Here is a 63,398-nt window from a genome sequence, read left to right as displayed (position 1 = left end):
GGGCGGAAGTCGCGCCCAAGGCAGGGAGGAGGGGGCTTTTAAGGGGTCTCGGAGGAAGCTCAGGGGTCTTTTGGAAGTTTCCCTTATTTGGATATCCCGCCTGCTCATCGGGATCCCATTGGTCCACAGGAGCCCGGGGCAGGGGTCTCAGATTCCTGCTTGGGCCTTTGTTCTCCTGTCCGAGCTCAGGTCTTGTGGCGGGAACTTTCGCCATCTTTAGTAGCCCTTCCTGCCAGCCCAACAAAAAACATACAGAAAAGTCAGGCCTGAACTTTTTTCTAACTGAAGACATTGAGATATAAAGTATAATAAAAATAGTAGTGAAGTGAGAAGTCTCTAATCCTTAGCACAAGGCTCTATGTGTTCGGTCAGAGACATTTTACTCAAAAGATTGGGAATGTCTGCAGTTTCTGACAATTCTCACTGGAGCAAGTTTAAAAATTGGTTTTATGAGCAATAAGTCAACATTGAGTCAAAGGTGGATATTAATTAAAAAAAAAGATATATAGCAATCCTATCTTCAAGTAATCTTTAATTTCTACCCCAAAGCAATTATATTTTTCATTACACTCATTTTTTTCTAAGTTTGCATTTGCATTATGAAGCAAATTGTATCAGTATTTCTATTACTGTGGAGATGGAAATTCTTTTTTTTTTTTTTTAATCTTTGGATGATTTCTAAGAGAGGTTTCCTTATTTTGAATAATACTACTTAGTTTTTGGTTTAATCACGTTCTCTCTCTCTTTTTTTTTTTTTTTTTTTGGCCATTGCCCTTATGGTTTTCTTATGAAGGATCTGTTCTTTTCATGCTTCTCTGAAATGCATTACAAGCTTTCTTTCCTTTGCCCTGAGATTTTTTTTAAGTCTACCTGAGTAATTAGGTGATTGTACTATTTTCACTTTACAAAATTACAGAGTATTAGATTTCCATCTTTGTGAAAATAAATTTGTAGTTCCCAGGTGTTTCTTAGCTTCTCCATGAAATTCAGGTCAGTTAAGGCTATTCTGTGGTTAAAAAGGATTTTAATTTTTAAAAAAAATATTCCAGATTTCCTTGTTACTTTCTATTTACCCATCACATCTCAGAACTAGTATAGTAGTCTTTGGCACAAAATTCCAAAATAATGGACCACCTCACCAACCTTACCAATGACAGAATTCACTAAGAAAACATACAAGAGCACCGAGCAGATGAACAATTGCCATTTCTTTTATTGTGTGATAGAAAGCAACCAGAAGTCAGCTATGAATAAGCTTTCAGATATAAATACATGACTAAATTGAACCACGAGCAAAAGAAATGAATGAGCTTGCTATACTTTCCCATGTCTGTAATGTTTTCTCTGAAATGTTATACAAGCTGAATATAATAAACGCAATGCTATGTGGCTACTTAAGGTAGTACCCACTGGCTTTGGTATCAGATACTAATTTCACTCCGAATTTCAACAGGGAATGTAGTAAACATGAGGGTAAAATGGAATGTGGAATAAAATGACCTATAATGCATTTCAGTGAACATTAGTGTTCTGGAAGCCTGACTTCACTTAACCCAGCCAGAATGTGGTTCATTATTTCCTTTCTACAAAGCCAGATGTAGTATGAAGGGGGTGGAAGGTGAGCGTGCATTGTTTAAACACTAAATCATTGTCTCAGTGTAAACTATGTTAATGGAGAGAGATGTGCTTGCAGATAACCAAAAGTTGTGGATAAACTGCATAAACCCTAATAAACAGGATGGTGCTGCCTCAGGCAGTAAGGAACAGTGCCCAGAACATGGTTATGATGGCTAATTTTATGTGCCAGCTTGGCTTGGTTTATGGTACCCAGCTGTTTGGTCAAATACCAGTTCAGATGTTACGGGGAAGATGATTTTTAGACGTGATTAGCATTAAGTCAGTAGACTTTGAGTAAAGGAGACCAGGCTCCATAATGTGGGTGGCTTTCATCCACTCGGCTAAAGGCAAAGCAGCTCTGCTTCAGGCCCATGACACAGAAACACCGTCTGAGATTCCAGGTTGCGGTCCCATCCTGCAGATTTTGAACTCAAGACAGCAACAACCCTGGGGGTCTCTAGCCTGCCCCATCTATTTCGGATACGTCAGCCCCACAGTTTCTTCAGCCATTAATTAATCTCTTTCTCTCTCTCTCTCTGCACACACACATATACATACATAGTGTCTCTGTCTTTCTGTTCTGTTCCTCTAGAGAACCCTCTCTATCTAATACAAGGATAGTTACTGTTCACTGGAAGCTCCGAGAGACTGAAGGATAAATGGACAGTGGATAGAACCTACCTAAAAGTAGAATTTTGACCTACCATCTGCAGCCAACCTCCCCTGAAAATCAAACTCTTATCTACAAACAACAAACAGCAGAGCAAGCCAGCCAGCCTGCTGTCCTACCTGCAGGAAACCCGATGGCTATCTCCAGTCACAATTCAAGAAACTAAACATTAACTTCTGAAACAATCCGCCCCAAATGGCCAGCACTTGATTAATAATTGACAGCTCCCCTAATTTTTATTTATTTTCGGCAGAGGACCAAACTTACAAAGCCAAATATGCCTTCCTAACCAACTGCAGTGAGCGTCCTACCTCAAATGAGGCTGCCTACAGCTTCCCCATGCTAGCAGCCTCCAATCACGGCATGCCTGAAACCTTCCCTTATTTATTTATTTGTTTTTAACATGTTATTCATTTATAAACCTTCCCTTATTTGTTTTTAACATGTTATTCATTTATTTTTGAGAGAGAGCAGAGGGAAGGGGCAGTGGAAAAAGCAGACTCCCTGATGAGCAGAGAGCTTGAAGTGGGTCTCAATCCCAAGACTCTGGGATCATAATGGGATCATACCGGAGCCAAAGGCAGACGCTAAACCTGAGCCGCCCAGGTGCCCCAAACCTTCCCTCTCTTACAGTACAAAGCTTGTCCACTCCTCTGTCAGCCTTAATTCTTCAGGTGTTTTCTTTGTTTTGTTTTGTTTTTTTTAACATTTGTCTCTCTCTCTTTTTTTTTTTTTTTAAGAATTTATTTATTTATCTGACAGACAGAGATCACAAGTAGGGAGAGAGGCAGGCAGAGAGAGAGGAAGGGAAGCAGACTCCCTTCTGAGCAGAAAGCCCAATGTGGGGCTCGATCCCAGGACCCTGGGATCATGACCTGAGCCAAAGACAGAGGCTTTAACCCACTGAGCCACCCAGGCACCCCTTTTTTACATTTCTGACAGTGATTTAATGTTATCCATTTAAAGGTCCTCGGACAGTTTTAAATATGGAAATTTTAGTTTCTCATCTACAAAAACAGATATGAAAATTTCTACAATTCTTCATGCTCTGCTTCCCTTTGAATCTCTGTCAACACACAAGTGACAGTGGCTGACTCCCTTGTAAGCTTAGAATAAACAGTCCTTGCTTTTCTGATTTGTTCTGTTATTGCCAAGTACTAAGATATAGCCTCAAAACACAGAGCCAGAATTTCCAGACTGTCATGTAATTCAAAATGTGAACAGTATACAATACATAGCCTATGTGTTCGCCTCCTATCCTGCATTTTAATCAAGTTCAATAATACCCTTTTTAAAGGTAAAACAAATGGCAATAGCAAACAAATGACTAAAATCTTTTAATACAAAAACAACTTCAGACATCCATTTGACTTATGGCTTATTAACAATTTGCTGACTGTGAGCTTCTGTTTTAAGCATTTCTCTTTAGGATCACTAAGCTTACGATTACAGGTAAAAATATAAAAAGTGCTTTGTCTCTCTATAAAAGTGGCTTTTGACATCCAGTGATAGAATCTCTCAACTGCAAACACTAAGATTTGGACATGATATTTATACAACTTAATTTATAAAAATTACTTCAAATAGCTGAGACCTCCCAGAGTTGAGGGTTAAAAGGGCCCAGGGATATGAGTTAACACCACATAATATAGGAATACCACAATGGGATATATTTGGTAATTAGATTGATTTATTTATTTTTTAATAGTAAGTACAACCTTATATCAGCAGAATTTCACAGTGGACTTTCCAAGTATTTGATTTTTGGCTTATGATAATTACGTGTAAACCATTGCTTTGAGGGCTGTTTTCAACAATATGCAAAAATCACACTTGATTTAAGAACATTCATTTAATAATTTAAGTTCTTCAGAAAAACATAAAAAATGAATTATCATTATATTGTAAACATGATCAGTATAAATCTTAACCTATGAAAAAAGATCACAATCCCAAAAAGCAGCACAAATCCCACCTCCTTCAGAGGCAAATGGAAACGAAAATCAACAAAAACATATTAACAGAATTGACCTGTCAATTACAATAAGGGAAAGAGGAAACCTTTTAATAAGGATTATCCCTGGAAGGTTACAGCTCTGACAGGTAATGAGGTCCCTTTGCATTTTCACTTGAGAATTCTGCAAAGGCTCACTTATGGTCCATTCAATTATACAGAGTTGGTCTTCTCAGGAAGCAACTTCCACTAGCAGTTCAAGAATGCTAGTTTCGACCTGCATTCGGAGGGTGCTGTATTAAAATCACAAGAAAGATACGTCATTAAAACTACAGGCAGAGACTTCACTTCTTCCAACGACTCTCTTCTGAATACTACCATTTTTTAAATCTGCCCTTCAGCTGAGTTCCCTACACATTTATATACCCTGTCTATCATAGGAAAGAAGACGAAACCTTCAGAATTCACAGTGAGGTCACTCTATAAAACAGTGACCACCAGACGCTGGAGTGGCTCAGTCAGTTGTGTCTGACTTTTTTTTTTTTTTTTTTAAAGATTTTATTTATTTGTTAGAGAGAGAGCACAAGCGGGGGGAGTGGCAGGCAGAAGAAGAAGCAGGCTCCTCACCAAGCAGAAAGCCCAACGTAGGACTCAATACCAGGACCTTGGGATTATGACCCGAGCCAAAGGCAGACGCTTAACCAACTGAGCCACCCAGGCATCCTAAGTGTCTGACTTTTGATTTAGGCTCAGGTCATGATCTCAGGGTCATGGGATCCAGCCCCACATCAGGCTCTGTGCTCCACAGGGAGTCTGCTTGAGATTCTCTCTCTCCATCTCCCCATGCCCCTTCCCTCCTCACTTTCTTTCTTTCTCAAATAAATAAATACATCGTAAAAATACACCACCACCCAGATTAAGCCTCAAAACACACCAAAATAATTAAACTTACTGCTGCTTTCAAAGCTTGATCTAGATCATCGAGTAGGTCTTTTTTATCCTCTAAGCCCACAGAGAGTCGAATCAGTGTGTCACTAATTCCAAGGGCATCTCGGTCACTTTTAGGCACTGATGCATGGGTCATGATTGCCCTGAAAGAAAGAATGAGCAAATCAGTATTATGGTAATGTATTAGTCTCAAATTACAATTATGTTCAGATTTTTCTATTCTAAATATTAAATTCTTCATATGCCTATAATTTTTCACAGGCAAAAAAACAAGGAATTGTGAAAATTATCTTTTCTGGTCATTATTATAAGTAAAAACTAAGATCTTTTCTCCTTTCTATACCATCAATATATTCAGTCCAAATACCAAAGGTGCCAATCAAGCACTCCCAGGCAGGAGGGAAAAAGATAGCCTCCAGCTGTGGATTTTAACATCTGCCTGAATGAAGCCTTGGCCAGCAGTCGTAGGCTCCATGACCAACCAGCTGGACTTACATAAAAGGCCTGTTGGACCAAGAGCCAGACAGAAACTAATTCCCTCCTGATCAATGGATTGATCCAGAATGGCATCCTGTGAGGCGGATCAGAGAAAGACAACTCAGGAGTACCACCAGTGGCAACCAGTGAGCATTAGGAATTCCAGCACATAACCCATGAATGTAGAGGCCTGGAAGGATTTTCAGAACTAACTAGCAACTCATCATCATCATTAACATGTATAAAGGTAAAACACCTACTGGGGGTGGGGGGATCAGGCACCATAGTAAGAACTGGGAAACCAAGAAAAACGAGATATTTTTCTCGATCCTACATTAACGAAGCAGAAGGCAAAGACTATGACCATTCACAGAACAGAATAGTCTACCGCACATGCCAAACAAGAAATGGATAGCAAGGACTGCCAGAGCTGAGAGGAAGCAGAAGACTCTGTGGGCAGAGACTGAGGCACCATAGAGAAGAGGCTTATAGTCTTATTGAGCCCTACGCACTTACACTGCCACCAACACTCATCCTTTTCGGGCACACCACCCACAGAATCAATGCCTGAGCTGTTTTGCCCTATCTCACTTCAGATCCATGGAGAGAAAATCTCAAATGCGGTCAACATGAATGAGTATCTTCTTTGATCACTCCACTAAAGTTGTACATGCCAACGTCCTCCTTAAAATGTTCTGCCTTGGGCCCCTGGGTGGCTCAGTCAGTTAGGCATCTGCCTTTGGCTCAGGTCACGGTCCCGGAGGGCTGGGGATGCAGCTCCGCATCAGGCTCCCTGCTCAGTGGAGAGTCTGCTTCTACCTCCCACTCTGCCCCTCACCCCGTTCAAGTTTGCTTCTCCCTCTGTTCCTTATCTTACTTGTGCTCCCTCTCCTTTAAAAATATATAAAATAAAGTAAAAAATGTTTGTCTTTTCAGACTTTTAATTCCTCAAAAGAGAGTGTACTCATAGAAATAAGAACTTGGGCTCTGAGAGCAATAGACCTGTACATGAACTTAGGCTCTGAGAGCAATAGACCTGCACATGAATCCTCTCCTTCACACACCGGCTATGTGGGCTTGTAAGTTACCTGTCCTCATCATGAATTTCTTGACCTAAAATCATAATAATAGCTATCACTTATTATAAGCTCACCATGAAGCAGATACTGTACTCGTGTATAGTGAATATATACAGTAAGTGAATTACGCATTTGTGTGCATCAATTCATTTTTTTTTTTAATGAAGAGAAGTTGGATATAACTCCCATCCCAAAAGTTTATCACAGTCATTAATGGAAGGAATATATATAAAGCCTTAGCAAGTACCTGGAATGTAATAGACGCCTAATAAAACATAATAATTCCTACTAGTAATTAACATTTATTGGGCCCTTAGTACGAATCAAGGCCTTGGCTTAGGGATATTTTTTTCCCCATGTTCCCATAACAAGCCTAAGAGCTAAGCAGTGTTATCCACATTTTACAACCATGGAACAGATGGAGAGAACATGTAACTTTTCTGAGGTTGCAGAGTTAATGTGCATTGTCGGGCTGGAAGACCAGCCCAGCGCATACTGGCTCTGCTTCCTCCCTCTCCTATTGCAATTCTGCTCTTGTTGCAGCAGTTGGAAGTCACAGAATGAGGGTAACAGAAGAGACAAGCCCTGACCTAAATTCACTCGTCCACTGGCAGGCATTGGGGTGATGGCCTCGCTGGCTGGTACATCTGAGGGCCAAACAACTTTAAACCAAATCCCCGAAGAAATCAGGAGGTGTCAATTTTTAAGAGCACCTTAAAGTAATACACACTTCACGAATAAGAAAAACAATCCAATTTCATATGCTGAGTGTGCCCTCTTGTGCAGCTAGACTTACTAGCAGGCATCTTCTGAAAGACACACAAAAACTTATGTGTGTTATCTTAATCATCTGAGTAAGTCTTTGGGTATCATACATTCTTTTTTTTAACTTTATGTGAAATTGTCTGACTCTCCCAAGAAGCTGCAAACTACTACGAGAGGACAGCAAATGTGCCTACATTTTGGTAATCCCTGACAGCCCTCAACATAGTGCTTCCAGAACATAGTTATTCCAGAAATGTTTATGAAAAGTAAAACACAGAAACATGCCACGTGCATTTAGTACTCTTGACAATTATTAGGTAATGATGTTAATTACTAGTGCGATATTTACAATACATGGGCAGAGTAATATCCTATAAAATCAGGATACAGCTCTGGAATGTTTGGTGGGACAGGTAATCCATAAATGGTAATTGTTATTTTAATTATTAATCCCATTCTGTGGATGAAAAAACTGTAGCTCAGCTAAGTAACTGACCTAGCAGGTCTCAAATCCAGATCCAGGCTGCTCTTTTACCTCCTCTCATTGTTTCTATGAGAAACCTCAGGAGTGAAGTTGCTGACACATTTCTATGTGACATCTGAGTAATCAGCAAAACTTTCTGAATTTTTATCAAGCTGTTGGACCGCTTGATCTCGGGCTGCACGTTCTAATATCCTCTGGTGCTTTGATACAATTAGATGAATTGATTGGATCAGGAATACCAAGTTAGCCTTCCGGACCATCTTGCGGATAACATGAAGTTATTTAAGGTGTATGCAGAGAACAGAAAATAAATGGATCTGGAGGCATCTAGTAGGGTCCTCCTCTGACCATCAAGGGCATGGAGGTATTTCATCAGAGACACAGTCCCCATTTCCAACAAGTCTTGAAATCCGCCCTTCTAATAAAAGTTTCCAATCTCCTTTCCAGGGTGGAGTGGGATAGAACAAGTAGTCCCAGGTCAGAGGTCAGAGACCCTAAAATACGACTCTGCTGGAATTGCCTTCAGGCAGAACAGAAGAAAGCAAAATTGAGGAGGACACATACAACTCATCAAGATTTTATGAGGGTCTCCATTCTACTGGGTTAAGAGTCCATTCTGATTCAATAGCAGGATGCTATTCTTACTGTCAAATGTCTTGAATTACTCCTGATTTTACCATATTCCCCTCCAAACAATTGTTAAGGCAGACATCAAAGTTACAACACCGAGAAAAACAGAAATATACTCACGGAAGCTCAGCAAGACTTTCGTATCCTCCCAAGCTCTCTGCCAGAGTAAATAACTATGGTAAAGAAAACATTCATTTAGATCTTTCACTAAAGTAAAAACACAAAAATATAGAACTAAATGTTTTTAACAAAATGGCACTGGACACAGGGTTAGAAATGGTGGTGATAATGAAAAAAAGTACAATTTGGGCAAGAAACCCAGAGAAAAAATGAAAATAAAATCTGTAATACCGAAGTCGCCAATCAGACATATAGTGTGCAAACTTTTAAAAAATGACAAGTTGAGGAAGCTGAATCTCTCATACCTTCCTAATTTGGCCCTCTACTTAAGTAATAATTAACATGAACCCTAAAACTTCAGAATTATTACATTTGAGACCTAGTTTTGTGGTTACCCTTTAAATAAAAATCTCTACAAGTCTACGAAGCTATACGTGCTTAATTGTTAAAATCTATCACTTACTAAATTAATACATCCATTTAACTTCCTCCTGGAGTAGGATAAATAACCCCATTTTTGTATTTAATGTTATAGTATCATAATTTTACAAATACTTTAAAATTACTCTCACACCTGTATTTAATTAAATATACACTATCTTTCTGCTGTCAGTACAACTTTGAGATACCAGTAGATGCTGAGTAATTTGTCAGCAGCCTATGCGTTAGACCTCAGTAATTTAAACTTTCTGTCGGGTGCCTGGGTGGCTTAGTCAGTTAAGTGGTTGCCTTCAGCTTAGATCACAATCCCTGGGTCCTGGGATCCAGCGTGGCATTGGGCACCCTCCTCAGCGGGAAGTCTGCTTCTCCCTCTCCCACTCCCCCTGCTTACATTCCCTCTCTTGCTGTCTCTCTCTGTCAAATAAATAAATAAAATCTTAAAAAACAAACAAACAAACAAACAAAAAACCCTCAGTCTGTTGCATGAGCTCTGCAAGCCCACTGTATGGAGTTAATAAAGGCCTCTCTCCCGGGAACCCTGAACGCCTCCTGCAGGTATGAAAATCAAACAAAGGCCTCCCTTCCTTCAGGGCAGGCAGATGCAGCCTGGAGGGCACAGGATTTGAAAAGCCATTCCTAGGCTGGATTTCAGAGCAGCCTTTGTGCAGTGCACTAGCCACACATTACTTTGAGGTTTCACATAATACTGCATTTGGAAAAGGGGTTCCATTATCGATAAATCTGAAAACCAGTGCATCAGGACAGTTGATCCCTCTCAGACTGATGGTCGAAGGAGAGTTCAGTAAACAAACATACTCAGATGTCTGCTACTGCACCAAAGTCATTTTCCAGCCTAAAGCATTTCATGATAAAGAGGTCTGAGGGTATGACCTGCAGATACAAAGACATGAACCAGAGGCTGGGTGGAAAGGAGAGTTCATGAACTACTGTAATCTACCTGGCCAATTTAAAAACCTCTTTTGAAAGCTTACCTTGAGGTTCTTGAGAAACGTCTGAGCATGCTGAAGAGTGCCCTTAATATAAAAGGTGATCATCCCTGGGCAGCCTGTGCACTGACGCTTTGCCAGCTCATGCTGAGGATGAGAGGGCAGCCCTGTGATCAGGAGGCATAATAAAAGTCTTATTTTAGAGTCAAACATGTAATTTCATAACAAAAAAATGCCATGTGCCTAAAGCAAACTGCAAATAAGCCTAATAATGATGAGCTTTACACCTTGTCCACATCTCATGACTCATGACGTGTTCTGGCCCCTGTTTCTGGGTCTTTAGCTTCCTTCTGACCCATCTTTTCTATCTGCTCCATGCTCGAGCTACATCAACTAGCAGTACTGCACTTCTTCATCTCAGGACCTTTGTGCAAGCTGTCCCTTTAACCTGGGACATTCTATCTGCTGACTGCCCCTCTATTAATTATATTACTCTGTAATTTCTTGTTTAACATCTGTCTAATCCACAAGACTAACTCCATGGGGAGAAATTCATTTCTTTTGTTAATAATCGGATCCCAGGTCCTAGTTCAAAGCTTGGTTCATTGTGGGCAAGTCATAAATGTTTACTGAATGAATCAGAATGCTTGTCCTTGTCCTTCTAAATAAAGGGTTCCCATTCTTCAAGGCATAGCCCAAAACTTTTCTCCCTCACTCAATTCAAAATAAGTACAGTCAACAGACACATTGGGCATTTAATCTCATATGTAGTTCTGTCTTGGCTTATCTAAGCTCCTTAAGGACAGGAATCAAACTTAATTCTCTTGTCCACCCTAGATCACATGACTAAAACCTCAAAGGGTTCAAAGTAACCATTTATTTAAGACTACACCACAATTTAAGAGACTGGCCAAATAAATTCAAAGAGTAATACAAAAGTCTGCTAACAGCACATGAGTTGGCAGAGGTGAAAAAATTTGAAAAGGAATTAAGAGACCTTCAGGGGAGTTTGGGTGTGTAAGTACCAAGTCTCAATTTGATTAGTATCTGATTAGTATCAAGTCCCAATCTAAAACAGATTAAAGAGCTAACATAGAATGGCAGCCTGAAAAGACTTTAAGCAAATCAACTAGAAAGTACAATGTTGCAATCGTGGAACAGGTAAACACAAGCCTTCAAACTAAGACCATGGCAGGAAGGTCTAAGGCATAAAATCAATTTTCTACCATCCAAGCAGCCACTAGATTATAGGCAACACAAGGACACAGACCACATGTATCTTCTGCACCACCAGACCCACCAGAGAGTCTGACATACAGCAGTGACCAATAATACATGAACAACAAAGAAATAGATGGAAGCAGCTACCTTACAACAGGTGTAATACATAGGATACTTAGGATAACCCATAAAATCCTAGTGTAAGCATATGTACTTAGAAATCATATCAACATTGGGGTACCCAGGTGGCTCAGTTGGCTGAGCATGTGACTCCTGATTTCAGCTCAGGTCATGATCTCAGGTCGTGAGACTGAGCTCTGTGTTGGCTCTGGGCTCAGCGAGAAGTCTGCTGGAGATTCTCTTTCCTCCCTTCCTTTGCAACGTGTGCATGCTCTCTCTCAAATTAAAAAAAAGAAAGAAAGAAAGAAAGAAAAAGAAATTATATCAACGTACCAGGATAAATAACCTTTTCTACCCGAGGATTAGATTCCAGAAACTGAGCAACTGCCATTCCATTTTCGAAATGCTTCTCCATTCGGACCTGGAGAGTCTTCAGTCCTCGATTGCAGAGGTAACAGTCAACAGGGGAAGGAACTGCTCCAAGAGCTGAAAAATGAACATATGCTGGGTTAGTCTGAAAGGTGGGGAGAGACCCAGGAGATTCTCTCACTGCCTTTTTCATTATAGTGATTCTGAGCAACAAGCTACAAAGGCCAGTGTTTGAGTTTCAGGGGGGAAATTATATAGCAAATCAAAAGCATGAGAATGAAGTGCTCAAAGAAATGGTCTTTTTATAAAATTATTTTTTTATTTTTATATATTTTTAGAAATGGTCTTTAAAATGAGGGGATAAGAAGATCCTGTAAACTAAACATGAAGACAGTATGAACGTCTCCAACATGAACATATAGTCCTTTCTATGATTTCCATTCAGTAACATACTACACACAGTTGAACCTTGCATTTCTTTGAACATGTAGAAAAAAAAAGCATTCAGCTCCTACTGTTACTAAAAGTTCTACCAACATTCTACGACATTCTATTTAGCTTCTGTCTAAAGCAGCCTAGGAATTACTTTGCCTCCACAATGTATACCTCACCTTAATGTTTTATAAATGAAACGAATTTATCAAGTGATAAGTTTTGGTTTTCCTCCTCAGTGCCATCTTCTTTTTTTTTTTTAATTTTAATGGTTATTTCCTTTATTTATTTAATACTTATTTACTTTATTCCTAATTACGTTTGTATCTCATTTGTCAAATCACAATGGTTAAACTAAGTATCTTCAAATAAATCCTTGCCCATACTTGAGATAACTAAACCATCTAAACAGGAAATGGTGTTTAGACATCTGTTGAAAAATGTTAATATTAATAATTAATTAATAATTAATTATTATTAGATAACTAATGATATTAGATAATAATATTAGATAACTAAATATCTGATGGTATTAATATTATTAATATTAAGTATTAATATTAATTAATATTGATATTAATATTAAGTGCTATTTAAAGTTAAAGTTAAAAAGTAGAGCATAAGAAAGCCATCATTCCAAATGTTTTATCTAAAGAAAAAAAATCTAGTAAGTCCAAAAACTAAAAAAATCACATGGGCTTTACCGAGTTACGGTCAAAATTAACAGGGATTTGAAAATTTAACAACACTCATCCCTTGAGTCATGTTGCAAAGCCCTGTTATGTTCTAACTATATTTTTATATTCTAATTTTTCTACTTTCCTTTAAAAACCAGAAGCTTAGGCTGCCTGGGTGGCACAGTTGGTTAAGCAACTGACTCAGCTCAGGTCATGATCCTGGAGTCCCAGAATCGAGTCCCACATCAGGCTCCCAGCTCCATGGGGCATCTGCTTCTCCCTCTGACCTTCTCTCCTCTCATTCTCTCTCTCACTCTCTCTCTCTCTCTCAAATAAATAAAATCTTAAAAAAAAATCTTGGGCGCCTGTGTGGCTCAATTGGTTGGGCGACTGCCTTCGGCACAGGTCATGATCTCGGAGTCCCGGAATCGAGTCCCGCATCGGGCTCCCAGCTCCATGGGGCATCTGCTTCTCCCTCTGACCTTCTCAGCTCTCATTCTCTCTCTCATACTCTCTCAAATGAATAGATAAAATCTTAAAAAAATAAATAAATAAAATTAAAAAATAAAATAAAAACCAGAAACTTTCTCCTCCATTTCTCATTTCTTCCTAATTTAGTAGAATGTTATCACTTCACGACATCTAGTAGAACTACAAATATCAAATGTAGTCCCTCCGAGAGGGTAAGGGGAATTCTGGACTTTTTAATACTTACAATTTTGTAAGAAACGGAGCCTATTATGGAGGGTCTCAGAATTAAGAGACACTAAGCCCATGACAACATCACTGTGGCCTAAAACAAAACAAAAACGTTTAAGTTAAAAACAATGTATGTTTATTCTTTACTCTAAAAATTTCTAAAGTGTAACTTTCACTTGAAAAAAACTCTCTGGGAAAAAGTCATATAAAATAAGTTTAAATAAACAGTATTTAATTTTATAGTACCAAAAGCTATATACCTAACAATGAAATAAAAATCATATAAAAATTAAATGTTTCTTTTTAAGCTGTCCGTAGAATAAAACTCTAACTTTTTTTAGTAAATTTTAATCCTCTGATCATAAGTCATGAGCATAGTTTTGTCTGATATAAATGAAATCCCATATTTAACCAAGGTATAAATTTTTTGCTTTCTACATGAGTCACAGAGAAAACGTGAATAATAGAAGAAAAAGGATCAAAATATCAAGCTCTGTGGTATTTTCATCTATCCATGGAAAGGAATACTCAAAGTATAGATTATGTATATCTTACCATTCATATATTTTGTTGCTGAATACATACAAATATCAGCTCCCAGAGCCAAAGGCCGCTGAAAGGAACAAAGGATTTTCATTTTAAATGGTAAATCACTTGAAAATATGCTTTATTACATGTCTATTTGCTATTGTAAATTTCATTCTTATTCTAACTTTTCAAAAATACATGCATCTTAAAATTTTCCAGGATCTCAATTGGTATCTTTCCCCTTCCCTGACCCAACAAATAAAAACAGAAAGTACTGGACCCAGTATTCAGTCCAATAGCACAGATTTTCTGGAAATAGCAGGTAAACTCAGGTCAACAGGTCTCCTGAACTTTTTTCATTAGAGCAGTTGCTGGCTGGTCCTAAGGATATTACTAAATTTTATAATGCAGTTGCTGGCATTTTATGACTCAGTAAACACATCAAGTAGCAGACATAAACACTAAGCAATTATTATGTCAAGTAAGTATATGACACGCTTAGACTTTTGATCATTAAAACCTGATAATGTATGTTGTGATTATTCATTAGATGTGCCATGATCTAGACTCTTAATTACTCTATTATACTAGTTTTACCAAGTGTAAGTGTAAAGTCACTTAGAAGTTTTTTTGGACTATTTTCTCTCACCCAATTTTCCTGCAAATCAATCTTTTAGTCTTAAAATGTTTTTGTTTATAGTGAGAATTAGAGCTATAATCAACTTATTCACCAGAAAAATATATTATCAACATCTTTCTATTTATAGTTTCTTTCTTTTTTTTTTTTTAGTAAGCTCTATGCCCATCACAGGGCTTAAAATCATATCAAGAGTCACATACTCTACTGACAGCCAGCCAGGAGACTATTTATAATTTCTTTAAAAGAAAGTGTGTGTGTGTGTGTGTGTGTGCTTTAACCTCACCAGTCATTTAGTCTTTGGAAGGTGTTAGGATAGGGACTATAGGACTTTCCATTTGGGGTGTTTCAAAAATAGGATGTTTTAAGTCAGGTATTACTCATAGCACTCTCTACACAAGTGTTTGCGCATCTCCAAAGTGATGGAGTCAAACTAGAGGATGGTCTCTTCCAATGCTAACATTCTGTAAACTCTGTGGTCAGAAGAAAACAAAAAATGAAAATGAACAACTAACATCTGTTGATATAATTATGTGCTGAGAGCCATGTTAAATACTTTGTATATATCCCAATGAAGCACTATACAAAATATTTTATCTAACTCAAGAAAATCAGTACTTTCAGATTCTCATTGTACAGATGAAGTAAAGGGAGGAAGAAAAACAAAACAGTAGTTGGTTAAGAATCTGACTCTTGATTCGGCTCAGGTCATGATCTAAGGATGGTGAGATCAAGCCCCATGTTGGGCCCTGCACTAGGCATGGAACCTGCTTAAGATTCTCTCTCTCCCTCTGTGCCTCCTCCCCCAGCTTGCCCTCTCTTAACAAAAAAAAAAAAAAAAGGAAAGAAAAAAGAAAGGAAGGAAGGAAAGACAGAAAGAAAAACAAAAACGTCATTCAGATTAAAAAGCTGGTAGAACTAGCACTCACATCTAAATTATGGAAATACAGAGGTTCCGCTCTCAAACTCTGAAATTTCATGATAGTATGTCCATTCTGCCTTTTGTGACATTTATAGAAGACCCAGAAGATAAAAGGCAGGGAAGAAAGAGAATGTATCCAGTTTTTATGACAGAAAAATAATAAGAGGACCTTTTCAGAAGATCTACTGTATGGAACTAATACATGTGGCCACTTAGGGACAACATGATTCTGATTAACTCAGCTGGAATGAATCCAGATTGAAAGGAAGCAAACTGCAGTCCCTGGCACGTGGAAATGTGATGTGGGCTTCAGAAAGGTAGAAAAATTGGACCTATTATAGTGACCGTAACGGGGTGGGAGGGGGAGGAGGCAGGGCCGGGCCTGATGAGTAATCTGGGCAGGCCCGGGCTAAAACAATTCATGCAATCTCTTTGGGAATATACAGGACTCACTGTGAGTCAGCTAGACCAGCCCTATGCTGTGTTAACTGGTCTTTAATGTAAGTGGTAGATGGGATAAGGAGTTTGGATAACTAATCTAAGAGAGAAAATCAGCTGGGAAAAATAGATGATGCCAGGAGATTTTCACTTGGAAACAGACTGCTCCAGCAGATACAAGAAGCACCCAAAGATATAATGTGAGCCAAAGGTAGGTGGCCCATGAAGCTGTCTGAATGCAACATAGTCAGGAAATGTATTTGAGGAAAACATAATAAAGGCGGTAGTGCCTTCTCAACAAAATGGAAGAAGGTGAAGAACAGACTTATACCAACTAAGATAGCAGCCTGTGCCAACTGCAGGGACCCAAAACAAAAGGAGGGGGGAATATAAACAACTGAGCTATAAACGCCTGCCTAACTTAAGAGTAGCATTAGAAGAGCTGGGCTTTCAGGAATTCTGCAGAATAAAGGTTAAGTACAGGAAGTGTGATAAGAACGATCAAAAGGTCGAAGCAGGAAGGATACCGCGAGGAGAAGTAAGCTCCTAACAAGGAGAGGAAACAGGGCTACTTGGAGGAAAGACAGAGAGAACATGTGGGGAAAGGGCAGACAACTAATCAATTATAGACAGATCCTCAGATGGTCTACCAAAAAGAACAAAATGGAAAGAAGCATCTGGAAAAAAGTAAGAGAAAAAAGAAAATGAATGGAGGATGAATGGGAGGGTTTGAGGTGGGAAGAGATGTATGTAGAGGGGTAGGTAGGAAAAGAGATAGTTTAAAAGGAGCAGTATAAAGGACTTGGTACTTAATAGCTACAACGTGAAACAGGAAGTAGAAATTCCTCACACCAACAAGGTAAAGATAGAGAGAGCTGGGCACTGAGGGAAGAGAAACTAGAGAGGAGGAAAGTGAAGAAATAATATGTATGACATACACTGAGATGTCACGCAGGATAGCTTTTATTTTCCTTCTATCTGGAAGGTTAGCAAGGTTTAATTATATAACATGTATATTACACACATCATGTAATACATTCAAATATATATTAAATTATATAGCCCAAGATTTCATTATATATTTTAATAATTTAATATTATATATCAATATATTTTAAAATAAACATAATATATGCATTAAGTATGTAACGTATGTTTTTCAGTCAGATCATATATATAAAAAATAACATAACTGATTAATAACAGCACATAAACATTAAAGTCCCAACTATTTATAAAGCACTGACAGATAAAAATCACATAATAAGGCCAGCTCTTTAGAGAGTTTCCATATCCTGAGAGAACTTAAAAGCTTTAATTAAGACAACATTTAAAACACACAAAGTCCCATACCAGATATGAACCTAGGGTTGGTTGAAGCAATATTAGTTAATGGTAGAAAAGGTCCAATTTTAATTCTTCGTCTAATCAATAACTATGGTTTGATTCCATGAGTTTCAAAATGATTTTATGTAAACAAGTCTTTCCTCTCCTAGTTACAGGTATCTGTATTCTATTATTCATGCCAAAAAAAAAGTATTTTCATTTACCTGGAAATAGGCTGACATAAAAGTGTTATCCACGACCAAAATGATGTCACCATGTTTATGGACAGTATGTGCACAGGCTTCAATGTCAATCATCTTCAAGCTAGGGTTTGTGGGGGTTTCAATCCAAACAAGCTAAAAAATTCAATAGATAACAATAGTTTATAAAAATATATTGCACCAATATACGCTTCATATATTGTAACCATCTGGCAGACTATACTGGAAGAGTGTGGGGGATGAAGTTGTAAGGGTTGAACCTGAATCCTAGCCCCCATTAATTTCGGGGAGATCATAGTTAAGTAATGTACCCTCCATATTCCTCAAATTTTACATCCGTACAATAGGGTTGATAATATTTCATAGAGTTGTTATAAAGATCAAATAAGATAATGTTATGTGTAAGAAGAAAAGTGCTCAAGTTAATTATTGTAATTACATTCCATTAAAACGAGGATGGATTTCAAAGACATAATTCAGTGTCTAGGAATTTTCTCAAAGGTAAATAACACAGAACATTAAGATCACAGCCTAGAATTTTCATTAAAAAGAACTATCCCTTCAATGCCAAACATATCCTAAATATTAACTTAAAAATGCCAGATGCATTAGAAACTATAAAATAAGTACCCAGAACTTGAAGAGCATGGGTCTTAAAGTGGGCAGGGAGAGAAGTTACACAACAAAAAACCTGGTCACAGCTCATTTAAGAAAGAGACAGTATCATATCCCAAAACCTAGCACAACTCAGGCACATAGTAGACGCTTGACAGTGACTGAAAAGATCAAAGAAAAGAAGAGAATTCTGTTTGTTAAACAGGATGCCGCTGTATTGAATGACATTACCTACAGCTTTCTTTTTTACAGGGTTAATGCTTCTTTATTACTATAAAAATGAGCAAGATATTTAGTTGAATATTCTTCCTACTCTAGAGTCTCACTGTAGAAAAGATAAGGTAATTAATGCATATTCTACAAGAAATGAATTATTTTAAAAATCTATAAAAAATTATTTCTGGGTAAGAATCTATTATTCATATTCAAAATAGAAATAATAAATACAAAGTTGATTTTACAGGGACTTAAAAAATCTACTTCATATGATGAGGCAGATATTTCAGGGGGAAAATAATGTATTAATTCAAGTCAGTAAAGAGCCACTACATAAAGTTCTGTTGACAAGAATTAACATACTCACAATTTGCTTTCCTCCCTTAGACTCAGACCAGCTATTTTAATAAGTATCTTTTCTCCTAAGCAAGATAAAAAACAAGTTCCTTTGAAAACAAACCTTAATCACTCAAAGCTCACCCTGTGTTAATCTTCAAAGTAATTATTTGTGTGAGCAAAGGTTTTCATTTCTTAGCATTCACTACAACATCATCTTGAGTACAATTCAAACCTTTTAATCATTAGCAAAAAGTTGGAAAAGGCTGACTTATAAAAGACACCGGTCCTTCTTTCACCCATGCAGAATTTAAATGAGGCCTCAAGAAAGAATATCACATATGCCATTCACTCCGACACAAAACACCTTCCGGTGGCATGCAAGCTTTCCAGGACGGAGGCTAAAGATTGCTTGTGACCCATTCTCTACTTGTAACTATTATTTTGTTGAAGTATGGCTTAGAATTCTTAAAAAACCAGTATGCTTAGAGTCTGGGGTCTTGGCAAGCTTCCTTTTCTGCAACCCCATCTCTGGGATGATTTCTGTAACCAACAACAGCGTGGTAATGCAGTACAGAATCATATGCTTTTGAAAATGATTTTTTTCCCAGTTATTATGAGTTGGGTACTGTACTGAGCATTTCATATGCCTTATCTCATGTAACTTACACAACCACCTTTCTATAAAGCAAGTGCAATTATCCCCATCTTGCAGAAGAAAGTGAGACTTTGGTTAAATAATTTGCCCATGAACATACATCAACTGACACAGAATTAGAACTTGGATCCTGCTGTGGAATTCATGGACCCAACAATTCTGCAGGAATATTCTGGAGAAGCCAGACCTATCTTAATCCTGCTGATGGTTTCCAATGGCTTCTAATAAAATGTATTATTCACATTTAAATTATGTCCTCCAGTGAACAGAATGATTAAAAAACAATAACAACAACAACAAAAAAAAACAAGCAACAACAACAGAAAAAAAACCCAGCACACACAAAACTGAAAACTGAGTTACCTTGGTTTCTGGTGTAATGGCTGCCTCTAGCAATTTGGTTTTGGAGCAATCAACAAAAGAAATCTTTAATCCAAATTCAGTTGCCACCTGCCTGAAGTACCTGTTCGTACCTGAGGAAGAAAAAAAAAGACAAAATAGGAAGGACGTGGTACTGAGAAATGTTCATTCCTTACTGGTATAAATACTTTAAAAACATAAGGAAGTGTCAATCACCAATAAAAGTAAAACTAACAAAAATTCTACCTTGGTTAAATCATTTGGCTATCTTGTATAGTAAAGAATATAAGGCTCGGATTTTAAACTGAAAGTTAAAAGAGTCCAATAAAATATACCTGATATCCACACTAAATGACATGAAGCAGAAATATTTCTGAAAACCTACAATTTCTGCCCTTCACACATTAAGTGGCATGTTCCCCAATGGTAATTTATATTAACAACTTCTTCCTAGCACTCAAATTTAAAATAAATGAACTGATGTCAATAAAATGTTAAAAATAAATTTTTAGTCTGATTATATTTTGGCAATAGAAAAACTGGTTATTATTCTTTGTAATCTCTCAATCTTTTCGTTATGTGGTTCTAAAGCTTTAATAGTTAAATGAGGCAATGTAAATTAAACAACTACAGTTTTATGGTGAAAAGATAAATCATTCAACTTAGAATAATTTCTCTTATAAACACTGTTCTGGATTTGATTTTCACACAGGCAAATTTAAAGGAAAAATTGTTCTTATTGATAGCTAACCAAAAAAGAAAAGGAAAAGGAAAAATATTCCATGATCAAAGATATACACTGAACTTTTGATGCTGTAGACGGACTCTAGTAATCTGATTGAAAAAGAATGTAAAGAATTATAAAAAATCAACAGCAATTTTCAAGATTTTGTATCTATGTGTGTCATGAGGTTTTCATAATGCACTATCAACGTAACTAAAGGTGTGTTACTTCTATTCAACAAACTATCATAGGAAACAACGATAAATACAAAGCACTCTGCAAATGTCTAAAAGGTTAAAATGACTACTAGGAGTCTCTTATTTCAAGGAACTTACAGATTCAACTCTTTGTTAATAGAAGATAGATAAAATGGTAATATTCTAGAAATCACATTTTTATTATTTGAAAGCATTTGGAATATATATATATGTATGTATATTAACAAAATCTTTTGTTATTGATCGTAAAAGTCAGTCTTGCTTAAAGGTAAGGGCAACCCATCTTCTATACCTTCCCCCTCACCACTTTAAATAACTTGCATTTAAACTATTTAGAATGGAAGTTCTTAAATTTGGATCCATGATGGACTTCACGGGGTGAGACCCCTTACCCCTTGACCCTATAATTAAAATGATGAACACTGGGTGTAGTCTTAAGCACACTTTTCTACTTTGGGGGGAAAGGGGTCTATACTTCCAACAGATTTTTCAAAGGTTCGCTAAAATCTAAAGCGTATAAATGTGTTGGGAAGATAGAGGGGTGGGTAGAGGCAATCTCTTTGAGAGTGACCTGGGTTATTGTTCCTTTTCACTGCAGGCAAAAATTTTAAGTGACACTAGAATACTCTCTCTTTAGATACTGTCTTCTCTGGAGTAGGATATTTAAAAAGTTGATCAGGTGCAACATCCTCATTCCAGCAGTTTAAATAAAATTATTAGTAAACAATCTCTCTTACAGGCAATTCTAGAATATAAACGCTAAATGTTTATGCTCTTCCTTTATCAAATGTGGACCAACACGGAGGTGTCCATCATACATTTAAAAGATAATAAATAATCAATAATCCTGGTAACATTGTTAATATAATTCAGGACCCTCTTCACTGTCTTTAAAATATCAGCTGACACAAACATGCATGAGAGAGGTCACCTACCTCCATACACATCATCCATAACAATAATTTGGTCTCCTGCTTTTAAGAGATGGGTAATGGTCACAGTGGCAGCTAACCCTGAAGCAAAGGCCAAGCCTAAAATAAAAGCCAAGTTAGAGTAAGCCAAAAAAGTCAAACCTCTGGGTTGAAAAACACCAACAGAACTTCCTTGTGTTACTTTATGTTGTTTTCTCTGGACATAAAGACAGCCATCACTACTGAATCACGAGAAGTCCCCTGATGAAAATACAATGGACAACTCCCCCTTTCTATTCCAAAACTAAAATATCTTTAAGAGAAAAACATGTAATTCTGCTTTGGTGGTGACATTTCTCTGAAACGCTTCAAAGAAACAATTTTTTTTTTTTAAGATTTTATTTATTCACTGGAGGGATGCAGCACAAGTAGGCAGAGCAGCAGGCGGAGGCAGAGGAAGAAACAGGCTCTCCACTGAGCAGGGAGCCCTTTGTGGGGCTCGATCCCAGGACCCTGGGATCATGACCTGAACTGAAGGCAGCTGCTTAACCGACTGAGCCACCCAGGTGCTCCAAAGAAATAATTCTTTACAAAATTCTGAGATTAAAGGTCAACTGCCAATTCAATTACAGTTTAAAAACAACAAACTTTAAACAAAATTTCAAACCTGAGGAGAGCTATGGTATGATTCACTCATTAACTGTATGGATAGACAACTGAGCAAATATTTTAACAAAACTCAAAATCTGACCTGGGATGCATCTGGCAAATTTGAAAAATTTTGTTTTTAAAAATTTTTAAGTGTGGAATCTCCTTTAAACAAGTGTGAACTCAAAATCTCTTACAGAATAAAAATAATGAAAACAATTTAAAAAGAACCATCTGGCATTGTGTACATTAAACACTATAAAAGAAAATATCCTGACAAAATATCAATGCATCACCTTAATGATAAAAATCACCTGTGACTGGTAGAAGGGATAATTCAATTAACTTGAAAAGTATAATTCTTATAAAATCTTCTCAGAAAAGTTTAGGTCAGAATTACAGTTCTCTACTCAGCACATCTCTAGTCTACTGGTAAATTTATATAGAAGGCTAAACTTTAATTTTTTAAAAGATTTTATCTTTTTATTTGAGAAAGAATGAATGTGAAGGGGGTAGGGTCAGAGGGAGAAGCAGACTCCCCACTGAGCAGGGAGCCCAATGTGGGGCTCAGTCTTGGGACTCCAGGATCATGACCTGAGCCAAAGGTAGTCGCTTAACCAACTGAGCCACCCAGGTGCCTCTAGAAGGTTAAACTTTAAACCCAGTTAAAAACAATTGTGTTTTCTGGAGCCCACTTGAAAAAAAATGTCTGCCATATGAATACTCAGCCTTTACACCTTCTGCAGGAAATGATGATCTCTCTACAGTACTGAATTACAGAAATTTAGTGTTCAAAAAGAACTCTCCTCATCTAAAACAAAAGACCAAACTCCCCAAATCCCCCAAAATCCATATGAACATTTCTAACCCCGGCATTCTTGCTATGAGAAAATTCATAAGACACATTTTCTCTTCACTATTCTATCCTCATTCAGGATCATTCATATAAAAAAATATGAGGATAATTTAACAGTAATCCACTCCCTTCATGAAAAGATTCAAGGGGTTAATCCCTAATCTCTAAGAACACATTTTCAAGGACACTGGGTAAATGTTCTTTGAGAACACCGGGTGGTGTTCTCAAGCATTATCAGGTAAATGAACCAGAGTATCAGAAAGCTTATATTCTCAGTAGTGTTGTAAAACTGTTAATATTTATCTATTTATACTGACACCTTCAAATAAGAGTAGATTTACATGAATACTAAATGGCATATTTGGTCATTTTCCCCTCTATTCATATTTATTTTTACCTAATAATTACACATTTGCATATTATATCATCTATGGGACCTTGGACAAAAAATCCAGTGTCTTGGTAAAATAAAAGTTTTGAATTAGCTAATTCTTATTCCTTTCCAATTCTAAGTTCTGTGCCTCTATGATTTTGTCTGCACATACAGGAATGGGTTCTCGACTTCCCAGACTGGAATGGAAATCACTTACTGTACTTGGCCCCATCCAGTGCTGCCACTGCTTTTTCCAAGCAGTTCCTGGTGGGGTTTCCAGAACGGCTATATTCAAAACCCTGAAGAAAAGAAGTTAGAGTTTATCCTAAGAGATTTAAGCTTATTTTTCGGAGTCCTAACATAGACACCTCGACAACTGGAGGTTCATCCTATGATAATGATTTTCTATTATTTACTGATGACATTTCTTGCCATTAAATAGGAGCTTAACGTGTCTGCCTTCAGCTCAGATCCCAGGGTCCTGAGATTAAGTCCGCATAGGGCTCTTTGCTCAGTTCAGTGCCTACTTCTCCTTCTGCCCCTTCCCCCTGCTAGTGCATTCTCTCTTTACACTGAAGTCCACCGCCTGTTTTAGAATTCTATAGCTGCCCCTTATGAGCTGTATGCAAAATAGGTAAGTTACTTAACCTTTCCTAAAGTAATCTCAGTACCTATAAAATGGAATAAAATACAAAAAACCAATTTGTAAAATTGTTATGATGACAAAATTATACAATGTATAATGAATTCTCTACTCATTGGTGCCTGGCCATACTAACTACTAGAAAAATAGTTGTTTTTATTATTAGTATTATTCTTATGTTAGACTAACCTTTACTCATTTAGCCAGGGGGACATCATGAAAAGGGAATCACTAGCACCTACAAAGTGAACTTACTTCAAACCTGTATTTCATTTCCTAAGAAATAAATGATACAAGTCCTGTTTAACACCCTACAGGAAACTATGAACAGATCCTACAAATGCTCAAAGTTCAGATCTCGGCTCTACAAAAGCAACAAAACATAGGCAGTAATTCTTGGCAAAGTGGCTATACACAATTTTTTAAACTTTGCTCTCTACATTTACCATACTAGGAGTATTCAGTCATTTTATTTAATACTCATAGCTTTCAGGAAAGTGAAGCAAAAGATTATAGGGAACATCAGAACCAGTAGTCAAACCTAGGATTTAAACATTGACTGAAAATGCTATAGATTTCTCCCCATGCCTCATATAGCACATAACAAAACACAACAACCACTTTTTACACATTGGTTCTAATTTGGGAGCTCCTAGTATTATACACACACACACACATGCCCCCATAGATATGTGTGTGTGTGTGTGTATAAACAAATGATATATATTATATATTCATACATTATATATATATATATATATATATATATGACTCAAATATGTATATTTAAAGTTGGGTTGCTTTGTTTCCTTGTTTTTGTCAAACTTAGTAGACATATTTTATAGGGTTCCAGGATATCCTCATCCCTCCCTCACCATCACCTCCTTGATATGACCTATACTCCCCAGACAGAGAAAATCTGTTTGGATTCATGTGGCTATGGCCACTGAACGGCACCCATGTTTCCATAATTATTGACTGCAGAGATTTAACTTTGGGGTCGGGGAGAGGCGTATTTCAGTGGCAAATTCCCACCTCTTGCCCATTCAATGGTTTCCCAAATGGAATAGGAGAAACAGATGCTTCTCTTCAGCTCCTCAGATTCTCTTTAGTGCTCTTCACTGAGTTTTTAAAGGTACTAAGGGGTGTCTCGTACTTGCAGATTTTACCATCCCTGTTGGCTCTCTGAAAATGTTTTTTTTTCTTTGAAAATATTTAATTACTAATGTCTGGTTAAATGGTTAAACTTTTGTACCAAGAGCTAAAGCTTGGACAGTCACACGTTCACAAAACCATACATCAGCAACAGACCGCAAGCTTGGAAAACAGGCTGTGTATTCATTTTTATTCCAAAATGCAGTAACTTAGAAGCCCTTAGAATTCCTAAACCAGCCCTTTAGAGCTGTACCTCACAAAACAAAGGGCTACATTTGAAAGAATCTTCCTTGACTTATGTAACAACAAACTAAAGAGGTTTTTGAAGTATAATCAAAGCTTTAGACCTACAAAGTTTCTTGAACTGATTTCCTTGAAAGCTAGCAACTTTTAAGTACTCCAAGATCCCATTAGTGTGTTGCCAAAAGGGATTAACAAAAACTGCTCTATCAAAACCTTAGAAGTCATTTATCTACAACTCAAGGTCAGTTCCTTTTGTATAAAAAGTGTCTAATACCAGTCCTGCCCTCTGACCTGGTTGTTGTGAGGATCAAATGGGAAAAAATGTAAATGGGAACACTGTGAAATACCGAACTACTGAGCAATGACAATGTACCATAAAGCTTAACATATACATCAACAATTTATGTAGTAGGTACTGATTAACCCCATTTACTCAGGATCAACCTGAGGCTTGGATAGGTTAAGCAACTTGCTCAAGGTCACCCAGATCAGAGAAGGTGGTGTCAGAATTCAAACCTAGCCCCACTGACGAGGTGAGGTGATTTGTGCTCTTAATCACCAAGCCACACTGCTTAAATGATGCAATGGGTTAGACTATTACTGGTATTATTGGAGTATAGCAGAGTGTAGTCTAATGCCTAAGAGGAGGGTTCTAGAGCAGGCTGGAATCCCAGCGTGTACACATTTATCTGACATACCTCATGTAAGTCTGCATGTAGCCCATAGCAAGTAAATCACTATTAATAACAAGATCTCGAATCAGAACCCTGGCAGCTTAAGAGCCGTTCAAATTTGAGCTTTTTCGAGCATCATTATCTTTGGAAGTACCCGGAGAAGCTTTCTGTGAGCCACTGGGCGTGATCTTGATTCTAGGTAAGTTATCTTGATTATCCTTGATTCTAGGTAAGTTATAAGACCCTGAGGATTTTTTTTTTATTTGACATGTCTTTATAATTTTTGCTGCTAAAGAAAATTCAACAAAGTTATGACCCTCAGTTTTGAACCGCAACTTTGCCAAAATTACATGAATTGCAGTTCCAAATCTATATGGCAAGTTGGACAAACTGTTCCTTCCAGTTCTGCTTATCAAAAGAAATGTGATCACTGGACCAGAGAATACGAAGATTAAGTACAAGGAACATTACGGGTGTAGTAAATAACCGTTTGGGGTGCCTTCCTGATGTATAAACCACCTTACAAAGGACTCGCATGCCTTTTTTTGTATAAGCCATCTCTCTCTACCCGCCCAAACCGGCCCCAGCCCCCACCTTCCCGGCCTGCCCCAGCTCACCGAATGCTGGCCGGGAGCCTCTTGCTTGAACGTGGTGGACAGTGAGATGGGGGGCACTACAGCCTGGGAGGTCCATTGCTCGGGTTCCTGGCCCACGTGGATGGCCTGCGTGGCGAAATGTGGGAAGCGAGGCTGGAAACCATACGGGGAGGCGTCTTGTTCCTGCATGCTGAGCTGCGAAGGAGGGAAAGAGAAAAGAGCGAGGAAGAGAAAACTAGAAACTGATGCGACAGGGCCTGAAAAAGCACACAAGAACCCAGAGCACGGGCGCTAAAGACACGCCACCCTGCCGGCAGCGCGGACAAAAGCCGGACCCCGGGACTCAGTGGCTCCCACTTTAGTAGCCGGCCGGCTGGTTGGCGTTCGCCGCGGGCGGAACCAGCGAGACCCAATGAGCGACGGCCCCGACGCGGCCCCCGTTCCTCATTGGCCGGAAGCGGAGGCGTTGCCTGGAGCGTCGCTGGGACCGCCCTTCCCGGTGCGGGCCGTGGAGTGAAGCGGGAGTCCGTGGGTCCACGTGGTGTGGGTCCCCGCAGGCGAAATTCCTGAGTCCCGGCCGGCGGGGGAGGGGGAAGGCTGCCGCGCTCGCTCCGGGGGGCCACCCCGGCGTCTGGGTGACCTCAGTCCGGAGGTTCGCCTGAGACACGGAGAACGGTGGGCTCGGTGTTGAAACCGAGTAACCTTGTAAACAGGCCACACAAATAGCCTGCTCTTACTGGAGCCAGTGTCCCTGACCCCTGCCCCCAACCCCCTTTGTCCTGAGGGCGGTGCTGACCGACGCAAGCAACCAAGAGGCGATTTGTAGGAAACCCGTGGCCCAACCTGCCAAACCTGCAGCTTGGATTCTCAGGAACTGCCGCCGCCTGCCTTTTAAGGTAAACTGAAATCTGGAATGACCCAGCGCTTGCGGTCATGGAAACCGGAGTGAGGGTCGTATTTTTCTTAATGGCGAAGCGACTGTGGTGAAGATCTCGAATCAGAACCCTGGCAGCTAAGAGCCGTTCAAATTTGAGCTTTTTCACGCATCATTATCTTTCGAAGTACCCGGAGAAGCTTTCCGTGATGAAAAAGATTGTTATGGCCAAAAAAAAAAAAAAAAAAAAAAAAAAAAAAAAAAAAAAAAAAAAAAAACCACCACACACACACACACACACACACACACAAAACCTTATTGGCGCCTCAAATCCTTCAACAAAATGCCTTCATTGTTGCACAATTGGCAGCAACATTTTTGTAGGAAAAGGGAAACAATCCGTGTGTCGATTTCCCTCTCACCTGCACCCAGAGACCTACTTTCAAGGATGACTTCTTTAAAACAAACAACAAAAATCTCCTTGTTCCCTAAACAATACAGATTGGACCTACTTACTATTATGACTATTTTCTAGGACTAGCGAATTTAGGAACATTTCTGTTCTTGCAAACTATAAGCTAAAGATCTGAAACTATTGAACCAGTTAAGAAAGAGGAGAATACAGAATGATCAGTTCTTAAAATTTAAGGACTGTGGCTTTTGCTTTTCAAATTGGCTTCAGGGACTCTTAGCCATTAAGCACTAGAGAAGCCGTGCCTAACAAAGGGCTTGTGAGCTTTTAGACGCCTACCAAAATTTCTATGGCTGGGGGAAGAAATGGATAGACTCCCAAACACTGATAGATATTAATACATATTTAAATTTTTTCTGTTTAAAATATAACATGTCAACTGCAACTCATCTCGAGGTATATGTAACTGTACATATGTATGTTTTTATGTGACATGTTTAGGGACTGGGAGGGTCTAAAACAGTACCTCCTAATATTTGTGACTAAAACCTGAGTTATATAAATATGGATATTTTATTTAGTGTTACTGTAATAAAGGATTCTTTAAAAGATAGCACCAATATGAATCCTCTAAATTATACCCTTTTCTACTCTTATAAATTGAGACTTTATTAGATGGCAGCTTAGTATTACATGTTGAGGATTCCTATGACTCAGCAATTTTGCTCATAGGAGTTTATCTTTCCCATGTATTCCTACATTTGGGCGAGGATGAGCCAGTAGGTTCTTTTTTGTTGGTGTTTGTTGGTTTGGTTTTGTTTTGTTTTTTAAGACTTTATTTTCTTATTTGACAGAGAGAGCACAAGCAGGGCAAGGGACAAGCAGAGAGAGATGGAAAATGGAAAGAATGGAAAAGAATTTCCAAAAGAATGGAAAACGGCTTAACTGTCCATCCATAGGAAACTGGTCAGTCAGTTATGGTATAGTTCTGTGATGGCTACAGTATGGCAGAGAAGCAAGAAGAAAATAATATGAGCTGGTATGTCGTGATCTCTAATTTCTGAGACAGTGAACAAAGGTGCAAAGCAAAGTATATGTTAATGCTTTACCTTTTTTCAAAGGAGCATACCATATTGCATTATTTTTAGATAGATACATGATTTAATAGGCATAGAAATCATTCTGGGGGCGCCTGGGTGGCTCAGTGGATTAAGCCGCTGCCTTCGGCTCAGGTCATGATCTCAGGGTCCTGGGATCGGGCTCTCTGCTCAGCGGGGAGCCTGCTTCCCTCTATCTCCCTCTCTGCCTGCCTCTCCGTCAGCTTGTGATCTCTCTCTGTCAAATAAATAAATAAAATCTTTAAAAAAAAAAAAAAGAATCATTCTGGCAGTAGAGACCTTGGATCTGTAGTGGAAAGGTAATTTTTTGTATATTTATTTACTTTTGTGTTCAAGTTTTATACCATGGGGATATTTTACCTTTTCAACAATAATAATAACAAAACTCCTAATTTAGAAATTGTAGTTAAGCAAGTTACTTAGCAAAAAGCTTTCTAAAAAAAAAAGAAAAAAAAAAGATAGCCGCTTTGTAGTAAATGCTATACAGTTTGGGATGTGTGCTTGTTTTTCATGTAAATTAGCTTGTAAACAATAATATAGCATCATAATACCTATAGAAAAACTATTAATTCCCCTCGAGCTTGGAATTCAGCAAGGCATGTGTTTTAGAGGAAATGGAAGACTTCTTATTTTTTATATTTTTTTACTCATTAATCCTCTTATACAACAAGAAGTTTATTATTAATTTTATTATATAAACTCTTTAAAAACTATGAAAATGTCACTGTACTTCTTGCATGTGTATACAAAGACTTAAACTACTCTCATTAAAGGCAGGCTGTGGATAATGATGTTGTGACGGCATAGCAAAAACAACACAGTAAGGACCTGTGAGGGATGTCCACATACTATGTTATTATTGTCAGTATACATGTAGGAAATTATTAGATCCATTTTGTTTTACCTCAAAGGAAAAAAGTTTTGCTCTTCCTTAGGTTTTTGCCAATGAAATTATTAGAAGGGAATTTGGGGCCCAGGGAAAAGTTCTAAGGAGTGGTGTGTAAGTCCTTAGTTTATGGGTTTGTAGATCACTGCAGTGGGCCAATGCCCTCCACATATCACTTGTTTAAAAAAAAATAATAATTTAAAGGTTTTATTTATTTTCAGAGAAAGAGCACAAGCAAGGGGAACAGCAGGCAGAGCAGGCACAGGGAGAAGCAGGCTCTTGGCCAAGCAAGGAGCCTGATGCAGGACTTGATCCCAGGACCCTAGGATAATGACCTGAGCCAAAGGCAGCGGCTTAACCCACTGAACCACCCAGGCATCCTGCCCCACACTTATGCCACACACTTTCACCTGCCTGTGGAAACAAGTTTTAAAAATAACAACAAAAAGAAACAATCTGGTTTTGATATGACATAATTGAAAGTGACATATCTTGAGAATAAAAGTCTTAGCACTGTTAATGGCATTACTAAACTTAATATCAAAAGAGATGTTGGAGAATGAGTTTCTAGCACAATTACTTTGTTTTAATGATGGGATGCAGAAAATAGAAGTGACTTGCTCATGCTAACATATATAGTAAGTATCTTAGTCTGAGAATAGAAGAGTTTCAGGCACTTGGGACAAGGGGAAAAAAAGAAAAAAACAGAAATCATTAGAATGCATTTCACAACGATATAAAAGGAGCCAAATATGACTGGAAAATGTAATGAGGTACTGACTCGGGAACTTTTGAATAACAGTAAAGCAGCTGAGTTTTGGAGTCAGAATGCTTGGGTTTGAAACTCAACCCTAGCACCTGCTAACTCTGTGACCTTGAGCAGTCAACTAACTTACCTCTGTAAGTCTCAGTGTCCTTCTCTGCAAAATGAGGAAAATAGTAATACTTGACAGTTCTCAAAAAAATAAGTCTTTAGAAGCTCATGGGGCAAGTAGACTGAATGAATAGCACTTAGGCCAGAAAGCTACTTTGTTTTATATGTTTGCTATTTAAGTATCTTTGCAGAGGTATATTGTACTTAGTCCATGTGGTCCAATGGAGAAAGGGGGTGAGGGTTTTTTTGCACAGTTCATAAACTACCACAGAGATAAGATATGAGATATAAGATAAGGTGACTTTTACTATCCAGACATGTAGAAGCCTTTTTCAACTGGTAATATAAAAATTGAAAAGCTCTTGACATAGAGAAAACATTTTAAAGGAAGTAATTCTCCATGTTGTAGGACTATTTGGCTTACTGCAGAGCTGTTAACCTTCCTGGTGGCCAGTGGCATACCCCCATATATTTCCACTAACTCCAGTTGGGAACCATGGATAGAGGAACTGAAGGACCATACTGAATTTAGTCTTTCCAACAAGGAGAATGGGGACATATGGAGAACTTTGGGAGAAAATGACTTATTATCTTGAAGATTATGGTATCTAGGAAAATGAAAGACATATATATAACACATACTAGACCAAACTTTCCCAAACTGTGGCCCAAGGAATATTTATACAAAAGAAATGGTTCTGTGGCCAAAAATGTTTGGAAAATACCATATATTCAGCCATCTTTAGATTCCTAATACCCACTATTAGCATGATAAATGGACAGAGAAATCTTACAGTAAGAAACCAAGTATGAAATATTTCTAAAGGAAAACTCTTTCCTGCATATACCTCTTAATATGTTCTCTTCCTGTGGTCCTTTCCTCATTTCTGCTTTAACGGTGTTCTGTTAACAGTTTGAAATCAGCTTCTCTGCACTGGTTTAAAATATTTAAGAAAAGATATAAAATAATAAGAGAAGATAAGTCAAGAAGTTAGTAGAGAAATTCCATCTCTTCCACTATTTTTATTTTATGTAAAAGGAATGTTCGTACTTTAAAATTCTCTCTTCTAATCCTTTAAACCAATCACAAATTTCCGTGGATGTCCACAACTGGTCAATTTCTTTTCTGAATGGCCACTAAAGCTATTGTGAGAGTTCCCCATTCTTTCAAACCCCAACCCCAGGACTCTCTTCCTCTTTCTCTTCTTGGCAACTTCACAGAAAAATAGGTGTGAACTCACTTAATTTTCCCCTCAGCTCCCTAACTTTTACTGCTCCTTTATTGTCTATTGTCTTATCTGAAACGCAGATTCTTAACAATAGCAATAGTTATAACACTTACCTTTTGTTGAATGGCTACTTATTCAAGTGTCCTACATAATTAGAGCTGACCTTTGAATAATGCAGGAGTTAGAAGGGCTGATAGCTGCACCCCATGCTATCAAAAATGTGCTGTTAAAAATCTGCATATAACTTTTGACTCCCCCCAAACTGAAATACTAATGGCCTACTGTTGACCCAAAGCCTTACTGAGAACATAAACAGTTGATGAATATATATTTTGTATGTTATATATACTGTATATTATATTCCTACAATCAAGTAAGCTAGAGAAAAGAAGCTATTATCAAGAAAATCACAAGGAAGAGAAAATGCATTTATATTACTGTAGGATGCAAAAGCTGCATATATGTAAACCCATGTAGTTCAAACCTGTGCCATTTAAGGATCAACTGTAGTTTCTAATGCTTAGAACAATCCCAGAAGATAGGGATTATCTTGATTTTATAAGTGAATAAAATGAAGTTCAAAGAGTTGATGTAACTTGCTCCAGTCACAGAATTGGTGAATGAAGACTCTAAAATTCCAGATCCTACCTTGTTCTACATTTTTAATATATCCTCCCATCCAATTCCTTTCCTTAGGACGCAACCATGCTCAAGATTCTCCTACTTAAAAAAAAAAAAAAAAAATCCTGAACTTCTTCATCCTTCTCTAGCAACAACCCAAATTCTCTTAATCTTTTCATAATCAACGTATCTTTTAAATATATTTTCAGTTCTTTGTGCCCATTGTAGCTTCCTTGATCAGGTGCTGCTGTGTACTTCAGTCTGTTCCCTTTTCAGCTGACCTTACACATTACAAGCAGAATCATTCATCTAAAGTGTAGTTTTGATCATGTCAGCACTCAAGTCCCTCCTCTCAAGAAAGGACTTTGAGAGGGTATGTGCTATGGTGAGTGCTGTGAAATGTGTAAGCCTGATAATTCACAGAACTGTACCCCTGGGGCAAACAATACATTATGTGTTAATTAAAAAAAAAAAAAAGAAAAGAAAAAAGAAAGGACTTTGTCTGTAGAGCTGTATATATGTGTGTGTGGCCAATTACCAACATTAAGCTATATTCATTCTTCATTAATTTATTCATTCAATAAACAGCTATTCATTGCCAGTCATATGTAATCATAGTGCTTTGTCTTGTCTCAAGTTGCCTTGTTACCTCAAGTTACCTGTCATCTGGACTATCCATAAGGCCTGCATTCTACCAGAAAGAATGTTCAAAGTTAAGGTGCAAAACTGACCATGATATGCCCTGTCTACAAAAATTTTAAAGTCCTTTCTCCGACATCCCAAATCCTTGGTTATCTTGCCCATCAAGATATGTCATTGAATGTAATTAAAAAGATATGACTGCTGTTTGGACTGTGAGTTGGTCCCCAGCACTTGGAGGTTCCTTACCCCCTGCCCTGCCCTTGGAATATGGGTTCCACTTGGCTTTCCCACTCCCAGAGGTTGCCGCAAGGATATAGCCTTGAGATAGTGATGTGGTATTGAGAACACCTACATAGTATATGTGACTAAGCCCAGTTAAGGCTTCTATGAACTTTTAAGACTTGGTGGGTGTGTGCAGGGATCTAATCATCTTGCTGCCACCCAAGTCAAGCCTCATATGTAGGTTCCCTTTGCTTATTAAAACTGCTACTACCCACCTATAGTGCTCTGCCTCTTTCTTCTGGTCTCTCCCTGTCCTCTGAGTATAGGGGCTAGTTTCAGATTACACCAGGGAAACTTTCAACAGGGTTGCAAACCAACACATCCCTACCCCTCTCCAGCCATACCAACTACATCTAGTTCCTTGAATGTGTCAGTGTTCCTTTCATGATTATGGGTCTTTATACATATTGTTATCCTGGGGCTTTTCCCCCACTTCCTCACCAGATGAGTGAATTCATATATATGTCTCAGGTCTAGCTTGTCCTCTTTTGGCAAAATCTATCTGATGTTACTATCCTGAGTTAATTTCCTTCTCACATAAATGGGTTCTATAATAGTTCTTATTGTTTTTAATTGAAATTGCTTATATATAATTTTTAAGATTTTATTTATTTGTTTATTTATTTATTTGACAGAGAGAGAGAGAGCACAAGTGGGCAAAGCGACAGGCAGAGGGAGACGAGTAGCAGGCTCCCTGCTGAGAAGAAAGCCCAGTGCAGGGCTCTATTCCAGGATCCTGGGATCATGACCTGAGCCAAAGGCAGATGCTTGACTGACTGGGCCACCCAGGTACCTTGAAATTGCTTGTTTAAATGTCTTTTGCTAAATTATATGTTCCTGGAAGGAAGGGAGCAATATCTTACCCTAGTATCACCAGTACTCACCTCTGTTTCTGGCATACAGAAAATGCTTAATAAATATTTGTTAAATAACTAAATAAGTACTAAGCAATCAAGGGAATAGCAACACTCAATATTTGTCCACAAAAAGTCTAAAAAAGTAAATAGTGGAAGCACACCAGTATTGCCACACTACTTACTGTGTTGTTTACTTGTATTAAATGAAACTAACTTCGTTATAAAGCAAATTTTTTCCCAAATGAACTATAAACAGCCAATTATAAGAAATCTTTAGATATATCTATAGACCCTTTGTTGTCTGTTGGAGTGATTTTTCTAAAGTACAAATATGGTCATATAAAGAAATGAATATGGGTGAGGGAAACAAGATGGTGAAAGAGTAGGGGACCTTGTTTGAGCTGGTCTGTTGAATTTAGCTAGGTAACTATCAAATCATTCTGACACCCATGAATTCAACCTGAGATGTAAGAAGAGACTATCTGAAACTCTACAAGTAGAAAAGCAATCACTTTCTGCAAGGGAGAAGGTGCAGAGAAGTGAATCTGTGGGAAGATATTGGAAGATAAATGGTACTGGGGAGGGGGCTCCTTAAGCCAGCTACTGGATAGTGAAATAGTCCTGGGGGTGCAAAATCAGAACCCTTAGAAATCTGCTCCAGGAAGACATCCCTGCCTGAAAGGTGCTCACGTGGTGAAAAGGGGCAACATTCTAAATGGGGCAGTGTGGTGCCTGGATCCCTAGAGTCACGGACACATCGGGGGTGCCTGAACTGGTAGAATTCCCAAGCATTGGAACATTGAAAGTGGTTGCAGCCCATGAGCCTGGGAGGGGGCTCTCAGCTCTGTCTGCCATAACTGCAAACCACAGCTCCATCAGGTGACAGCTCTCCATGTGGGGACCACACAAAAGACAGGAACACAAGCCCCTCTGCCTTCCCCTGGGCGGGGCGAGCAGGTGCATGCATGACTGTAGCAACAACTCTCAGGGCAGGAGCTCTGTAAAGGGCAATAACAGGGTGACCAAAAATCAATAAAAATAGATCAACACCCCAACATATAATAGTGAAGCTTGGAAATTTCAGAGACAAAAAGAAATCCTGAAAGCAGCTTGAAACAAGAGGTTCCTAACCTACAGAGGTAGGAACATTAGACTTATATCAGACTTATCCACAGAGACTGTGCAGGCCAGAAAGGACTGGCATGATATAGTCAGGGTACTAAATGAAAAAAAACATGCAGCGAAGAATACTTTATCCAGCAGGGCTGTCATTCAGAATGGAAGGAGAGATAAAGAACTTCCAGGACAGACAGAAACTGAAAGAATGTGTGAGCACCAATCAAGCCCTGCAAGAAATATTGAGGAGGATCTTGTAAGCAAAGTGAGCCCAAGAGTAACATAAACCAGAAAGAAACAGAGACAATCTACAGAAACATGGACTTTACAGATAATACAATGTCACTTATTCATATCTTTCAGGAGTTGCTCTGAATGTAAACGGGCTAAATGCTCCAATCAAAAGACACAGGGTACCGGATTGGATAAAAAAGCAAGACCCATCAATATGCTATCTACCAGAGTCTCACTTTAGACCTAAAGACACCTCCAGACTGAAAGTGAGCAGGGGAAGGATGATTTATCATGTTAATGGACTTCAAAAGAAAGTTGGGATAGCAATCCTCATATCATACAAATTAGATTTTAAGCCAAAGACTATAGTAAGAGATGAAGAGAGACACTAAATCATACTTAAAGGGTCTATTCAACTAGAAGATCTAACAGTTATAAATATTTATGCCCCCAATTTAAGAGCAGCCAATTATATCCACCAATTAATAAACAAATTAATAGATAGAAAAAAATACAACAAAAGTAGGGGACTTCAACACCCCACTCACAGCAATGGACAGATCATCTAAGCAGAAGATCAACAAGGAAAAGGGCTTTGAATGACACATTGGACCCCACTGGCTTCACATATATATACAGAGCATTCCATCCTAAAGCAACAGCATACACATTCTTCTCGACTGCATATGGAACTTTCTCCAAAATGGATCACATACTGGGTCATAAATCAGGTCTCAACTGATACCAAGAGACAGAGATTACTCCCTGCGTATTTTCAGACCACAAGGCTAAACCAAACTCAACCATAAGAGGAAATTTAGAAGGAACTCAAACACTTGGAGGTTAAAGAACATCCTACAAAAGAACGAATGGGTCAACCTGGAAATTAAAGAGGAATTTAAAAAATTCATGGAAGAGCACCTGGGTGGCTCAGTTGTTTAGTGTCAGCCTTTGGCTCAGGTCATGATCCCAGGGTCTTGGGATTGAACCCCTCTTCAGGCTCCCTGCTAGGTGGGAAGCTCCCACACCCCCTGCTTCTGTTCCCTCTCTCATTGTGTCTCTCTCTGTCAAAATAAATAAATAAAATATTTTTAAAAATTCAAGGAAACTAATGAAAATGAAAACACAACTGTTCAAAACCTTTGAACTACAGCAAAGGCAGTCCTAAGAGGGAAGTACATTACAATACAAGCCTGTCCCAAAAAATTAGAAAAATCTCAAATACACAAGCTAACATCTAAAGAAGTTGAAGAAAGAACAGCAAATATAGCCTAAACCAAGCAAGAGAAGAGAAATAATAAAGATTAGAGTAGAAATCAATGAAATACAAACCAAAAGAACAGTAGAACAGTTCAACCAAACTAGGAGCTGGTTCTTTGAAAGAACTGATAAGATCGATAAACCCCTAGCCAGACTTGTCAAAAAGAAAAGAGAGAAGACCCAATTAATAAAATCATGAATGGAAGAGGAGAGATCACAACCAACACCAAGGAAATACAAACAATTTTGAGAAACATTATGAGCAACTATATGCCAACAAATTGGATAATTTAGAAGAAATGGATGTGTTCCTAGAAACTTATAAACTACAAAACTGAAACAGGAAGAAATCAAAATCTGAACAAACCCATAACCAGCAAAGAAATTGAAGCAGTAATCAAAAACCTCCCAGAAAATAGGAGTCCAGGACTGGATGGCTTCTCAGGGGAATTCTACCAAATAGTTAAAGAAGAAATAAGACCTACTCTACTAAAGCTGTTTCAAAAAATAGAAATGGAAGGGAAACTTCCAAATTCGTTCTATGAGGCCAGCATTACCTTGATTCCAAAATCAAAGACCCCATCAAAAAGGAGAATTATAGAGCAATATCCCTAATGAACATGGATACCAAAATTCTCACCAAGACACTAGCCAATAAGATCCAACAGTACATTAAAAGGACTCTTCACCACGACCTAGTGGGATTTATTCCTGGGCTGCAAGGGTGGTTCAACATTCACAAAACAATAAACATGATACATAACATTAATAAAGAAAGAACAACAATCATATGATCCTCTCAACCAATGCAGAAAAAGCACTTGGCAAAATAAAACATCATTTTTTTTAAAAACTCTTCAAGGTATAAGAATAGAGGAAACATATTGCAATACCATAGAAGCCATCTACAAAAAGCCCACAACAAATATTCTCAGTGGGGAAGAACTGAGGGCTTTTTCCTTAAAGTCAGGAACACGATTGTTGTTCAACATCATACTACAAGTCCTAGCCTCAGCAATCAGAAAGCAAAAAGAAATAAAAAGCATTCAAATTGGCAAAGAACAAGTCAAACTCTCACAAACTCTTTGCAGATGACATGATACTTTATGGGGAAAACCCAAAGACTTTACCCCAAAATTGCTAGAACTTTTGCTAGAACTCATACAGCAATTCTGCAATGTGGCAGGATACAAAATCAATGCAAAGCAGGCTGTTGCATTTCTATACATTAACAATGAGACGAAAGAAAGAGGAATTAAGGAATCAATCTCATTTTACAATTGCACCAAAAACCATGATACCTAGGAATATACTTAACCAAAGAAGTAAAGAATCTGTACTCTAAAAATTACAGAACACCTATGAAAGAAATCGAGGAAGACACAAAGAGAAGGAAAAACAGCCCATGGATTAGAAAAATAAACATTGTTAAAATATCTAAGCTACCCAGAGGAATCTATACATTCAGTGCAATCCCTATCAAAATACCATTGACATTTTTCACAGACCTGGAACTGATAATCCTAAAATTTTTATCCAGCCAGAAAAAAACCCAAATATTCAGAGGAATGTTGAAAAAGAAAGCCATTGATGGCGGCATCAGAATGCCTGACTTCAAGCTAATTACAAAGCTGTGATCATCAAGACAGCATGGTACTGGCACAAAAATAGACACATAGGTCAGTGGAATAGAAAAGAGAACCCAGGAATGAACCCTCAACGCTATGGTCAACTAATCTTCAACAAGGAAAGAAAGCATATCTAATGGAAAAAGAACAATTTCTTCAATAAATGGTGGTGGGAAAATTGACCAGCCACATGCAAAAGACTTAAACTGGACCATTCTCTTACACTATACACAAAGACAAATTCAAAATGGATAAAAGAATCCATCAAATTCCTAGAGGAGAAACAAAGGCAGCAGAAACATTCGTCAGAGTAGCTAAGTTTTGAAGATCCTCTTAAGATGTAGAGAGATTTTCAGGTCATAATAATTGCACTCACTGTATGGCTGTTTGTGGGGGAATGATAAGAATCTTGCTCTTAAGGAGACTGGATGTATAAAATAGTGGTTGAGTTACTGAAGTCTAGAATTAACATGCTTGAATTAAAATTCTAGTTCTACTCCTTGATAGTTCTGTGAGGTTAGGAATATTACTGAATAGCTCCAATTATAAAAACACAAGCACTATTACTTATCTCGACACAATAGATGCTGTAACAAAGATTCTAACACATCAATTTAAAATAAAGGACCTGTCAAAGCCATAGATTTCCTTTACCTTTATGCACAAAAGGAAACAGATAAATTCCAAACTCCTCTGTCTAAAACACCAAGAGGATCAGTGTTCATTCTACTAGAGATCAGAGATGTTCATCTGAATACTATTACTGGAAACAACCAGTTCATAAGTGAAATAAGCAGTTCAATAACCAAAACTCCTTAGAAAATATAGGATACATTTCACATGATAAAGTAACAATCTTTGAAGTGCAGGTATATTATATAACATATTTTCCTTTTAATATCAAAAGTATATTTTTATTTATTTATTTATTTGTCTATTTATTTATTTATTTATTTGAGAGAGAGTGTATGGGTGCCTGTGAATGAAGGAGGAGGGACAGAAGGAGAGGGAAAGAATTAGAATCTTAAGCAGGGCCATGCCCAGTGCTGAGTCTGAAGCAGGGCTTGATTTCATGACTCTGAGATCATGACCTGAGCTGAGATCAAGAATCAGCTGATTAACCAACTGAGCCACCCAGGCACCTCTCAATAGGATATTTTTAAAGTCCCAGAAAAATGAACAGGTAGGTTTTAAATAAAAATTCACAATTCCATCTTTATATTAGGCAAAGACAGGTATTCTTCAGAATGTTCTCAACTTGCTGCCTTACTAGAATAGGCAGCTTAAACTAGCTTCATTGTTTGGAATTCTGTTAACTCTGCAGCCTCTAAAAGAACAATTCTCTCTTCTTTATCTCTATAAATTCCTTTTACTCATGGTTGTTCACTAGGATGTCTTGCTACTTTAAAGGCCAAGTATAGGGATTATTTTTGTTGGCATTTAGTGGAAAGTATAAAAAAAATGCCTCTTTAAAATTGTAAAATATATGCATTTTTAACAACTGAAACATGTGGCATGTAATACTCTGCTTCTACATCTAGTTGCTGTGAATATTAAATAAATTAATACAAGTAAAGTTTTTAGAACAGTAACTGTCACATAGTAAATGCTCAACAAATGTTACCTCTTATAATCACACATAATCTTTTTGCCAGAAAATGCACTCCCAAGGAGGTAGAAAAAGGATAACAAGCCCATTCAAAGTATTGTAAAGAAATATCATGTGTTGATTCCCTCTGATTTTTAAAACCAAATCAAAACAAAAATATTTATCAAGTACTTACTATATGTAGGCCCTATGCTTTGTCCTGTGTGAGATGTGTTAGAAATATGTGTCAAGATATTGTAAGAATTAACATGCCAGGACAGCAGTTAAAACAATGACAATACAAAAGCTACAATAACAAGTACATGCATTTTTTTTAAATTAGCTTCTCAAAATTAACAACACAAGAAACAACAGGTGTTGGTGAAGATGCAGAGAAAGGGGAACCCTGTTGCACTGTTGGTGGGAATGCAAACTGGTGCAGCCACTGTGGAGAACAGATTGGAGTTTCCTCCAAAAGTTAAAAATAGAACTACCTTGAAATCTAGCAGTTGCACTACAAAGTATTTTCCCAAAGGATACAAAAATACAGATTTGAAGGAGTATAAGCACCCTAATGTTTATACAGCATTATCAAAAATAGCCAAACTATGGAGAAAGCCCAAATGTCCATTGACTGATAACTGAATGAATGAAGAAGATTTGGTATGTACACACACACACACATGCATATATGTAATGGAATATTATTCAGCCATCACAAAGAATGAAATTTTGCCATTTGCTATGATTATGTGTATTCTGATAAGTATATTATGTATTATGCTAAGTGTGAAATAAGTAAGTCAGAGAAAGATAAATTCCATATCATCTTGCTCATAGGTGGAATTTAAGAAAGAAAACAGATGAACATATGGGAAGGGGAAAAAGAAAAGAGCGAAAGAAGCCATAAGAAATTCTTAATGATAGAAAACAAACTCGGGGTTGGTGGAACGGAAGTGGAGGGGGATGGGCTAGATGGGTGTAGGGTATTAAAGAGGGCCCTTGTTATGAACACTGGGTGTTATAGGTAAATGACAAGTCACTGATTTATACTCCAGAAACCAATATTGCATGGTATGTTAACTTAACTAAAATTTAAATGTAAACATACACACACAAACACAAAATAAAAAATTTTTTAAATTACCTCCTCAAATGCTTAACTCAACTTCCCCTCTTGCTATGCATCTTTTGCCCTTCTCTTTTGAATTTCAGTGAACTTCTATAAGAAAGTTTGATAATAAAATTTAAATACATAATTTAGTTGAAATATCTGACATCTCAAAATTTTCGATTACTTTTGTTGAAAGGATTTTAAAAATTTGAAGAGTAGAGGCACCTGGCTGGTCCAATCAGTAGGGCATGCAGATCTTGATTTTGGGGTTGTGAGTTCAAGCCTCACATTGGTACAGTTTACTTTAAAATAAAATAAAAGTAAAAAATGAAAAGAGTAAGATGCTGGAAATCTGATCCTTTGAATAAGGTTTCTTGACCTCTACTCCTAATTTCCATCCTTTTTTGCCAAATGGTGACACAGGGCCTATAGGAAGCTGGAAGCAAGACAGGAGTCAACATCAGTCCCCCAGGGCCTCTGCTTGGTCCTCCCCACCTTCCAATCCTGTGGCTGGGAGAGTATGGGGAGATAAGGAAACACAGTATGGGGAGATAAGGCAATGCATCACTAGGGACTGTTAGATTACCACCAGTCCATGCAGAGAAAAATAGAATTGCCTTCACTCACTTGCAGTATCTCAGGCTACCATTACAACCAAACTTAAAACTCAAAGCTGACAAAGAAAAATACGATTCATTCAAGGGACCCTGAGTGGTATGTCAGGTTCCCCTAGAAACAGTCTTTGCAACTGTAAGATTTGTGTGTAGAGGATTTATTAAGGAGAGTTCCTGGGAACAACTATTGTGATGGGTGAAGCAAAGAGAATTAGTCAGAAGGAAAAGATGAACAGCCATGCCTTTGCAACAGGCTCCAGCAGTAACTATGGGGTGCACCTGAATGGCCTCTCAGCATTTTTCTGCCTTGATTCAAAGGGGATGGACTTGCCCTCCCATGCACCAGTCACTGAATATAGGTTATCTCCAGGGAGGGGGTACATTGTTGGGTGAGGTGGCTTTCTTCAGCTAAGGGCAATTCCTAGAGAGAGACTCAGTAGTGTGTCATCAGTCATCAATATTCAAGGTAGCTGGGAGAATGAGTGTGTCCTCTGGGGGGAATCTGGATGGCACCCTACAGCATCCACCCAAGGCCTGGGAATTAAAGAGAGTGAGATCAATCTGGTCAAAAATGATAAACGCTCAGTGAAAGAGAACTGCTAGAGGAACTAGACGTCACCTTAAGTGATAGAGTTATAACCATAAATGTAAGAGAGGTTAAAATAATCATAAGAGGATACTAAATGTAACTATGGCAACATATTTGAGAAGTCAGAAGTGGATAATATCCTAGCAAAGTAAGCATTACCAAAATTGACTTAAGAAAGAGGGAAAATTTGAATAGGCCAAAGAACAGAGATGAGAAAAGTGAGGAAATTTCAACCATTGGAAAGTTATTACATGCAGCTCAGAGAATTTCATCTTTAAAATTTTTTTAAAGATTTATTTATTTATTTATTGGAGGGGGAAGGGGCAAAGGGAGAGAGAAAACCTTAAGCAGACTTTCCACTGGGAGTGGAGGGAGCCGGGGGGCTCAATGTGGGTCTTGATCCCAGGACCCTGAGTTCATGACCTTAGAGCATCAAGAGCTGCACATTCAACCAAGTGAGCCACCCAGATGCCGCAACAGCTCAGAGAATTTTAATGTTAATGTTCATAGGAAACCACTGAGGATCTAGTTAGTGTCAAATGTGGTTACTAATAAAGTAGATACAATGTTATGCCTGCTACTATAAATTTCCAACAAGCTTCCTGTGATAATAATACCACTGGTCCATAGCCCACTCTTTGAGTAGCAAGGATTTAAATTGATGAAGTCATAGCAAATGGTGGAAGTTTATTTGGTTCATATGACAGTGATAATATAAAAAGAAGGAAGGAAAGAAGGGAGAGAGGGAAAAATACAAGGAAGGAAGGAGAAATAAAGCTATAAAATAATGTCACTTAATTGAAAATAAGCTCCAGCAACATATCTAAACATATCTAAATAACCAAGGGATGAGTGTGGTTTAAGATTAGGAAATCTAGCAACCTAATCCATTAAAATAACATATTAGAGTGAGAAAAAAAATTAGAAGGAGAAATTTGTATGATTATAACAACTTGTAATAAAAATGCATTTGATAAAATTCAGTCATTATTTTTAATAAAACCTCAAAGTAAAATTTTAATACAAGGAAACTACTTAAATGTAATAAAAATTATATCCAAAACTAAATTCAATTATTATCTTAAACGATCTTAAAATTGTCTTATTAAAATCTTATTATCCTACATGGTTAAAAGCCTTAAAATCATTTTATTAAAATTGTTTTGGTGGGGCACCTGGTAGCTCAGTGGTTTAAGCCTCTGCCTTCAGCTCAGGTCATGATCTCAGGGTCTTGGAATCGAGCCCCACATCGGGCTCTCTGCTTAACGGGAAGCCTGCTTTCCCCACCCCCTCTATACATGCCTCTTTGCCTACTTGCAATCTTTGTCTGTCAAGTAAATAAATAAAATCTGTTTAAAAATTTGTTTTGGTAGTTTTCATGAAATCAAGATAAGGAAATAAACAAAAGTTAGATAACTAACATAGACATCAGAAGAAATAAGCTAGCGGTTAAATAGTATTCCTAAAAACACCTAAGACTGGCTAAAACAAAAACAATATTCTGGAATTAATAAGGTAATTTACCAAGATGGCCAAATGGAAGAAAATACACAAAAATCAATACCTTATTACCTATATTACCTACATAAGTACCTACACAGGATGTAGAAAAAGATATTCTATTCACAATAGGAGCAATAACCATAAAATAGAAAATGTGTAGGAATAGATGTAATAAGAGAAGAACAGAAAGAAAACAAATTATTGGGGAAAAAATGCCATGTTCTTAGATGGGGAGATTCGATAACATAAACATAATGTCACAAAATTAACATAGTGTTTTAATACAATTCCAGTTAGAATCCCAGTAGTGGATTGAGGGTAAGGGGTGGTGACTAAAATATCTTTAGAGGAATGAATGCCTGAAAAGAGCCAAGAAAATTATGAAAAAGGATAATAAGGAAACACTCGTTTATTAAATACCAGAACACACCATAAATCTTCCGTAAATGGAACAGAAAGTTAAATTTGACTACTTCTGTGTCTGAAAGATTTAAAACGATAGGTTCTAAACCTATTTATGTAGGACAGCATAAGAGATCATTGAACAGGTTTTACAACCCATTGTCCACCTGTCTTCTTGCAAGAGGAGGTGAAGAAATTGATCAAGATGCAGGTAGCAAAGATTTTGTTTTAAACAAATTCCAACATGCTGTGTATTTATCATCCCTTTCCTCTCTAAGGGGAAAGTATTTTCTCCATCCCCCGTATGTGAGTAAAAAACCTGGGATTTCAGAGGACTCCTGATTTAACATGGATCTCCTGGAATTTAAGGTATGTAAAGATTACCTCTTTATACCTGAAAAAAATGTAAAAGAGAATAGTTGGCTGATATCAGGCTTAATGGCAGGGCAAAGAAAGGGGAAGAGTTCAGTTGAGGTGAGCTGCAATTCTGCAATAGCTTGGCAAAGGTTACTGTTTCTCAGAGCATGATGTGGTCCTCACAAAAAGGAGCTATATATAATAAGAAATCCACCCAAGAAATCTATCCGGAGGGATGAAAGTCTACATGCAGAGTGTACCACCAGAATCCGCCAACTGGGAAGTTACAAGTGACAGTCAGAGGAGTGTTACATCAGGGACCTATAAGGGGATAATATTTAGTGATGTGTGTGTCAGGGGTGGTCATGAAAGATCCCTGAAAGAGAGTTAGCCTTTGGACAACTACCAAGACTGAGTCTATTTGACAGCCAAGAGAGAACTAAAGATGGCACGAATTACATAAGCCCTTCTGTATCCCTGAAGATTCTGATGCTTTTATTCTGCCACCCAAGAGAAACAGGAAGTATGAAGTGAAAGGGAAACAACTGCGCGATCCAGAGGAATGATAATAAAGACTGACCCTGCCGCTCCCTACCTTCTCAGTTCCAGGCCCAAGTGAGGCATAGGCTTGGGATAAGCAGAGGTTTTATATTAGATGAATGGTTGAAGCTTTAATATTTATTAGTATTTGAATGAAAGTGGCAAAATAATCTAGTCTTATTGTATCTGACTGAGACATCATGGAGGTGGAGCTGAGTGGCATGAAAATCTTTTGACAAAAGAAAACAGGTTTGGGCGCGTGGGTGGCTCAGTGGGTTAGGCCGCTGCCTTCGGCTCAGGTCATGATCTCAGAGTCCTGGGATCGAGTCCCGCATCGGGCTCTCTGCTCAGCAGAGAGCCTGCTTCCCTCTCTCTCTCTGCCTGCCTCTCCATCTACTTGTGATTTCTCTCTGTCAAATAAATAAATAAAATCTTTAAAAAAAAAAAAAAAGAAAACAGGTTTAAAAGTACAGAGATGAGGCGAGTCTGGGTGGCTCCGTTGGTTCAGTGGCTGACTCTTGATTTCAATCAAGTCATGATCTCAGGATCATGAGATCAAGCCCTGCACCGGGCTCTGCTCCCTTAGCACTGAGTCTGCTTGAAATTCTCTCCCTCTGCTCTCTCTGTCCCTTCCCCTGCTTGTGCTCTCTCTCATTCTCTCCAAAATAAATAAATAAAATATCTTAAAAAATTTTTTAAAAAGTGCAGAGATGAGAATAAAGTTGTTCATTCAGTTAACCTCTTGCATGATTGTGTCAATACAGTATGAGGATAGGAATAAAAGAGCAATGAACAAAAGTGAGAGTACAAAATTAGATCCACGGTAATATGAGGGATCAATTAGTAAATTTTGCTGGAGTGTAATCTAGGACGCTACAAGGACAGGCTTGGAGTTGGAGTTGGAGAGCTCTCCACCCCTAGCCTTGAAACTCAGAAACAAAAAGCACATTTGATTTTAAAAATAAAAGATGTTTGTAGGACAAAATTACCCCAAGAGGTAAAAACGAATTTGGAAATACTATTGACAGAGGCTTAGTGACCTGTATGTAATCTACAAAGAGATCTTACAAATTTATATATATATATTTTTAAAGATTTTATTTATTTATTTGACAGAGAGAAATCACAAGTAGATGGAGAGGCAGGCAGAGAGAGAGGAAGGGAAGCAGGCTCCCTGCTGAGCAGAGAGCCCGATGCAGGACTCGATCCCATGACCCTGAGATCATGACCTGAGCCGAAGGCAGCGGCTTAACCCACTGAGCCACCCAGGTGCCCCACAAATTTATATTTTTAAGGCAAAAAAAAAATCCTTCTCTCTAAAAAAATCTGGAAAAAGATAAGATAACCATTTACAAGTCAGAAAAACAAATCCAAAAGATGAATAAGTATATGAAAAGATATTCAAATTCACTAATGGTCAGGAAATTTAGAGTTACTGTGACAACAAATATCATTTTATACTTATCAAGCTGTCAAAAAAATAACAAGAGAAAACTGCTGAGAATATTGACTACTTATTCTTTAGACATGACTCTATATGATTCATGTGAAATGGCTCATATAATCCAAAGTACAACCCTTTGATGAAGGTACTAGTATTATCCTTATGAATAAGACAATCTAAGCACCGAAAATTGAAGAAAGTTGACATTGCTTACCCAGGTAGTAAATAGCAGAGCAAAGATTCACACTCTAGCAGTTACGGCGCAGTATGAACCCTGCTTCCCACTATACTAGTTATCTTCCTCAAGTGTGGGAAAGGGCACCCCTCACATTACTGATGATATGATGACAGCCTTTTTGGAAAACCATTTGACCACATCCGTTGAAAACATGTAAATACGTATATAGCCCTTGAATCCATACTTCCATACCTGGGAATCTAACCCATATAAATAAAACAACCAGCACATAAAGATAAATGTATAATGATGTTTATGAGGTATGATGGATTAGGTGATATATCCAGATAATGGAATACTATGACCACAACAAAAAAGAATGAATCAGAGCTGCAACAATTGACTGAAAATTTCTTTAAAGTATTACTGAATGAGAAAAGCAAGATGAAAATAATTATATATAATATAATCCCATACTTACAAAATTGACCAACAAATCTTCATATGTATGTGTGTATATGATACAATCATAGAGGCCTGAAGAAAAATACAGAGCCAAAAAAAGCCATAAACCATCATTATAAAATAATAGTTAGGAGCGTCAGTTTAGAGTCAAATTTTATAAGTTCAAACATGAGATGTACCACTAAGCTGACTGTTAACTTTAGTTACTTATCCTCTTTGTTCTTAGTTTCTTTATCTATGAAATGGACATGATTCCATAAGAAAAAACATGGAGGACATGGGGAAATGGAGAGGAGAAGGGAGTTGGGGGAATTTGAAGGGAGGAGATGAATCATGAGAGACTATGGACTCTGAAAAACAATCTGAGGGTTTTGAAGGGGCAGGGGGTGGGAGGTTGGGTGAGCCTGGTGGTGGGTATTACGGAGGACACATATTGCATGGAGCACTGGGTGTGGTGCATAAACAATGAATTCTGGTATACTGAAAAGAAATTTAAAAATATATAAAATTATAAATTTAAAAAAATGGACGTGATTCCATTATAGACATCATGCAGTTTTTTAAGATGATTAAGTGAGTTAATGGACATACCTGGAAAAAATATTTTATGAATAAAATTATGTCCACATATGTATACATATTTTAATAGACTTTGTTTTTTAGAGAAGTTTTAGGTTTATAGCAAAACCTATAAGATACAGAGATACAAAGACTTTCATGTACCTCCACCCTCACTCCTGCATAGCCTCATCTATTATCAACAATCTCACCAGAATGTTCCATTTTTATATTTGATGAACCTGCATTGACACATCATAATCAATCAAAGCTCTTAGTTTACATTAGAGATCACTCTTGGTGTTGTACATACTCCTGGTTTGGACAAATGTATAATGATGTATTCATTATAGTTTCATAGAGTAATTTTATTTCCCTAAAGATTCTCTGTGCTTTACATATTCATCCATCGCTCACCCTGTGAACCACTGATATTATTACTATCTCATAGCTTTTGCCTTTCCAGAATGTTATATAGTTGGACTCACACAGTATGTAGTCTTTCCTGATTGATTTCTTTCCCCTAATAATATGCATTTTAGGTTTCTGTCGTGTCTTTTTATGGCTTCATAACTCATTTCCTTTTAGTACTGAATAATACTGCATTGTCAAGATGTATCAAAGTTTATCGATTCACACTTACTGAGGGACATCATGGTTGCTTCCAGGTTTTGGTATTATTACTAAAGCTGCTATAAACACTCATGTACAGATTTTTATGTGGACATAAGATTACAACTCCTTTGGATAAATACCAAGGGGAGTAATTGCAGTATTGTATGGTAAGACTATATTTGTTTTTGTAAGAAATCGCAAACTGTCTTCCAAAGTGAATGTGCCATTTTACATTCCCACAAGCAAGGTACTTGTGATTTCTCTCTGTCAAATAAATAAATAAATAAAATCTTAAAAAAAAATTGCTCCAAATTTCTTATCAGCATTTGGTGTTGTCAATGTTCTGGATTTTGGCCATTATATAGTGGTATCTCATTGTTATTTAGTTTGCATTTTCCTAGTAACATATGGTATGCTTATTTTCCATCTGTATATCTCCTTTGGTGAAATGTTTGTTGAGGTCTTTGACCTATTTCTTAATTAGGTTATTTGTTTTCTTGTTTTGAGTTTTAAGAGTTCTTTGTATATTTTAGGGGCACCTGGGTCGCTGAGTCAGTTAAGCATCCGCCTTAGGCTCAGGTCATGATCCTGGCATGCTGAAATCAAGCCCCATATTGGTCTCCCTGCTCAGCGGGGAATCTGCTTCCCCCTCTTTCTCTACTCCTCCCTCTGTTCATGCTCTCCCATTCTCAAATCAATCAATCAATCAACATCTGGGGAAAAAAAGCTTCTTTGTATATTTTGGATAATAGTCCTTCATCAGATGTGACTTTTGCAAATATTTTCTCTCAGTCTGTGGCTTGTCTTCTCATTGACATTGTCCTTCACAGAAGAAAAGTTTTGAATTTCTGTAAAACCTATTTTATCACTTTTTTTTCATAGATCATGCCTTTAGTGTAGTATATAAAAGTCATTGCCATGCCCAACATCATCTAAATTTTCTCTTATGTTTTCATCTAGAAGTTTTAAGTTTTTGTGTTTTATGTTTAGGTTTATGATTTATTTTGAGTTAGTTTTTGTAAAGAGTGTAAGATCTATACCTAGACTCATTTTTTTTTTGACATGTGGATATTGGATTGCTTCAGCACTATTTGTTGAAAAGATTGTCTTTGCTCCATTGCATTGTCTTTGCTCTTTTGTCAAAGGTCAGTTGGCTACATTGATGAGGGTCTATTTATGGGCTTTCTATTCTCTTACATTTGATCTATTTGTTTATTATTTTGTCAGTACCACACTGTCTTGATTATTGGACCATTGTAATAAGTCTTGAGGTTGTCAGTGTCAGACCTCATACTTTGCTCTTCTCCTTTCATGATATGTTATATATTCCGGGTCTTTTCCCTCTCTATGAACAATTCATCCATATCCACAAAATAACTTGCTGAAGGTTAGTTAGATTGGGATTGTATTAAATCTATAGATCAAATTGAAAGGAATCTATATCTTAACAACATTGAGTCTTTCTATCCATTAATATGGAATATATCTCCATTTATCTCATTCATCTTTGATATCTTTCATCAGAGTTTTACAGTTTTCCTTATATAGATCTTACACATAATTTGTTAAATTTTACCCAAGTATTTCATTTTGGGGAATATAAGATAGTATTTTCAACTTAATGTGATTTCAATTAGCATAATTTCAATTTAATGTAAAATTTTCAATTTAAAATTTCATTTCTTCATTACTGGTATGTAAGAAAGTGATTAACATTTATATGTGAACATACATTTTAATAATTTGATGATTTTTTTCTAGGACCATGTCATCCTTATATCTATTTCTTAAAAATTTCTTTATCAAATTAAAAAAATTAGAGTATATCAAACTTTGAGTTTCATGTAAATTCCAAATGTCCATCAATTTCAAGTCTAAAGAAAAAGTCACAGTAGAGGTGGACTGCAGTTAGAAGGCAAGTTCATTTAAAATAATTAGGATGCCTGGGTGGTGGTTCCATGACTGAATCCTGGTTTTGGCTCAAGTGGTGATCTCAGAGTCCTGGAATCGAGCCCCACACTGAGCTCCACAACAGGCTCAGAGCTCTGCATGGAGTCTGCTTGGGATTCTCTTTCTTTCTCCCTCCTCCCCTCCCCCTAGTAGTTTCTCTCTCTGTCTCTGTCTCCATAATAAATAAATAAATAAATAAATAAATAAATAAATAGTTCAATTTTTCATCCTTGCTATCTCTGGCCCATGAACCTCAATGGGAAAAAAAAAAAAAAAGGATAAGTTTCTCTTTCTTGAAACTTGCTAGCATGAAAACACAATGGGGAATTTCATATTTTCAATGGAATAATTTAGCCCATTGCAGAACATATTGTTCTTGCTAAATCAATCAGTTGATAACTGTGTGTTATCAACCTGGAAAAAGATGGTGCTGGTATTCTACTGAAATAGATATAGTTTTTAAAAATAATGACAACAATAATAATAGTTTTTAAAGCCTATCCACTTGTATAGTATTTTCAATTTCTAAAAATATTCTCTTACACAATGTTATATACTCCTAACACTTATCTTTTTAAAAAGCTTTTATTTATTTATTTGACAGAGAGAGATGACAAGTAGGCAGAGAGGCAGGCAGAGTGAGAGGGAGTAAGCCCACTCGTTGCTGAGCAGGGAGCTCAATGTGGGGCTCGATCCCAGGACCCTGGGATCATGACCTGAGCCGAAGGCAGAGGCTTTAACCCACTGAGCCACCCAGGCGCCCCAATCCCAACACTTATCTTTTGAGGTTGGTATTATCATGATCCCATTATATAGATGGGATAGCTAAAATTCAGAGTGTTTATAAAACCTGCTTGAATTTATACAACCAATATGTAAATAGACGTGCCTAGACTCAAGCTTGGGTTTTCTCATTCTAAATTCTAATGTTTACCCAAACCTGATTACCTGCTACCTGTAAAGATATATACCACATCATCTTTTTCTGTTCATCAGTGAATGGGCTCTTGAGCTATTTGCATTATTTGGCTAATACAGATAAGGTTCCTATATATACCAGATTTATCTATAAAAATTATAGAAAAATAAAAAGGCTGAAAAAGAAAAACATTCTAACCTGATATATAGTTGGAAAATTGATATTTCCATATTTTTTCTACCTTAGATGAAAACACCAGAAGAGAATGAATGGGAGGAAGGAGCACATGAGCAGTGACTTAAAATATGTCTATAAATTTTATACCCTTGTCCTCAAGAGTTAGCACCTAATTCTCATGTCCTTGAGTGTGGGCTAGATTTAATAACTCTCCTCTAATGAATAGAATGATATGGTATAACTTCAGAAACTAAGTCAGAAGAGTGTTAAGTCTTCCTACATGCTCTTCCTCTTGGATCTGCCACACTGGCAGAAACAAGCTACTACATTATGAGAATACTTTGGAATTCCAGGTAGAAGTCCACATGGTAAGGGACTTAGGTCCACAACCAATAACTAATACCAATTTTCCAGCATCTTGGAAAGACATCCTCCAGCCCGGTCAAGCCTTCAGATGACTGCAGCCCCAGCCAACATCTGACGACTATGACATGAAAAACCTTGACCCAGAATGTCTTGGCTAAGCTGCTCCTCAATTCCTCACCCACTTAGTTTAAACCCCTAAGTTCAGGGACAGTTGATTACACAACAATATATAACTAATATAAGAACTTTGGCATAAAAAATATATAAGTGTAAACCAGGAGACCGAAGAATTATTTAGAAAATCAGAGGGACCAGGTTAGAGTCTAGAGACTGTGTGTTATACTCATCCCTTAGTGTTTATCTCCTACTTGTTTGTACTAGAAGTTAGTAGGGAATTACACATATTGAAAATCACATGTGAGTCAATTTCATTGGTCACTGGAATTGCTGTTCACCTCATTCCTTTTGAGGTATATATTGCGTGATTGCCCAACAGAAAGTGACCTCTCTTCACTCTGGAATTGAGCTACAGAGCAATACTTACCTTTTACTTTCTCATTTTCTCCAGCACTTTAGTCAGTCATCAGTAGTTGGCATAAGACCTTTGACCTGTTTCCATCTTATTCGAAAGCGTACTAGAAATAAAGGGCCACACTTTCAAAAAAGTGTCAGATCGTTGGACTAAACTGAAGGAATGGCAAGACTTCCAGAGGTCCTTTGAAGTTATCTAGCCTAATTCATCAGGGGATTAGAATATAAAAAGGAATGATTGCTAATGGGTACAGGGTTTCTTTTTGGGGTGATGAAATATTCTAAAATTGATTTTGCTAATGGTAGCACATTTCTGTAAATATACTAAAAACATTGAATTGTACACTTCAGATGTGTGAACTGTATGGTATTTAAATTATATCTCAATAAAGGTGTTATTTTAAAAAGAAGGGTGGGAAAAAAATAAAAAGAAGGATGGGACAGAGTTAAGAAGTTACAACCTTGACTTCCAAGTGATCAAAACCCAACTCTGTCTTCACAGTAACATCAGTGTTGATCCTTCTTCAGTTATTAGGAGTCATGGTTTTGAAAATATAACCTTAATTACTATAAAATAATGATCCAGCAAAATTAATTTATAACTCTTAGAAACAAATGCTTAGATATCTGAATCTTTATGCACTGTTTGAGCAAAGAAAGAAATTAACATTCATTCAGTGTCTGCTACTTGTCAGGCACTTTGACATATATTATTCATTTAATTTTTGTACAATTCTGTAAGATGGGTAATACTATTCTTGCTTTAAAACTAACAAAGCAAGTGATAGAGTCTAGATTTAAACTGAAGTTGTCCTTGGCGCACCTGGGTGGCTCAATAGTTAAGTGTCTGTCTTTGGCTCAGGTCTTGATCCTGGGGTCCTGGGATCAAGCCCTGCATTGGGCTCCCTGCTCAGTGGGGAGCTTGCTTCTCCCTCTCCCTCTGCTCCTTCTGCTTATGTTCTCTCACTTTCTCTGTCAAATAAATAAATAAAGTCTTTAAAAAAAACAACCTAAGCTGTCCAATTAAAGGTTTAATGTCCCTTCCATACTATCACAAAGGTACCGTACAAATTGTTTATCTGTCATTTTGGGTACCTTAAACAATCTTGTTAATTGTCTTTTTACTGTATATATTATCTCTCCTTTGGTGATTTTAGGCATCTTATTGGCAGAAATCGGTTTTTTTTTAAACAACTTTCATATCATTTTTTATTCCAAACAACTGGTCTGGTGCTAAGATCATGTAAATGCTTATGAGGATGAAAATGATAAACCTGGGATGATAAGAGTAATTTGGAGGTGATAATTAATTCAAGATATTTGGGTTGATACTATAAACTTACATATCATATATGCCACGACAACCCTTACAATCTGCAATGTTATGCAATAAAAATAACAGCATTGGATTGAGGTAGACCACTCAAAATCTATGCAATTCTATGGCCAAAATGCTATCAAGAAAATAATTGGTACTTCAGAAGAAACTTTGGACAGCCTAGTCAGGCAGCTCAATATGTCTAGAAGCTACTTTAGGAAATAGTAAATATGCCAAAAAGCAGTAGAATAAAAATACTGGTGTGACGACAGCGTGAGTGAAGAATTGCTTTGAACTAATAGGGTTGCTCTTTCTCCGAGATGGAGAAAGATCCCCTGAAGAGGAAACTTTGAAGGGCATATCAGTGGCTTTAAAAATGACCCTTACCTTCAGTTGATCATTAGTATCAGAATTAGGGATGGCAGTTGGCTATCCACTGAGTCAAAACTAGAATTTATTCCATAAGGTGTTGTCTTTGTTTACCAAATATTATCTAAGTTTGCAATAACTTCACCACATTCCTCCTTCCTCCCAGCACTGCCAAACTCTTTCCCCTCAAAAACCTACTAGTTGAGGTCACATGACTTGGGTTGTTGATGAATTGATTCTTGGTCAGGATATGGAATTTCATTGTTAGCTCAAGGGAACTCAAACTAATACTTGATTATTAGGCTGATGTCCTTTTTAAATAAAAGTTCCATGTGTCACCTTAATGGAACTTACACATACACATCTTTCATGCCCATTTTAGTGTTTTGCAAAATAGGGTTTTTTCAAATATTAAAATAATTAACGTTTACTGAGTAATTGTGTTCAAGGCACTGTTCTAAGTATTTCACATATATTCACTCTTTAATCTTCATCATGACCACTGAGATGGAAACTATTATAACTCTAATTTTATAGATAAGGAAATTGAGGCATGGAAAGATCAAATAACTTGCCTAAAGTAACTTACCTTGAGCCAAAGCAGACTGGATCCTGGGTTCCTATTTATAACCAGTAAATCACCTACTATCTGAGACGATGCCATGTGATCATCTGGATCTGATCTGATACAAATATTGACTACTTTGTAAGTCATTAGAATCTTATTTATAATTCACTGAACAGGGTCATCTAAGGTACTTCTAAAGGGTTTATCTATCAAAAAATGAAGGATCAACTTTTTAGTTAATTCTTATATTTAGGATAGTTAATTATTTTATTATTATGGAACCCTTTGTTGAATCCTCTTTAAAGTGCTTATTATATATGATCACTGGTGGCAATCAATTGCTGGATGCACCTTCTGCTTGGCTATCCTCTCTTAACAAAGGGATTGATTAGCCCATTCAGTTCTGGCTCAGTACCTATTTTTTTTCTGGAAGCATTTGGCTCACTTAGAGTTCTCTCTATATATATCTTGCTTATACAGATAGAAAAAAAAAAAGTACCGGTCTATATATTACAGACACATTCTTATGGAATTAACAAAATGCACCAGTGTATTAATGTCCCCAATTTGTATTGACATCACTAAAACTTATATATCTATTATAGTCATTCTTTCATATTAAAAATACTGTTTGCACATAGTATGTTAACCTTTCTTTTCTCAATATCATTACCAAGTTCATGGGCTTTTTATTCTCAACTTGTATTAGTTAGCAAAATCATAATAATAAAGATTCTGATGCTCAAATTGTTACAACTTGGTGGCTGGAAATCCCTTTACAGTGGCTCTTTGTCTTTAAATACTACTCCTGGAATTCTTAAAATTATTTTTATTGTCTAATAATAATAGATAAATAAAAATAGATTTTAAAACATTTTTAAAATATTCTCTACAGAACCTGACTGTTTTTTTCCTAGAATAACTTTAGGGACAAAAATCTGGGCTGCTAGGATTGCACATGACTTTGGGTGGTAGGCAAAAGTGCTGCTGCTACTATTGGCGTTTGATCACTTTTAGCACAGAGATGGAGAATTATATTTCCTTATAAGTTTATGAGTTCATATTGATTTTTTTCCAACTCAAAATTATATGGCTTTGCATAGGACTTTTCTGATTTTATAAAGTTTCAACAACCACTGAGGCTTTCAACTATGCCTTCATGATCTGTAAACCTCAGCTACCTTGTTCGTAAAATTGGTGTAAATTCAAAGGATTGTTGGAATGAAACAACACATGTGAAGTGCCTAAAATGTTTGGTACACATCCATTGTTGGCTGTAGCTACAGATACAAAATTTGGGACAATTTTCTCTTTCTTGGTAACATCCCTTCCTTCCCCTGATCCACAGGGTGTACTGCAAGCCACCGTATCAGTAGAACTCAGCCTTAATCCTGAACTACAGTTGTTTGATCTGGGACTGGTATTCTGAGGAACTCTAGATGAAATTCCTGTTTATAAGCCTTAATTATTATTTTCTTTTCTCCTGGAAAATAATTGGAATTAGTAGATTATGAATATTCTTTTTTCATCAAAGTCAGTCATTTTAAGATATGTGTGCGCCCTCTCCTAAGGATAACAGATGCATGTATCTGCCTTGGCTTTTACGAGGTATCGTTATCTAGTTCAATCAGTCATGACAGAGCGTTGAGACAGAAACTTGGAGGATAAAAACTACCTTTTTTGTGAATTGGGGATGCAAAGGCAATTTTTTGAAGAGAAGGGTCATTGTGTGACAGCAGGCAACCCCAAAGTGTATAATGCTAACTTACAAAAGGAATTTCAAAAGTCTCTGAGAGAAATTATTGATATTCTAGAGCAGTATAGTCTAGTAAAACTTTCTGTGAGGGTACAACTTCCTTTTATCTGTACTGTTCAATATAGTAGCCTCTAGCCATAGATTGCTTTTCAGTACTTGGAATGTCACTAGTGCAACTGAAGAAACAGAGGAAGTAAAGTTAATTTTATATAATTATAACATACAATATATATAATATAATTATATGTAGCTAGTGCATATTATATTGGAAAACAGAATTTTAGAAATGTCAGTGAAACCATGTATCATACTTATTTAAAGCTTCAGAATTTGGAATCAATCCTGGGTACAAATTTGGTTTGTGCTATTGATCATCTGAGTGAATTTAAGAACATTATTTTACTTATCTAAGCCTCAGCTTGTTTTCAAAAGAAAAGTGGATATAATAACCCCTATTTTATATAGAATAGTGCTACTCAAAAAGTGTGGCCTGCATATTGGTGCCAATCAGTGAACTATTTGTTACAGGTCAGAAGTGAAGAGTGAGCCATGGAAACTTCTATAAAAAATTGACAGTAATTTTATGTCTTTTGGCTCTAATAAAATTTCATATGACACATCAGACTTTCATTTTTCTAGGTATTTGTTTTTGTTGTATTTTACAAAAGTATCAGTGTGCAACAGACTACAAATAAAAGAAAGATGACCCTTTACCACAGATGATTTGAGAAGTACTATCAGAGATTCACTGGAAAGACGAAGCTAAAAGGTATAGAATGATGTCTGTTGTGTTACATGTAATTGATGAATGGCTATTATGACTGTTGGTCTTATAATTTCTCAATCTCTAAGATAATAGAAACAATTCCTCCTTTTGACTGCTCAGAATATAATGCATAAGGCACAATAAATTAGAGGCAGTACGAGTTAATAGCAATATACTTCACTCAAATGACTATACTTTTGACTAAAGAATGTGTTGTTAGTAACGTATGTAGGCAATGAGGTTTGTTAGTCCAAGTGAATAATGAACAGTATGTATTTTAGTAAGAAAAATAGATTATTATAAGTAGAGCAGAGAGGATTTTTAAGGCAATGAAAACAAATTGTCTGATACTATAATGATGGTTGAATGTCATAGATTTGTCTAAACCCATAAAATGTACAATACTAAGAATGAGCCCTAATGTAAACTATGGATTTGGGGTGAGTATGATGTATTAATGCAGCTTCATTAATTGTAATAAATGTACCACTCTGGTGGAGGATGTTGACAATGGGGGAGGCTGTACATGTGTGAGGCAGGAGGTATATGGGAAGTCTCTGTATCTTCCTCTTAATTTTGTGGTGAACCTAAAACTTTTCTAAAAAAAAAAAAAAGATATAAAAAAAGAAAAATAAATGATAGAAAATTTCTTCCTTAATGTAGAAAACGAAGATTGTTAGCCTTTGCTGCATTTGGGACCTATACGGTTATTTGGTGATATGGTTTAAGAAAAAAGTATATATTACATAAGAATATAATTTGTACTCTAAGAAAATAAGACAGGATTTATTACTGGGAACTCCAAAGACCAATCATCATTAATTTTTTTACAGGGTTTTATTAAATAAATGTATGCAGCTATTTTATGTTGAAAAGACTTTGAATATTAAATATCACAGCAAATAATCAATATGTATTTTTTAAAGTTTTTATTTAAATCCAGTTAGTTAATATAGAGTGTAGTATTAGTTTCAGGTATACAATATAGTGAATCATCACTTTCTTACAACATCTGGAGTTCATCAAAAGTGCCCTCCTTGTTGCCTATCACCTATTAACCCATCCCCCCATCCACCTCCCTTCTAGTAACAGTTTATTCTCTATAGTTAAGAATATGTTGGGCGCCTGGGTGGCTCAGTGGGTTAAGCCGCTGCCTTCGGCTCGGGTCATGATCTCAGGGTCCTGGGATCGAGTCCCGCATCGGGCTCTCTGCTCAGCAGGGAGCCTGCTTCCTTCTCTCTCTCTCTCTGCCTGCCTCTCAGTGTACTTGTGATTTCTCTCTGTCAAATAAACAAATAAAATCTTAAAAAAAAATAAATTAAAAAAAAAAGAATATGTTTATTGGTTTGCCTCTTTCTCTCACTTTATTTTTCTGCTTGCTCATTTGTTTTGCTTCTTACATTCCACATGCAATTGAAATTATATGGCATTTGTCTTTCTCTGATGCATTTTGCTTAGCATAATACTCTCTAGCTCTATCAAATCCTTGTAAATGGCAAGATTCCATTCTTTTTCATGGCTGAGTAATGTTCCATTATGGATATGAATATAAATGTTTCATTACATGTATATATGTGTACATCCTACCTCTTCTTTATCCATTCCTCAGTTGATGAGCATTTGGGGTCATTTCATAATTTGGCTATTGTTGGTAATGCTGCTGTAAACATCAGGGTGCATGTAGTCCTTTGAATCAGTGTTTTTGTATCCTTTGGGTAAATACCTAGTGGTTCAGTTGCTGGATCCTAGGGTAGTTCTATTTTTAACTGTCTGAGGAAACTCAATGCAGTTTCCAGAGTGGCTCCACCAGTTTGCTTCCTACCGAAAATGCAAGAGTGTTCCTTTTCCTCCACATCCTCGCCAATACCTGTTGTTTTTTTCCTGTGTTGTTAATTTTAGCCATTCTGACTGATGTGAAGTGATATCTCACTGTAGTTTTGACTTGTATCTCCCTGATGATGAGTGATGTTGAACAACTTTTCATGTGTCCATAAGCCATCTGGATGCCTTCTTTGAGAAAATGTCTATTCTTGCCTTCTGCCCATTTTTAAACTGGATTATTTGGTTTTTGGGTATAGAGTTTTATATGTTCTTTCTATATTTTGGATGCCAACCCTTTATCAGATATATCATTTGAAAATATATTCTTCCAGTCCATATGTTGCCTTTTAGTTCTGTTGATGATTTCCTTTGCTGTACAGAAGCTTTTTATTTTGATGAAGTCAGCAATTAATTTTTACTTTTGTTTTCCTTGCCTCAGGAGACATCTAGAAAAAAGTTTCCAGCTGATGTCAAAGAGGTTGTTATCTACATAGGATTTTGTTGGTTTCAGGTCTCACAGTTAGGTCTTTCATCCACTTTGAATTTTTTTTTGTATATGGAGGAAGAGGGTGGTCCACTTTCATTCTTTTGCATATTGATGTCCAGTTTTCCCAACACCATTTGTTGAAGAGACTGTCTTTTTTCATTGGATATTCTTTCCTGCTTTGTTGAAGATTAGTTGACCAGATAGTTGTGGGTCCATTTCTGGGTTTTGGATTCTGTTCCATTGATCTATGTGTCTGTTTTTGTGCCAGTACCATACTGTTTTGATCACTGCAGCTTGGTAATACAACTTGAGATCTGGAATTGTGAAGCCTTCAGCTTCGCTATTCTTTCTCAGTGTTGTTTTGACTATTTGGGGCCCTTTGTGGTTCCATACAGATTTTAGGATCATTTGTTCTAGCTCTGTGAAAAATGCTGTTGGTATTTTGATAGGCATTGCATTAAATGTGTAGATGGCTTTGGGTGGTATAGACATTTTAACAATATATGTTCTTCCCATCCATGAAGATGCAATGTCTTTCTGTTTCTTTGTGTCATCTTCAATTTCTTTCCTCAGTGTATTATAGTTTTTAGAGTAGAGGTTTTTTACCTCTTTGGTTGGGTTTATTCCTAGCTGTCTTGTGGCTTTCAATGCAATTGTAAATGGGATTGATTGGTTCCTTGATTTCTCTTTCTGCTGCTTCATTATTGGTGTATAGAAATGCAGCAGTTTTCTGCATTGAGTTTGTATCCTGAGACTTTACTTAAAGCCTGTATCAGTTTGTATCCTGAGACTTTACTTAAAGCCTGTATCAGTTCTAGCAGTTTTTGGGTGGAGTCTTTTGAGTTTTCTATGTAGAGTATCAGTCTTTTGCCAATACGGAAAATTTGACTTCTTCCTTGCTGATTTTGGATGCCTTTTATTCCTTTTTGTGGTCTGATTGCTGAGGTGAAGGCTTCCAGTACTATGTTAAATAACTGGTGAAATTGGACATCCCTGACTTGTTCTTGACGGTGGAGGGAAAGCTCTCAGTTTTCCCCCATTAAAAATATTAACTATGGTTTTTTCATATATGATCTTTATAGTTTTTATTATTATGGATTTATCTCTAAACCCACTTTATTGAGGGTTTTTCTCATGAATGGATGTTATATTTTGTCAAATGATTTTTCTGCATCTATTGAGAGGATCATATGGTTCTTATCCTTTCTTTATTAATCTGGTGTATCACATTGATTGAATTATTGTTGCAACCCAGGAGTAAATCCCACTTGATCATAGTGAATGATATTTTTAATGTATTTTTGGATTCAGGTTGCTAGTATTGTACTGAGATATTTTGCATCCATGTTCATCAGGGGTATTGACCTGTAGTTCTCTTTTTTTAGTGAAGTCTTTATCTAGTTTTGGCATCAGAGTAATGCTAGCTGCATTGAATGAATTTAGAATTTTTCCCTCCATTTCTATTTCTTGGAGTAATTTGAAAAGAATAGGTATATATTTAATTTTTTTGCCCACATTCGGATGCTGTGTATATGGAATATTAATTTTTAATAAGCAAATGTGTTATGATACCAATAAAAAGATTATTGTAATTATGTGACAAAATGAAGCTGTGAATATATCATAATATGTTTTGATAAAAATTAATCTGAATGTATTTCTTCTTTCCTTCTGCTTCTCATTCTCCTCTCCCTCCCCTTCCTTTTTAAATTATCCATGGTTATTTAAGAACTAATTAGAAAGGCTTTAAGAACTAAGAGAATTGTTCTGTATTTTACATGCATGTGTGTATGTATGCACATGGGCACCCATGCTCATGCAAAAAGGTTATTTAAAAAGCTTAACAAACATTTTAAAAAAGATGTTATCTATCTATCTATCTATCTATGTATGAAGGCAAAGGGGAAGAATGATTTTCAGGTAGACTCTGCACTGAGCTTGGAGCCCAACAGGGGGTTTGATCTTATGACCCTGAGATCATGACCTGAGCCGAAATCCAGAGGCCGATGATTGACCAACTGAACCACCAAGATGACCCTAACAAATATTTCAATTGGTAAATCACATTTGTTAGTAATTTTCCTAATTTCCTACTTCCTGAGATGAAATATTAAAACTATTTTGCTTTTTATTTACATGTTATCAGTATATACATGCAACAGTGAAAAGTCTCCCCAAAACATAAAAATAAGGGAAATAGTTATTTGAATTAAAATTAGAAATGATCACAGCATAATGTATAGACTTGTTGAATCACTTTGTTTTATACTGAAACTAGTGTAACATTGTGTGTCATCTGTATTTTAATAAAAATAAGCAAATAAATAATATGTTATTAAAAGATACAATGAAATATAATTATATAAAGTTAGAAAACATTGAAAAATTCACATAACATATATGAGTAGAGGTGTGCAAAGTCATCTAAAGAAATACAGTGGCTTCCTGAATCAGACTTGTTAATAATCACAGGGAATATTTGTTTGTTTGTGTGTATGTTTCTCTATTGAAGTATAGTTGACACACAATGTTATATTAGTTTCAGGTGTACAATATAGTGACTTGACAGCTCTAAACTTTATGCTATGCTACAGATGTAGCTGCCCTCTATCACTGTACAAGGCTATTACAATACCGTTGACTCTATTCCCTGCTATACCTTTCATCCTGGTGATTTATTCATCCCATAATTAGAAGCCTGTGTCTCCCTCTCCCCTTCACACATTTTGCATATACCCTTTTCCCATCCCTTCTCACAACCACTAGTTTGTTCTCTGGTATTAGTGGGTCTGTTTCTGTCTTTTTGTTTGCTCATTTGTTTTTTTTTTTTTTAGGTTCCGCATATAAATGAAATCATACAGTATTTGTCTTTATCTTATTGCACTTAATACCCTCTCAGTTCATTCATGTTGTTGCAAATGGCAAGATCTCACTCTTTTATGGCTGAATAATATCCCTGTGTGTGTGTGTGTGTGTGTGTGTGTGACATCTTTATCCATTCATTTATTGATGGGCACATGTTACTTCTATATCTTAACTATTACAAACAATACTGTAATAAATGTAGGGGTACACATATATTTTTGAATTAATGTTTTTAAATAAAGAGTAGTAGAATCACTGGATTGTATATATTTCCTTTTTTAATTTTTTGAAGGATCTCCATCCTATTTTCTACATGGCTACACCTATTTACATTCCCACCAATATAACACATGGATTTCTTTTTTTCCACATCCTCACCAAAGCTTGTTATTTCTTATCTTGATACTAGCCATCCTGACAGTGTAAGATAGTATCTCATTAGGGCTTTGATTTACATTTTCCTGATGATTAGTTATGTTTAGCATGTTTTCATGTCCCTGTTGGCCATCTGTATATCTTCTTTGGAAATATGTCTAATTTGGTTCTCTGCCCAATTT

The 63,398-nt window shown here is 37.0% G+C and overlaps 1 protein-coding gene and 1 long non-coding RNA gene across 3 annotated transcripts; one reads left to right on the top strand and one right to left on the bottom strand.

Annotated features, from left to right (window-relative positions):
- Positions 1-3,957: 3,957 nt before the first annotated feature.
- On the bottom strand, positions 3,958-27,293 carry CTH (cystathionine gamma-lyase). Of its 2 annotated transcripts, XM_059375098.1 has the most exons (12): positions 26,970-27,293; positions 23,855-23,936; positions 21,785-21,880; positions 19,911-20,020; positions 17,726-17,857; positions 14,206-14,263; positions 13,667-13,744; positions 11,807-11,959; positions 10,178-10,299; positions 8,745-8,797; positions 5,194-5,332; positions 3,958-4,534 (listed from the first exon to the last, which is right to left on the bottom strand). In XM_059375098.1, exons 1-12 carry the CDS (start codon positions 27,135-27,137, stop codon positions 4,508-4,510), a joined length of 1,218 nt encoding a protein of 405 aa, XP_059231081.1. In that variant the 5' UTR covers positions 27,138-27,293; the 3' UTR covers positions 3,958-4,507. The 2 variants fall into 2 exon arrangements, with proteins under 2 accessions (XP_059231081.1, XP_059231082.1); XM_059375099.1 differs by lacking the exon at positions 23,855-23,936 and having other exon boundaries at positions 26,970-27,144.
- Positions 27,294-27,449: 156 nt separating this feature from the next.
- On the top strand, positions 27,450-45,102 carry LOC132001006 (uncharacterized). Its single transcript, XR_009399507.1, has 3 exons — positions 27,450-27,844; positions 34,522-34,675; positions 45,070-45,102. It is a non-coding gene; the product is annotated as an uncharacterized LOC132001006 (long non-coding RNA).
- Positions 45,103-63,398: the final 18,296 nt, after the last annotated feature.

Source organism: Mustela nigripes, chromosome 14, assembly GCF_022355385.1.
Source record: "Mustela nigripes isolate SB6536 chromosome 14, MUSNIG.SB6536, whole genome shotgun sequence".
Lineage (NCBI taxonomy): Eukaryota > Metazoa > Chordata > Mammalia > Carnivora > Mustelidae > Mustela > Mustela nigripes.
This window is presented reverse-complemented; position numbering and strand designations above follow the sequence as displayed.

Coding starts and splice junctions, on each gene's coding strand:
- CTH (XM_059375098.1), bottom strand. CDS start 27,137: ATGCAGGAACAAGACGCCTCCCCGTATGGTTTCCAGCCTCGCTTCCCA. Junction 17,858..19,910: donor CCATTACACCAGAAACCAAG/GTAACTCAGTTT, acceptor TGAATTTTTTAG/CTTGTTTGGATTGAAACCCC. Junction 5,333..8,744: donor GAAAGTCTTGCTGAGCTTCC/GTGAGTATATTT, acceptor TCTTTCTTTCAG/GGCAATCATGACCCATGCAT.